Source organism: Felis catus, chromosome B1, assembly GCF_018350175.1.
Source record: "Felis catus isolate Fca126 chromosome B1, F.catus_Fca126_mat1.0, whole genome shotgun sequence".
NCBI lineage: Eukaryota > Metazoa > Chordata > Mammalia > Carnivora > Felidae > Felis > Felis catus.
Window position 1 is genome coordinate 148,764,316 of NC_058371.1, and position 60,948 is coordinate 148,825,263.

Genomic DNA, 60,948 nt, shown 5'->3' on the forward strand with positions numbered 1-60,948 from the left:
TAGATTGCTTACTATAATAATTATAGATATTTGTTGAATAATTAAATTCCAAGTACTGTACCTAAATTATGTCTTAAATTTTTTTTAATTTTTATGTATTTATTTTTGAGAGAGAGAGAAAGAGTGTAAGCAGGGGAGGAGCAGAGAAAGAGGGAGACAGTATCTAAAACAGGCTCCAAGCTGTCAGCACAGAGCCCGAAGTGAGGCTCGAATTCACAAACCGTGAGATCATGACCTGAGCCGAAGCAGGAAGCTCAACTGACTGAGCCACTCAGGTGCCCCTAAATTATTCCTTTTAATCCTTATAAGGACCTTATGAAATTATGTCTAGTGTATAGATGTAGAGTTTGAGTCTGAGAGAGGTTTAACAATTTGCCCATGGCAAAATAGAAAGTGGCAGATCCAGGATTTGGACCCAGATACACAGTCTCAGAGCTAACACTACCATGGTATTTAATAACTGTATTTTCAGTAGCAACTTTTTTTCATCAGTAGAAGGAGAAAATATTCAAACACAAAGCTATTACAACTGAAATACTCAAGGACACATACTTTTCTTAACCAGTTTGTTAATAGACATTGACCCTTCTTCTTAGAAATGAATAGTACTCCCCCCAACCCCCCTGAATTATTGGGTGACTGTGCTAAAAAACATACCAGACTTTGAAACATTCTGGGAACTATTTTGCCAAATATTAAATTATTCACTTGAAATAAAAGGAATTGCATCTTAATACAACTATATGGAGTGTTAAATAAATGGGAATTTAAGGAAGAAATAATGTATTATATTTATCAACTGGGTTAGCAAAACTGTATCTATTATGATACTATTATTAAAATTTTTATTTATTTATTTTAAGTAGTCTCTATACCCAATGGGGTTTGAATTCATGTCCCTGAGATCAAGAGTCACATGTTACTCCCACTGAGCCAGTCAGGCACCCCCTTTATGATACTCTTCTTAACAATGAATGTTCCCAGGGGTCTAGGCCAAGGTGTATTTGATTCATCATGTTTTGGTAACCCTTACATTCCATTAAGTGCAAGTTACATCAGAGCTACTTTTTTAGTCTTGCAAATCAGTCTCCTCTCCATTCTCTTCAATGTAATCTTCACACCCATTCCATCTCCCTCCATTTGCTGGACTAACCTTGACTTTTTCATACTGCAGCTACAGTGAAGTTTCTAATCTTAAATATGAAACTGTCACTCTCCTGCCTAAACCCCTAAACCATCCATAATCCCTAAGGCTATTTAGGTACCTCTCCTCTGTATTCTTAACCTCTCATCCCTTCCTTATCACAACACTTACCTCACTATATTGGCCATTTACTTATTTTTTCCAGAACCGTAAATTCTTTGGAAGAAACAATAAAAACAAAGGTTTCTTTATTCCATATTCTACTGCTAGGCCTTCAACAGTTTATTGAAATAATGTCCTACACTTACTCTGTTTACATTCTTACCTCCCACTTAGTTTTTTATGTACCATAATTTGCACTTTGCCTCATTATCCCCCAAAACTGCCTTCTCCAGGGTCACTAATGACCTCCTTCTGGCCAATTCCCAGTGGATACTCCTAGTCTATCCTGCTACTTTTCTGTGCAACATTTGATGCCACTGATTCTCTTATTTTCAAAGAGCACTCTCTTCATATGTTATCCTTAAGAAAACATCCTTTTGATTTTCCTCTTCTCTCACTGGTTTCTTTTGCTAGCTCTATTTCCTTAACCGTCCCTTATATATTGATATTTTCAGGGTTTTTTTCTGAGCCATTATAGTAGATATTTCTTGTGTGTGAGTGGTACTCAACTTCTTTGGAATGCTACCTCTGTATTTTGCTGATTTCTCATATTATGACTCCTCATCTTCTGAAGGTAGAAACCTAAACCTAAAAATTTACTCTGTGAGCCTCCCTTGCTACTACAGTGAAGCGTGTGGCCTAGGTTCTGCCCATCACATCCACTCTCAAAGTACTATAATTGGAAATTCAGTGAACATGAAGAAGCACGTATCTGGGGGAATTAACTTCTTAATATGATGGCTGAGGGCTCTAGCTCTTTGCTGGCAGACCTTCTGGTGTTTATTCTCCAGCATCATGTATACAAACTACCAGTCCTCAGGGGACTGGAATGATCTGAGTAAGCTTCAGTATTTCCTTACAAATACCTTGATTGTAGGTTTTAGCACTGCTCTGTCTAGTGCCAGGCCTGGATCTCTAAACCAAATTCTATAAATTACTAAAAATATTTCAGGGTACTTGGGTGGCTCAGTCGGTTAAGCATCTGACTTCAGCTCAGGTCATGATCTCATAGTTTGTGGGTTCAAGCCCTGCATCGGGCCCTGTGCTGAGAGCTCAGAGCCTGGAACCTGCTTCAGAGTCTGCGTCTCCTTCTCTCTCTGCCCCTCCCCCACTCTCTCTCTCTCTCTCTCTCTCTCTCTCTCTCTTAGAAATGAATAAACATTAAAAAAGTTAAAAAAAATCTTTCGGTGTTTGTATCCCTTTCCTGTTTAAACACAGAATAAGTTTTTATGTCAGCAACTGAGAATAGTGATCAATACAGTCTTGGTTTTCTTTCTTCCTTCTTTCCTCCCTTCCTATCTTTCTTTCTTTCTTTTCCACCCTGCAATTACTCTAAAATGATCCCATGACTGCAATTTTTATTTTTATGTTAAAGACACCTGAATCATATGACCATGCAGACTTGTTTCGTAAGCTCCATATCTGTATCTAAATTATGCTCTGTACCTCTCTGCTTCATTTGTTCATTCCACAAGTAAGAAATATATGTTCACCACATGCCAACATCAACCTAGGCTGTAGAAACTGAAAGATGAGTTAAAATCAAACTCAGTCTTGTCCTCATGAAACCTGACACTTAGTGGATCAGGAGACATGATCAGCATATACGTGGCAAAGTGCAATTTGGACAAGTGCCACAAAGGAGAAGTGCATTGTGCTCTGGGTGCTGTGAAAGAAGTGCTTGATGTAGACAGGCCAGTAAAAAGCATCTTTCCTTGACGAACTCACTTTTAAAGCTGCAGTCAAGAGAATGGGAGAGCTGAAATGAGTATCGAAGAGCATTTCTGGCAAAAACAGAGCATGACATGCAGAACCTGTTGAGGGAAGATCAAGATGCAGTTGAGGACTGAAATAACCTGTTGTTTGTTGAAGTGGAGCAGAAGGGGAGATGGGAAACAGGAAGGTGATATATGATATATGAACTTGGCCATTAAGGGATTTGTAGGCCAGTTTAAAGATCTGGACTTAACCCTGGGAACAGCAGGAAGCTATTGAAAGGTTTTAAGGAGGATTATGGTGGGAGTTGACAAGATCAGACGTATGTACTAAAAAGCTCACTCTGACTTCAGAGAAGAGAAGAGAATGCAGTAGCGGAAGAGTGAAAGCAGGTAGACCAGAAGTTACCCAAATAGGATATGATAATGTTAAATAAGAGGGTTGGTGGAGATGGAAAGAACTGGACAGATTAAAGAGACTTCATTATGTGTATTGAACTTTGCGGCAAGGATATAGAGGGTAAGGAAAATAACACATGCATGGATGTTAGTGCCCTTCACTGACACCGTGAACTCTGTGGAAAAGATCAGGAAAGCCTTACATGCATGTCAAACCCAGTAAGTCTAAAAAGAGCGTATCACCTTCTGCCTGATACTAGCTCTTGTTTCTCTGGATCATTCCCTCGATTGCTCAGTTCAGACACACCTCTGTCTCTTTTCCAGCCAGCAATCTAGCATTAAATGGTTTTGAGTCTACCTACCAAATGTTCCATTTCTAGGTGAGCTGCCATCATCTCACTAGAACAGTCATCTCTTCACTCTTGTCACCGCCTTGAATATTGTTTCTATCTGCTCTGTGTTCCACACATTAGCCCAACAAGTCTCAGAAATACAAAGCTGATCGTGGTGTCTTATTAAAACCCTTCTTTCCAATGGCTCCCCATTGTTTATAGGAAAATCATTAATCACCTAAACTCACCTATAAATCCCTGCATGATATGAGTGTTGCTGCCTTCTTTAGCCCCACCTCTCACCAACCAGCATACTCATCCTTTTCTGAAGAATACAACCACTGAAAACTTCTTTTGTTTTCAAGAATGCATGAAGCTCTTACCCCTCCATCCCTATGAATGTTATTTCTTTCACCTGGAATATTTCCATGTTATATACTTCAATACATCCCTGCTCTTCCTGGCCTACTCCTGCTTTGTCACCACTTCCCCTCAACTGTTTAAGTGACTTTTCTTTGAGGTCTTTTGGACAGTGTTTAATTTCCACATAATCAGCATTGTATTATATTGGCACCATGTTTTAAATTTCTACTTACACATTTATCTTCCCTTCTCGATTATGAATTATTTGAGGACAAGGACAGACATCATTGTTTCATCACCAACTTACAGCACTTAAAATATAAATGGAACTGCAATTGAATTAGCTATTCATCCCTAACTCCATAGCCTTGACATAAACTCAAGGAAACAAGGACATGTATGTAGGTAATAAATTTATTTGAGTATTTTGAGGTCTAGTACCTAATGATTTTAAATATCTAGGATCTGATCCATTGATACAAATGTCTAGACAAATAAAATTAGTAATATTTTTTTCAGCAAAGATAAAATAATTCTTATGATAAAGTCATATATTTGATTGTATGTATTCATGTATTTGATTATGTGTATTAAAGTATTTTGCTATGATCTTTAGTGTTTGACAGGTTACTTTTCAGAAAATTTTAATAAGTCTGCTTAATATTATTTCAGTCCAGATATCGAGTCCTTGCCTGCCCAATTAAAGATAATTTATTGCAGGACCTATTTAGTTTTTCCCTTTTATTTTATTTATGTATCTAAGCATATTATGTTGCTCTTTGGTGCCACCTAACGATCAAAGGTGATATCCTTCTGAAAAGAAAGGAATCAAAATAAAAATAGATCTATTGTCCTTTCTCAAATCTATAGGGTAGAGAGGGGATTTAGTCTCCCTGAGTTGTGTGTGTGTGTGTGTGTGTGTGTGTGTGTGTGTGTGTGACAGAGACAGAGAAAGAGAAGAGGAAGATAAGGAAGTGGAAGGGAGAAGTGGCAGTACTTTGTAGTTTCCCTAGTCCATTAATTTATTTTTTTAAGTTATTTATTTATTTATTTATTTAGAGAGAGCATGAGTGGAAGACAGGCAGAGAGAGGAGAGAGAGAGAATCTCAAGCAGGCTCCACACTATCAGTGCAGAGCTCCATGAGAAGCTCAAACTCACAAACCTTGAGATCATGACCTGAGCCAAAACCAAGAGTCAGACACTTAACCGATTAAGCCACTCAGGTGCCCCAGTCCATTTATTTAACGTTGGTTTGCTACCACAACTCTTTCCCAGACACAAAATTTAAATATTTTCATTTAGAATGGTTGGAAAACACCTAACCTGAAAAGCAAAACTTGGAACCTCTTCAAGACTTGTAGCATCTTTCACAAAAGTGTGTGGAGTTAAAATAAATCTTGAAGTCTGGGTTTCCTCTTAGCTTTCAATGTTTCTTCTCTGATGCTTCCATTAAGAATCCTTAAGTTTTACCTCCTCCTACTGGAACTAAAGAGAATATCACTTGTAACACCATCAGAAATTGAAACATCAGGGTGCCTGGTGGCCCAGTCAGGTAAGTCTTGAACTCTTAGTTTCAGCTCAGGTCATGATCTCAGAGGCGTTGGATTGAGTCCTGCATTGGGATCTGTGCTGACAGCATGGAACTTGCTTAGGATTCTTTCTCTCTCTTTCTCTCTCTCTCTCTCTCTGGCCCTCCTCCACTTTCTCTCTCCCTCTTTCTCAAAAATAAATAAAGTTAAAAAAGAAATTAAAACATTAGCAATTATTTTTTCTTTGAATATTTAATAGACTTCTGAAACTGTCAAATCTGATACTTATTTTCTCTAAAGTACTAAATAGCTTAAGTTTAAACACTATAGTCATATTTAATTGCTTATTAAATTATTACATTTCTTAATGTTATAATATAGCATTCAATAATCATTAATGAAATGTAGTCAAAATCATGTTATTGATGTTTTCTTTTTATTTCTTGCTGATTAGAATCATATTTCTCGGGGATGTCTCCATTTCATGTATTTTTTAATTTACTGGCAAAAACAAAGGTGTTTGTAGATGTCTTCATCACTTTCATTTTATAAATCAGTTGTTCTCATTTGCAATATGGTTTATATATGTGCTACTTTTATCTTAGTTCATTTTGCTTTGATTTCTTCAATTTTAATCTTTTTTTTTTTATTTTTTTTATTTTTTTATTTTTTATGTTTTTAAATTTTTTTTTCCACGTTTTTATTTATTTTTGGGACAGAGAGAGACAGCATGAATGGGGGAGGGGCAGAGAGAGAGGGAGACACAGAATCGGAAACAGGCTCCAGGCTCCAAGCCATCAGCCCAGAGCCTGACGCGGGGCTCGAACTCACAGACCGCGAGATCGTGACCTGGCTGAAGTCGGACGCTTAACCAACTGCGCCACCCAGGCGCCCCTATTTTTTTTTTTAAAGTTGTTTGCTTTTGTTTTTCTGCTCTAACTACTCTTTCATTTTCTGCTTATACTTGTATTTGAGTTCTGCATATGCAGAGTTTATTCTGATATATTATTCTTTTTCTAACTTTTAAGTTGAATTATTATGTCATTACTTGTCTAATAGCCTTTTAATCTTAGAACAGAAAATTCATATTTATGGAAAAATTGTGAACATAGATTTCTGATATACCGTACGCCCAATTTTCTCTTCTATTAACATCTTGTGTTCGTATCATGCATTTGTTACAGTGAATAAACTAGTATTGATACATTATTATTAACTGAAATCCACATTTGATTCAGATTTTCTTAGTTTTTACTTAGTGTGTTTTTTACTGTTCCAGAATTCTATCTAAGGTACCAGATTACATTTAGTTCTTATGTCCTATGTCTATGGAAGAGCTGTTCTGACAGCTCTTCTTGGCTGTAACAGTTTTTTCCTTTTTGATGACCTTGATAATTTTGAGGAGTAACTCTCAAGCTATTTGTAGAATGTCTCTCAATTGGCATTTGTCTGATGTTTCCTCATCATTAGAGTGGAGTCATGAGTTTTGGGAAGGAGCAGCACACAGGTCAAGTGCTATTTTCATTTCAGCATTTCAAGGATGTACACTACTAACATGATTTATCACTGTTGATGTTAACTTTAGCAAATATGACAACATGCTTTGGATCTCATCCCCTCCTGAGTTTCTGATTCAGTAGACTAGGGAAGACCAACAAGTTCCCAGGTGACACTGACACTGATACTGCTAGTCGGGGGATCCCACTTTGAGAAATTTGTAAAGGAAAAGAATGAATTAAGGGCAGAGCCTGGCCCATAAAAGATAGTGAATTTTACTTCCTATACATTATGCCTCAATAAGCCTGATTTAAACAAACAAAATAAAAAAGAATTTTAGAATATTATTTAGTAAAACAACTAGTATGAATTCTGGGACAATCATCATGGCTCTATTACCTTCTAGGTGAAGGACGTTGTGTGCATTCCTATCATTTCTGTGACTCTATTTCCTTACATACCAAATGTAGATGATAATTCTGTTTACTTGATAGAGTTTTCCGAGGGTTGAGATAGTACTTGGCATATGGTAACATTCAATCTATGTTAGCTAGTAATATAAATCGGTGGTAATGTCTCATAAAAATGAGAGGGAAAACTATTAGGTGAGTATGTTTTCCTAGTAAACCTCAGAAAAAGAATAAATCTGATATCTTTTTATTTTTCAAAGACAATCAGGGCTAGCAAAATGATAGGCCAGATTATTAACAATGGTTCTACTCTTAATGGAATGAGAGATCGTGATCTGAGGCAAAGTCAGATGCTTAACCAACTGAGCCACCTAGGTGCTCCTATTCTACATATTTTATTATATAGAATAATTTTATTACATACAGTACAAATATTTCCTTAAAAATACTGAGTTCTCTGTGTTTGATAACATGATTGAGATACTTATGTTTTATGTTCAAGTCTTCTTATGATCTGATAATATTTTGTTTTAGTGTATCCTAGAAATGAAAATAAACAAAACAGTTTTAGGAAACATGTATTTCCACCCACTAATAGAGCACTAATATATTTATAAATCATACAAAATACATATCTTCAGTGAAACCAGTTCATCACATTTTTATTAAGGTAATCCAAGAAATCTTTGATGGAAAAATAAAAATTGAACAGGAAAATTACGTTTCACTTATATTTATAATGTCTTAAAAATAACATCAACTCTACAAATCACACTGTTCCCTTTCTAATCAGTCATGCTAATAATAAAACACAGACATGGCTCTGAACATGATAAATTGATTTATTGTATTTTAAACCATTTTCTTAAAATAAAGGGTAATTTAAATCCTATTTTACATCTTTACTTAAGATTATATTGCATTAATCTTAATGCATTAAAATGAATTTACATGAAAGATTAGTTATATAATGGCAGAATGTCTAAGAAACATTCTTTTACATTCATATAACATGTTATGAATATTTCAAAATTCAGTTACATCTTCTAGTGTATACCAAGCCTTCCAATAAGAAGGACAAAATTTGGGGGAGGAGCCAAGATGGCGGAACAGCATGGATGCTTTCTGTGTGTCTCCCATCTGTGAAATACACCCAGACCAACACTAAACCATCCTACACACCTAGAAAACCAATTGGAAGATTAACACAACAAACTGCACAACCTGAACCACAGAATTCAGCAGGTACGTGACACGAAGAGCTGAACTTGGGAAGCAAGAAGCCCCAAAAGTTAGGGAACCACTTTGCGGGAGGAGAGAGGACCGAGACTGAGGTGGGGGGAGCATACGGGAAAATCACCCCTCCCCAAAAGCAGCTGGAGAGAAAGTGGAAAATTGGAAACAGCCACAGGGACTAAACTAAAAAGGGAGAAAGGAGAAAGGAGAAAGGAGAGGGTTTAAATTCCATTAAGACTGTAAACAAAGGGAGCACAAAGGCTGCAACACCGCAGCTTGATACCTGGTGGTGCTCTGGTGGGAAAGGTGAATCCCCAGGAACAGAGTGGGGTCCGGGAGGTTCTTGGGCTACACGGGGAAAAGCGGTTCCACTGCTGGAAGGACATTTGGTAGAGACTGTTGAAGCCACTTGATCCCAGCAGACCCCGGGAGGCAGCCACATTTGCTGGTCCTGGGGCAAGGTTGTTGAGGGTGAAGCCTGGTGTCAGATGTCTGTTGCGATTTTCCATCCCCCCTGAAACGCTGAGGCTACACTGTCTCGCGATTTTTTGGGGGGGAGGGCTGGCACCTGGCTGCAGTCTCGGGGCACCAGCAACAGCAGGATCCAGCAGTCGTTCCTGGGTGCAGCTGACATTTGGCCATTGCTCATTCAGCCATCGCTCAGTGAGACCCTCCCGCAAAGGGGCGTAGCGGGTCAAAGCCACAGTTCTTCTGAAGTAAGGGGCCGGGGAAAACAGCCGCATCTGAGACAAAACTTGGGAGAGAGGTACTGTCTGGGGCCTAGTCACAGAGAATGGAAAAGCAGGGAGTGGATGAGAGCTTAAGACGGAGGACCGGTGCACGACTGCTCTTCCTGGAGAACAGACTGGGTGGCTGCATGGCACCATTTTTCACCTCTCCCACGCATGCGCATGCGCACGGACGAACAGTGCAACAATCCACCCCAGTAGGCTAGCAGTGCCATCTAGGGGAGAGCGGAGCTGTTACACCGACCCCTGCCCAACTAGGCCAACTTTGTTCTTCAAGAACGAACCTCACCGCCGGCTTAATCTATGGACTATAAAGAGCTACAAGGACTGACCTCTAGGGGAAAACAAAGCAGTTTCAGTCCTACTTCAATCTATTAGCAGGTTCATCTATTCAATTTTTTTTCTTTCTTTCTCCTTTTCTCTTTAAAATCCCTTCTTTTTCTTGAATACAGAAAGAGAAAAAACTCATTTTTATTTTCAACTTTTATTAAAAATATATTTAATTCTTATTACTATATTTTTTACTTTGTGTAAATTTTTTCAAATTCTACTTTACTTCCATCATTTTATTTTAGTCTGCTTCAGTGTACTTACCGTTTCAAATTTTCAAACAATTTCCTTTATTTTCTTTTTCTTTTTTTCTTTTTCATTTTTTTTCTTTTTCTTGAATGCAGAAAGAGAAAAACTTCATTTTTACTTTCAATTTCTTTTAAAAATATTTTTATTTAATTTTTATTACTTTATTTTTTGCTTTTATGTAAATTTTTTCAAATTCTATCTTACTCCCATCATTTTGTTTCAGTCTACTACAGTGTATTCACTTTTTCAAATTTTCAAAATATTTCTTTTTTGTGTCTTTTCCTTTTTTTATCTTTTTTCTCTTTTTTGTTTCTTTTCTTTTTTCTTAAATACAGAAAATGAAAAAATTCATATTTCTTTTTAATTTTTATTAAAAATATTTTCTATAATTTTTTCTACCATATTCTCTACTTTTGTGTATTTTAGTCTACTTTAGTGTATTCATTTTTTTCAAATTCTCAAACGATCTCCTTTTTTATTTTTCTCTCCCCCCACATTTTTTTGGTTTGTTTGTTTCTCTAATCTGTCAAACCACTTTCTACACCCAAACCAAACACACCTAGGATCTATTCAATTTTTGTGTGGGTGTGTTTTTAATTTTTAATTTTAATATTTTTTCATTTTAATTTTTTAATTTCAATTTCTCTACCACATTAATTCCTTTTCTCCCTTCAAAATGACAAAACGAAGGAATTCACCCCAAAAGAAAGAGCACAAAAAAATGACAGCCAGGGATTTAACTAACACAGACACAAGCAAGATGTCTGAACCAGAATTTAGAATCATGAAAATAAGAATACTAGCTGGAGTCAGAAATAGATTAGAATCCCTTGCTTCAGAAATAAAAGAAGTAAAAAATATCCAGAATCAAATTGAAAATACTATAAATGAGATGCAATAACGGATGGATGCAGTGGCAGCAAGGATGGACGAGGCAGAACAGAATGAGCGATACAGAGGACAAACTTATAGAGAATAGTGAAGCAGAGAAAAAGAGGGAGATTAAGGCAAAAGAGCACGATTTAAGAATTAGAGAAATCAGTGACTCACTAAAAGGGAACAACATCAGAATCATAGGGGTCCCAGAGGAGGAAGAGAGAGAAATATGTGTAGAAGGGTTATGTGAGCAAATCATAGTGGAAAACTTTCCTAACCTGGGGAAAGACACAGGCATCAAAATCCAGGAAGCACAGAGGACTCGCAATAGATTCAACAAAAACCGACCATGAACAAGGCATATCATAGTCAAATTCACAAAATACTCAGTCAAGGAGAGAATCATGAAAGCAGCAGGGGAAAAAAGTCCCTAACCTACAAGGGAAGACAGGTCAGGTTTGCAGCAAATCTATCCACAGAAACCTGGCAGGCCAGAAAGGAGTGGCAGGATATATTCAGTGTGCTGAATCAGAAAACTATGCAGCCAAGAATTCTTTATCCAGCAAGGCTATCATTTAAAATAGAAGGAGAGATAAAAAGTTTCCCAGACAAACAAAAATTAAAGGAGTTAGTGACCACTAAACCAGCCCTGCAAGAAATATTAAGGGGGACTCTCTGAGGGGACAAAAGATGAAAAAAACATATATATATATATATATATATATATATATATATATATATATATATGTAATATATGTAATATATGTAATATATGTAATATATGTGTATATATATAAATATATATATAGCAACAAAAGATTATAAAGGACCAGAGAACACCACCAGAAACTCCAACTCTACAAGCATCATAATGGCAATAAATTCATATCTTTCAGTACTCACTCTAAACATCAATGGACTCAATGCTCCAATCAAAAGACATAAGGTAACATTATGGATAAGAAAACAAGACCCATCTATATACTGTTAACAAGAGACACACTTTAGACCTAAAGACACCTACAGATTGAAAATAAGGGGATGGAGAACCATCTATCATGCTAATGGTCAACAAAAGAAAGCTGGAGTAGCCATACTTACATCAGACAATCTAGACTTTAAAATGAAGACTGTATCAAGAGATGCATAAGGGCATTATATCATAATCAAGGGGTCTATAGACCAAGAAGACCTAACAATTTTAAACATTTATGTGCCAAATGTGAAAGAACCCAAATATATAAATCAATTAATTATAAACATCAAGAAACTCATGGATGGTAATACCATAATAGTAGGAGACACCCCACTCACAGCAATAGACAGGTCATCTAATCAAAAAATCAACAAGGAAACAATGGCTTTGAAAGACACACTGGACCAGATGGACTTAACAGATATATTCAGAACATTTCATCCTAAAGCAGCAGAATATACATTCTTCTCCAGTGCACATGGAACATTCTCTAGAACAGGCCATATACTGGGACACAAATCAGCCCTAAGTAAGTACAAAAAGATGGAGATCATACCATGCATATTTTCAGACCACAATGCTATAAAACTCTAAATCAACCACAATAAAATTTGGAAAGGTAACAAATACTTGGAGACTGAGGAACATCCTACTAAAGAATGAATGGGCTAACTAAGCTGTTAAAGAAGAAATTAAAAAGTATATGGAAGTCAATGAAAATTATAGCACCACAACCCAAAACCTCTGGGATGCAGCAAAGGTGGTCATAAGAGGAAAGTATATAGCAATCCAAACTTTCCTAAAGAAGGAAGAAAGATCTCAGATACCCAACCTAACCTTACGCCTTAAGGAGCTGGAAAAAGAACAATAAATAAAACCCCAAACCAGCAGAAGACAGGAAATAATAAAGATTAGAGCAGAAGTTAATGCTATCAAAACCAAAAAGAAAAAAAAAAAAAAAGAGCAGAACAGATCAATGAAACCAGAAGCTGGTTCCTTGAATGAATTAACAAAATTGATAAACCACTAAGCAGTTTGATCAAGAAAAAAAAGGAAAGCACCCAAATAAGTAAAATCAACAATGAAAGAGGAGAAATCACAACCAACACAACAGAAATAAAAACAATAATAAGAGAATATTATGAGCAATTATATGCCAATAAAATGGGCAATCTGGAAGAAATGGACAAATTCCTAGAAACAGATACACTACCAAAACTGAAACAGGAAGAAATAGAAAAATTTGAACAGACCCATAACCAGTAAAGAAATCAAATTAATAATCAAAAATCTGCCAAAAAACAAGAGTCCAGGGCCAGATGGCTTTCCAGGGGAATTCTACCAAACATTTAAGGAAGAGTTAACACCTATTCTCTTGAAAGTGTTCCAAAAAATAGAAATGGAAAGAAGACTTCCAAACTCTTTCTATGAAGCCAGCATTAGCCTGATTCCAAAACCAGACAGAGACCCCACTAAAAAGGAGACATATAGACCAATTTCCCTGAAGAACATGGATGCAAAAATCCTCAACAAAATATTAGCCAACCAGCTCCAACAATACATTAAAAAAATTATTCACCACAACCAAGTGGGATTTATACCTGGGATGCAGGGCTGGTTCAATATCCACAAAACAATCAACGTGATTCATCACATCAATAAAAGAAAGAACTAGAACCATATGGCCCTCTCAATAGATTCAGAGAAAGCATTTGACAAAAGACAGCCTCCTTTCTTGATAAAATCCCTCAAGATAGTAGTGATAGAAGGAGCATACCTCGAGATCATAAAAGCCATATATGAATGGCCCAATGCTAATATCATCCTCAATGGGGAAAAACTGAGAGCTTTCCCCCTAAGGTCAGGAACAAGACAGGGATGTCCACTCTCACCACTGTTATTCAACATGGTATTGGAAGTCTTAGCCTCTGCAATCAGACAACACAAAGAAATAAAAGGCATCCAAGGTGGCCAGGAGGAGGTCAAACTTTCACTCTTCACAGATGACATGATACTCTATATGGAAAACCCAAAAGATTCCACCAAAAAACTGCTAGAACTGATTCATGAATTCAGCAAAGTTTCAGGATATAAAATCAATGCACAGAAATTGGTTGCATTCCTGTACACCAACAATGAAGTGACAGAAAGAGAAATCAAGGAATCAATCCCATTTACAGTTGCACCAAAAACCATAAAATATCTAGGAATAAATCTAACCAAAGAGGTGAAAAATCTATACACTGAAAACTATAGAAAGCTGATGAAAGAAATTGAAGAAGACAGAAAGAAATGGAAAAAGATTCCATGCTCCTGGACAGGAAGAACAAATATTGTTAAAATGTCGCTACTACCCAAAGCAATCTACATATTCAACATGATCCCTATCAAAGTAACACCAGCATTCTTCACAGAGCTAGAACAAACAATCCTAAAATTTCTATGGAACCAGAAAAGACCCCGAATAGCCAAAGCAAGCTTGAAAAAGAAAATCAAAACAGGAGGCATCACAATCCCAGACTTCAAGCTATACTACAAAGCTGTAATCATTAAGACAGTATGGTACTGGCACAAGAACACTCAGATCAATGGAATAGAATACAGAACCCAAAAATGGACCCAAAAACGTATGGGCAACTAATCTTTGACAAAACCAGAAAAAATATCCAATGGAATAAAGACAGTCTCTTCAGCAAATGGTGCTGGGAAAAGTGGGCAGCGACATGCAGAAGAATGAACCTGGACCACTTTCTTACAGCATACACAAAAACAAACTCAAAGTGGATGAAAGACCTCAATGTAAGTCAGGAAGCCATCAAAATCCTCGAGGAGAAAGCAGGCAAAAACCTCTTTGATATTGCCCGCAGCAACTTCTTACTCAACATGTCTCCAGAGGCAAGGGAAACAAAAGCAAAAATGAACTGCTGGGACCTCATCAAAATAAAAAGCTTCTGCACAGCAAAGGAAACAATCAGCAAAACTAAAAGACAACCAACAGAATGGGAGAAGATATTTGCAAATGACATATCAGATAAAGGGTTAGTATCCAAAATCTATAAAGAACTTATCAAACTCAACACCCAAAAAACAATCCAGTGAGGAAATGGGCAAAAGACATGAATAGACACTTCTCCAAAGAAGACATCTAGATGGCCAAGCGACACATGAAAAAATGCTCCACATCATTCATCATCAGGGAAATACAAATCAAAACCACAATGAGATACCACCTCACACCTGTCAGAATGGCTAACATTAACAACTCAGATATTAACATTAACATCCTCAGATATTGTAGAGGATCCGGAGAAAGAGGATCTCTTTTGCATTGTTGGTGGGAATGCAAGCTGGTGCAGCCACTCTGGAAAACAGCATGGAGGTTCTTCAAAAAAATTAAAAATAGAAATACCCTATGACCCAGCAATTGCAGTACTAGGTATTTATCCAAGGAATACAGGTATGCTGTTTTGAAGGGGCACATGTACCCCAATGTTTATTGCAGCACTATCGACAATAGCCAAAGTATGGAAAGACCCCAAATATATATATATATATATATATATATATATATATATATATTTGGGGTATATATATATATACATACATATATATATACATATATATATACACACACACACATATACACACATACATATACACACATACATATACACACACAATGGAGTATTACTTGGCAATCAAAAAAGAATGAAATCTTGCCATTTGCAACTACGTGGATGGAACTGGAGGGTATTATGCTAAGTGAAATTAGTCAGAGAAAGACAAAAATCGTATGAATTCACTCATATGAGGACTTTAAGAGACAAAACAGATGAACATAAGGGAAGGGAAACAAAAATAATATAAAAACAGGGAGGGGGACTAAACAAAAGAGACTCATAAATATGAAGAACAAACTGAGGGTTGCTAGAGGGGTTGTGGGAGGGGGATGGCCTAAATGGATAAGGGGGATTAAGGAATCTACTGAAATCATTGCTTCACTATATACTAACTAATTTGGATGTAAATTTAAAAAAATAAAAAATTAAATAAAAAAAAGAAGAACAAAATTTGGCAATGTTAATCTCTATTTTGAGAGCAAAGATGTTTAATATTTATTATTATTGCATTTGGAAAATACATTGACTTTCAAAAACATATGTAAATCACCCATAGTAACTGGTAATAAATTTAAATAATACAAAAAATTTATCACTTGTGATTGAATCTCTACAAAGCTACTTTTTGTTTAATAGACAAGTTTTAAAAAGAATTCCTAGGTTTACAGAAAAATTTCACAGAGGGGCACCTGGGTGGCTCAGTCAGTTAAGTGTCCGACTTCAGCTCAGGTCATGATCTCACAGTTCATGGGCTTGAAACCCATGTCTGGCTCTGTGCTGACAGCTCAGAGCCTGGAGCCTGCTTCAGATTCTGTGTCTTGCTCTCTCTCTGCCCCTCCCCTGCTCACAATCTGTCTCTCTCTGTCTCTCAAAAATGAATAAACATTAAAAACAAAATTTTAAAAATTTGTAAAAAAATGAAATAAAATAAAAATAAAATAAAATAAAATAAAATAAAATAAAATAAAATAAAATAAAATGTATTTCAGATCTCTCAGTCCTCTTTTCAGATCCCTGTGAGGAGTTCTCCCAGAATAGCCCAAGAAGTTGCAGTGGGCTGCATAACCTTCCATCTGGCTCCCCGTCTCTCTTACCTCACTTCCCTCTTGTCCCTTTTTCTCCTAGATCCATAGTAACCTCACTATTCCCTAAGACATACTTGGCACGTCCTTGACTTGGCACATTTACACTAGCTGTGACCTCTTTTCTGGAGTGCTCTCCCCCAAAATACCTTTTTGGTTCACTCAACTCATTTAGATCTCTGTTCAGATGCTACCTCCTCCAAAAGGACCTGATTTAAAACAAACTCCTCACCCTACACCCTACTATCCTTCCTTAGTTTAGAAATTAATGCTAATCACTATTTGACTTTCTGAATGTTTACTGGTTTATTTGTCTATTGTCTGCCTCATCCCAACAGATTGTGGGGATTTAGGCCTATTTTTGGGTGCCCACTATGCCCTTAATAAGTACATGTGAAATGAATCAAGTGAAAATAATGTCTTTCCATCTGTGTACTAAAAATGATGGGATATTAAAAACCAGCTGGGAGACAGCCACTTCAACCTTGCCACAAAAGTTGTACTCTCAGTAGAATGAATATTGGTGCTGTTATAAATTTTTAATACCTATATTTGTTTATATAATCTGAAAGTAAATGTGAAATTCCTATAGCAGAGATCAGAGGTACTATTAATTATGGTGATAATCTTCCTATTCTCCCTTTGCCCCTTCTCTCTGCCTTTCTCCTGAAGCAATGTGACATGAGCAAGATAGACTGCAAATGCAAAGGCAATTTCTCCTTCTACAGGAGAAGAACCCACAAAAAGTAAGCATTTGGGAGTTTACATACATGTCAACCTTCTCTGGTCCTGAGAGATGAAAAGAAGTTTAGTCTCCCCAGTCTAAACAAATTATAACTGAAAGGAAGAAGAGGGTTTCAAGGTACTTATCCTTTGGAATGTAAAAGACCCAAAGTCCTGAAGTTTTGCAAACCCAGGAAAGTTTCCCCATTCCAGATTTTGATTCTATTCCACTTTGAAATGTAAACACATAAATCCAAGGGAGAGTTAATCTCAGTTCTAACTATCTATTCAGCCATCTTTTAACTTCCAAACCTTGTTTGTTGACCTATGTCCAAGATTTCTTTGTTCAAAAAGCTGTAACCAAATATATACAACCAAAATATAAAAATATTTTCTCTAGTGTACTTCCATCCAGTCATCTTTTTATCTATTTTCTTTTCTTCTGCTGAGTAATTTTATTCCATCTTGTCTACAAGTTCTTCTTAATTTCCCAGGGAATACACTAATATACACCCCCACATTCAAATCTATACCATCACATTATATAAATCCAAACAATTAGATAAAGCAAAGCCAGTTTTTGATGCCACTCAATTTTGTATCTTTTTTCAGAGGGCCTTTAGAGATCAATTTGCAAATATTTACTTGTATGTATATATATATACTAAGACACATACATATATTAAGAAACATATAATGTTTTTGTTTATTTTACAATAAGGAGAACACATTGTATGAATTGTTTCCCCCAGTTTTTGTCATTTTTGTCACTCAAGAATATCCTGAAGAAAATTTATTTCAATATATATACATCACTATTTTTTTAGTACTAAGTCATTAAACATCTTGTATCTGTTCTTCTCCCTCTTTTTTTTAAAGGTGGAAAAGGGGCAGAAAAAGGAAACTATTTGCAAATAATGTATTGTTTCAGGCAAGGTTGCCTTCCTAAGAGGAATGGAGGGCCTATGGAGTGGGTAACCTTACTAACAAGTGATAATTCCAGTGCTAACAAGGTAATTCCAGGTTGACTGGTTAGAGTTACATTCCAGGGAGGGGACAGGGTTGAAAGTACAATTAGCTTAGGTAGTAAGTCTTAGTTTGCTGAGGTGGTGTTTAGTACAAATGATTCCATTCTGAGCCTCATATCTCCTTTTTGATATGAGGAATACCCTGAAATGAGAAAACAATCAAAACCCTCTTATCCTCTACCAAGTTCTAGCAAGTTTGTCTCAAAAACTAGGCATTGCTGATGAAAATCTTTATGTGTAACTGATCAAGGATGAGGAGAGTGAAGACATTTACTCTTCTTCTCTGTACTCCTTTGTACTTTGCCATTATGATAAATGACACTTTCTGCTAGTGTTATCATAGGGTGAGTTTCTTGAAGGTAGTATCTACCTCTGATCACACTATGTGTGTCCAGTGACTAATATGATGTCTGGTACTTAGTTGATGCTCAGCTAATTCTTGAATTAGCTTTTATTATTTTTTTTAATATGAAATTTATTGACAAATTGGTTTCCATACAACACCCAGTGCTCATCCCAAAAGGTGCCCTCCTCAATACCCATCACCCACCCTCTCCTCCCTCCCACCCCCCATCAACCCTCAGTTTGTTCTCAGTTTTTAACAGTCTCTTATGCTTTGGCTCTCTCCCACTCTAACCTCTTTTTTTTTTTTTCCTTCCCCTCCCCCATGGGTTCCTGTTAAGTTTCTCAGGATCCACATAAGAGTGAAACCATATGGTATGTCTTTCTCTGTATGGCTTGTTTCACTTAGCATCACACTCTCCAGTTCCATCCACGTTGCTACAAAAGGCCATATTTCATTTTTTCTCATTGCCACGTAATATTCCATTGTGTATATAAACCACAATTTCTTTATCCATTCATCAGTTGATGGACATTTAGGCTCTTTCCATAATTTGGCTATTGTTGAGAGTGCTGCTATGAACATTGGGGTACAAGTGCCCCTATGCATCAGTACTCCTGTATCCCTTGGATAAACTCCTAGCAGTGCTATTGCTGGGTCATAGGGTAGGTCTATTTTTAATTTTCTGAGGAACCTCCACACTGCTTTCCAGAGCGGCTGCACCAATTTGCATTCCCACCAACAGTGCAAGAGGGTTCCCGTTTCTCCACATCCTCTCCAGCATCTATAGTCTCCTGATTTGTTCATTTTGGCCACTCTGACTGGCATGAGGTGATACCTGAGTGTGGTTTTGATTTGTATTTCCCTGATAAGGAGCGACGCTGAACATCTTTTCATGTGCCTGTTGGCCATCCGGATGTCTTCTTTAGAGAAGTGTCTATTCATGTTTTCTGCCCATTTCTTCACTGGGTTATTTGTTTTTCGGGTGTGGAGTTTGGTGAGCTCTTTATAGATTTTGGATACTAGCCCTTTGTCCGATATGTCATTTGCGAATATCTTTTCCCATTCCGTTGGTTGCCTTTGAGTTTTGTTGGTTGTTTCCTTTGCTGTGCAGAAGCTTTTTATCTTCATAAGGTCCCAGTAATTCACTTTTGCTTTTAATTCCCTTGCCTTTGGGGATGTGTCGAGTAAGAGATTGCTACGGCTGAGGACGGAGAGGTCTTTTCCTGCTTTCTCCTCTAAGGTTTTGATGGTTTCCTGTCTCACATTTAGGTCCTTTATCCATTTTGAGTTTATTTTTGTGAATGGTGTGAGAAAGTGGTCTAGTTTCAACCTTCTGCATGTTGCTGTCCAGTTCTCCCAGCACCATTTGTTAAAGAGGCTGTCTTTTTTCCATTGGATATTCTTTCCTGCTTTGTCAAAGATTAGTTGGCCATACGTTTGTGGGTCTAGTTCTGGGGTTTCTATTCTATTCCATGGTCTATGTGTCTGTTTTTGTGCCATTGAATTAGCTTTTAAATAATCTTTTGAATTGCATCAACAAATGAACCTTAGATTCATTCCCTCTCAACAGAACTTCAAAAAACAATAGAAAACTAATAGAATTGACTACCTTTAAATTTTCTGATCATTTTTGTTTTTTATTGTGCCCCCAGCTAGAAATTCAAAAATGAAATAATGTTGCCTAGTCAATCTAGTTGCAGTTACTGGTATGTGAGAGCAGAATGATCCTGTACTGCCGGTAACAAAGACTCTCCTTGACCAAACTTCAGTCAGGCTCCTCTAAGCCCTCTGCTCAACGAGGCCTGGTCTTGGGCTTCATCTCAGTGCTTGTGGCATCTAGTCTTGGCAGGAATCCTGCTAGGTCAATTTAGTAAGAAACCCCCATCCTCAATATCTGATCATTCTCAATATCTGACCAATCTATCACCATCTATCTACCAAGGTAATATCTGATCGTGCTGGTTACCTTCAGCCAGAATTTTCTTTGGTCATTTTAGCAAAGAATTGCATTCTACCCTCTTAGTAATTTTCCATCTATTGACCCCCTCTCCCATAGTGCTCCTTTTAAATCCCCGTCTTTCCTTGCTGTATTGGGAGCTGGGCCCAATCTGTCTCCCTTACTGCAAAACCCTAGTGCAGTAATCTCCATACCCATTGCAATAGTCCTGAATAAAGTCTGTGTCTGCCTTACAGTCTTTAGCAAGTTTCATGAATATTTTTTTCTTTAAAATTAGCATGGCCTAAAGGCTTAGAAAATTCTGGAGTTGATCAGGTGGCACAATGTTTTCAACAGTAAATTCTTCTTTCTTCCTCTTTCTTTCTTTCTTCTTTCTTTCTTTCTTTCTTTCTTTCTTTCTTTCTTTCTTTCTTTCAGGCCCCATGCCCAATATGGGGCTTGAACTCTTGACCCTGAGATCAAGAGTCACATGCTTTACTGACTGAGCCAGCCAGGCACTCTCTCTACTTCTTCATATAGAAATGTACTACATGAATAAAAAAAAAATAATTCAAATAATGAAAAGATACAGTTTTTACACTCAAAGAGCTGGTATTTTACACTCAAAGAACTGGTATTTATATAATTAATTAACCAGGGACCTTTTCTTTTTATAGTGACACTGCATCAATTTTGTTCAAAAAGTTCTCAAATAGTGAGACTTAAGTAAGATCCTAAATACTCAAAGTTTAGGGTGCCTGGGTGGCTCAGTCGGTTAAGCATCTGACTCTTGATTTCAGCTCAAGTCACGATCTCATGGTCATGAGATTGAGCCCTGCATCAGGCTCTGTGCTGGGAATGGAGCCTGCTTAATATTCTCTCTCTCCCTCTAACTCTGTCCCTCCGCTTCTCTCTCTTTTTCTCTCAAAAAACAAAAACAAACAAACAAAAACCTCAAAGTTTAAAATTTTTATATTTATTCATATGCCTTCTTTTTCTACAATATATCACAAAAGAATAAGATTTAATTAATAGGAGATTATTTCTAAGATTATTTTTTGATTATTTTATTTCATCTATTAAAATATTTTTGGTTTCTAATTTTTTATACAATGACTCTGTAGGCCTTTTTAAATTAAAATGTAAATGTGTGGGAAATCCGTATAACATTTGGTGCCAACTTGTTTAAGATTGGCCAAATATGATAGTGAGGAAGTAAATAGAAGAAGGGCAAGGAGAATATGCACTGGTGACTGCTTAATAACCACCATCAACTTTCTACCTTCCAAGATGAAAGTCTGACTTTGACATGCAACTGTCAGTGCAAGAACTTGTAAATAATCATGGAACCACCTATTAGAAGAGATAATGAATTAAAGCAGCTATTCACAAAAGGACAATAATGGCAAGAACAACAAAGGTGAAATACACCTACCCATACTGCTGGAATAATGTAAGACTTTGTGAAAAAAAAATCATGAAGCCTACAAAAAGATGCAAATTAAGACTTGAGTAATTGAAAGATTCTATGATTTTACACAGGAAGACACAAACTCAGACACATGACAATTTTTCCTAAGTTAGCTAATAAAGCATTCAGTCTAAAATAATTCAGTCTAAGTGCATAGCTCTTTGATGGCCTGGCTTAATCCAGGGGTAACATTTTAAATCTCCAAAGGAACAGATAGAATCCACTCCCTTCAAACAACTTTCCATAAATATTGCTTATCACACCCAGGCTTTTGATAAATACTGGACAGCAGAGAATTCAAAGTTACTATCTTTGACAGGTTAAATTTAATTTGTTTTCTACTTGAGCAAGATGTGGAAGCAAGCATAGGGCAGAGAAGGCAGTATGTTCTAACTAGGAAAGAGAGAACATGGAGCTCTTCCCAACCCCTCATACTCCCCACACTCGTTTGTTCAGTTAATGTGTATGTTACTCATATTAAAATAACATGTATGATGCTTTTCAGCTTACAAAAATTTTAATAATAATTGCTCCTTTCCATTAGTAGGGGAGATAAGTGTTATTGTATTTTATACTAAGAAATATTAGTGAAAATAATTACCTTGCATCGTTCAGTTCACAGTAAGCATAGCCCCAGGATCTGGCCTGTTCTCATTCAATATCCTGTGTTGTATGGTATTCTATGGAGGGCTCCATGAACTTTTGAACAGATAACTACATTTCATTCCTTATGTCAGTGTATTTACAATTTTGTGACATTGCTGACAATATTGAACTGTACCTAAACCCCAAGTTTCTGGAAAAGAGGGGAGGCTGAAGGAATCTCCTCACAGTTTTGTGTCTTGGAGAAGGGCTTATTGCAAAGAGACACTCTTCCCCATAGGACTAAGATAAAATGCAAAGATGCCCTCTTGTTCAAGGGCAGGGCCAGACACAGACTCTCCAGTTTCCTATTCTTTGCCATGTAAATGATCAGCTGAACTGGTTGTCCAGCTAATCAGTAGGAACAAAATAGTTGTTAACTAGACTTTGGTTAAGATTCCCTCCATCCCCCAGGACTCTGAACTTTCTTCTACCCTCAATCTGAATCAATTAACAAGAGCTCACTCTGAGAATAGATAGGCTGGCCTCAGGCTAAACATTCTCTGATCTTCTATTCCCACCCTCTCACCCCACATCACCAAGCATGACTCTTTCCAGCCTCCTTGATTTTTTGTGTGAAAGAAAAACCCTGTTGTATGACTCCTCCCCCCATTCTCAGCTTTACTGAGGCATAACTGACAAATACAAATTGTATATATTTAAGGAGTACAATGTGATGATGTGATATAAATAAACACTGTGAAATGATTACTGCAATCAAGCTAATTGACACTTCTATCACCTCACATAGTTATCCCTCCTTTGGTGTATGTATGGTGAGAATACTGAAGATCTCCTCTTTCAGCGAATTTCAAATATACAATACAGTACTATTTACTATAGTCACCATCCTATACATTAGATCCCAGAATTCATTCATTTTGAAAACTGGAAGCTTGTACCCTTTGACAAACATCTCCCCATTGGCCCCTACCTTCCAGCCCTCCCCCCCCGCCGCCACGTAACCACTATTCTATTTTCTGCTTCAATGAGTTCAACTTTTCAATTCCACATGTAACATCATACTGTATTTACCCTACTTAACTCTTAAAATGCTTACTAATCTCATGGTCAGAACGTTCTCCCTATTGCAATAGTACCTCCCCTGCCCCCGCCAGATCTCTTAACCCCTTACAATAATTCTTTCAAATAAAGTCCCTTCTTACTAAGTCCAGATTTGTTTCTGGTTTTGGGGATTCTTTTTGACATTACATGATTACAATTGAGAAAGAACATTCTCCCCGTTACTGCCTGAGTAAATGGTTTTTTTTTGAAATATTAATCTGACCTTGATATTCCCATGTTCTTAGCTGTAAGTATTGGATTAATTGCTGTTGCCCAATCTTCAAAATATCAGTCCTGAACTTTCATAGCCTTTTATAGCTTCCCACTTCTAAGTACATATGCCTTACATTTCTTAGCTAAAAGAAGAAATGTCAATGTATTATAGAAGTACATTTTCTTTCTCAAATCTGTGTAAACACACGTAACTACTAGATTAGGGCCTTCTGTATTTTATTAACATGCAGTGTTCTTCCCTTTATCTACATCACGTACATGACCTATGTTGATGTGACTATTATTTATTTAATCAGATGGGATCATTTGGAAAAATTTAACTTTATTTTCAGGATTCCTTTTTTAGTTGGCATTTTTTTTTGAAAGAACAGACAACTGCAAAACATCAATACTTACACTGAGAAAAAGTAATTTCTTGCTCATGCTGCTTGAGGGTGGCAACTCAATTATGGCATAGCTGTGCTCTGCTAAATTTCACATGTCTTCTCATTGGGGGAATGAAGGTGAAAGAAGAAGTACTATCCAGTATATATATTTTATATATATATATATATATATATATATATATATTCTATCCAGTATATATATATACTATCCAGTATATCCAGTGTGTATATATATATATATAATATATAAGAACATATATTATGTTCTTATAGTAAAGGATTAGAGCAAGAGTGACGTCCAAAACGCATACAGATATTCCAGGCTTTTGTTCAGACATAGCCTATGTTATGTCCTCTCACATTCAAGTGGACAAAGCAAGTTACATGGTCAATTCTAAGATCATTGGAGTAGAGGACAAGATTCTACCAGCAGCTAGCAATGGCAGTACATTAGTTACCTCGGGCTGCCATAGCAAAGGACTATAAACTGGAACAGAAATTTATTCTCTCCCAGTTCTGGAGGCCAGAAGTCCAAAATCAAGATGTCAACAGGTCATGCTTCCTTTGAAACTGTGGGAAAAATCTTTCTTGCTTCTTCCTACCTTCTGGTGACATCCATCAAGACTTCGTGTTCTTTGGCTTGTAGTCCATAATTCCAGTCTCCACTTTTGTCTTCACATGGAGTCCTTCCCTCTTATCTTTACCATTGTATTCTTATAAGGACATTTTCATATTGGATTGAGGGCCCCCTCCTCACTACAGTAAGATATCTTGACTAGTTGCATTTGTAATGACCCTAAGGTCACATTCTGAAGTACTAGGAGTTAGAACTTTAATATCTATTTTGGTGACACAATCAAACCTATAACAGGTAGAGAGGGGAATACTTTCTTATAAATAAATTATAAATTTACCACCATTTTTCTTCCTTCTGCTCTGTCCCTGACCGTTCAAGAGTCTAACTACAAAACTTATCAGAAATTGAGGAAGTAGACAATGGGTTGAGATTCAAGATGGAATCCTTTCCTAAGAAGTGGCTGAAGTAGTAGAAAGTGGGCTGACCGCAGAGTGCAGAACAGAACAGAAATCCACAGCTGCCTGGACAAGCATAAGTATAAGCTATTTCTGTGACTTTAGATCTTTAGTACTTGCCCCTTGAGTACCAGTCCCCTGGTATTGTTGACTCTAAGAAAGATTCCTGAGGGACAATTCAAAAATAAGTATTATACCCAAGTCTCTGCACATGGAAGCAAAACCCTCTTGGTAGGTGAGAATGATTCTGATGCTATATCTTGCCCATTTCAGAACTGACTGAATTCTAACTAGGTGATCTCATCAGAGAGAGAACTAGTGAAGAAAAAGAGAGAGGACATGATGCAGCAAGTCAATGTCTTTAAATGTTACCAGGTGCTACCAGGCTTGAGAATTATTGGACTAAACTAAGCAATTGGGAGAAATCTAAAAAGCAATATCCTCCCACCCCACAAAAGGATTTCTTATGTATCAGCACAGAAATCCAGCAACAAGAATCTGATAGAAGTCCCATAAGAATACAAAATGTTTTGTTTATTTTTGAAAGAGAGAGAGAGACAGAGTGTGAGTGGGGGAGGGGTAGAGAGAGAGGGAGGCACAGAATCCAAAGCGGGCTCCAGGCTCTGAGCTGTCAGGACAGAGTCTGATGTGGGGCTCGTTGGGCTCGAACTCATAAACATCATGACCTAAGCTGAAGTCAGTCACTGAACCAACTGAGCCACCCAGGCGCAACCTGGCCTAAATCTTTCTGGTTTCCATAGCTGTGACATCTTCTAACTCCCTGAGGCCAATCCTGCCAGGAATAAGGGGGAAGTGGGAAGTGGAGGGACAAAGCTAAGGATAGTGAGGGAGATTGGGGGTACTCACTTGCTATAGTCCTTTGGCACAGGGGTTTATAAATGAATTCTTGGATTAGTCGGTTTAAGTTCAAAACCCAAGTCAGCCACTTAGTGGCTATATATTTGTGCAACTTGACTAACCTCACTGGCTTTCTTTTTCTTTCTTCCTTCCTTTTTTCTTTCTTTCTTTCTTTCTTTCTTTCTTTCTTTCTTTCTTTCTTTCTTTCTTTCTTTCTTTCTTTTTTTGCCTTAAAATGAGGAAATAGTACTAATTCATAAGGTTATTGTAAGGATGAAATGAGATAATCTATGTAAAGTACTTAGCATAGTTTTGAGATGCATTAAGCCTTGTGAAACATTAGATGTTATCATCATTATTTAGCTATGATTTAGCAGCTTAACAAATCAAGTAAGTGACTTTTTCTTATGACCAAACACCTGCCTTATGTCCCAGATTTCTCATTTTTTCACATATCAGAATCTTCATCTAATTTCCTCTCATATAGAAACTAGACTGCTTTTTTTTTTTTTTTTTTTTTTTTTTTGTCACTCTGGAAATTAGTCCTGCTTCTGAGCTCCAGGTAGTAACATCTCACCAACCTCCTTAGCTCTTTCTTAACCTGTCTGGCTTGATTGCTGGATTGATTACTGCCTGACTCTTAGAATACCACCAACTCTCCCATTCTCCAATTCCTGACTCCTGATACCCACATGTGCATTACCTATTACACCATGCTCTCCCAATTCCACTGTCCTAGCACCTTCTGTCTATCTGATGTGTCATTATTATCATTTACTTTATCAAGATATCTAATTCAAATCTAAAACAGTTTAAAATGTGTGGAATATACTTTCTTGAAAGGGTTTATGATTAGCCCGTATTCTTCTTCTCCTTACCCTGAAGTTTCTTCTTATAGCTAGAATCCAGTATCACAGTATCATCATTCCAGTATCCACCTGCTGACCAAGTCTCAGAATATAATTCCAAGACATAATCTATATGCTAAATGTGATGATCACAGATAACTACACATAAACTGAGTGGCATATAGTAGGTATTCTGTATATTTCACGATTTCTTCTTCCTCCTGTCATTGTTGTTGCCACAGATGCATGAGTAAGGAAAGAGCCCAATTGCTATACATAGGTTAACATGGTACCAGTAACAAGGTTGACTTACTACAAAATACATATACTATTAATAGTTTTCCAAAATGTTTTCTAATTTGCAAAGGATTTGGAGTAGAGAGTTCAGGAAGGGGTAAAATGAAACAACTTAAACCTACATATCAGTATCATTTTCGAGAATTAGACCCATTGAGGAGGAAAGGAATGAAAACAATAAGAGAAAAATAGGATTTCACAATTTTCCCACCAGTTGATACTTGCTTGAATTCAAGAGAAAGAAATTCCCACAAAATAAAGGGATTCACAAAAAATTAGGTCATAATATGAGGATTTTCAAAAGTCTTTACAAAATTGTCAGTACCATTTTTAAAGATATAGTAATACAGGGGCGCCTGGGTGGCTCAGTCGGTTGAGCATCCAACTTCCATCTCGCAGTTTGTGAGTTCGAGCCCCGCATCGGGCTCTGTGCTGACAGCTCGGAGCCTGGAGTCTGGAGCCTGCCTTGGATTCTGTGTCTCCTTCTTTCTCTGCTCCTCCCCCACTTGTGCTCTGTCTCTCTCTGTCTATCAAAAATAAATAAAATTTCAAAAAAAAAAGATACAGTAATACTATACTAATTATGTGATGATGGCACAGGTAGTAAAAGAATATGAATTATAGTCTATTTTACATGTAGTTTATTATTTTTTAAATGAACAAGGTTGTTGGGGCACTTGGGTTGCTCAGTCAGTTGGGCGGCCAGCTCCTGATTTCAGCTCAGGTCATGGTCTCGCAGTTGTGAGCCCCATGACGGACTCTGTGGTGAATGTGGAGCCCGCTTGGGATTCTCTCTCTGCCCCCTTCTCTCTCTGCCTCTCCTCTGCTCATGCGCTCTCTCTCCTCTCTCTCTTTCTCTCTCTCAAAATAAATAAATAAGCATTTAAAAAAATGTACAAGGTTGTTAATTGGATAAATCTAATTTGGAATTAACAATGTAATTTATAGGCTGAGAACTCCTGTTTTTAGCATTAAAGCTAACTAATAATTGGATAGCAAGAATATATCTGATGGGAGTGACAATGAAAAGATAAACTAATAAATTTGATATTGACAAAATATGAATTCAAGATTTTCTTTTACTAAGATTAAACAAAGATGCAAATTATTTTAAAATTCCTGACATTCAAGTAGCCAGCATTTCAAAGTACCCGTATGCTCAAATAAATGCTACTAAGAAGTTAGTGCTTATGTCTTTCTTTTGTGTTAAGATTCCCAGGGACTTTTCATGAGTGAGAGATTATTGTAATCACTTTTTTTAGACTTGAGGAATATGAAAAAGTGAGGCTACATCAATGTATTAAAGCAGTCATATCCCTGGTTTCAGCTTTGACATAGAAAGAGCATCAGTCACACCATCCTTCATCCTTGCAACAATGACAAAAACTGAACTGGAAATCAACAATTCTTTTTAGATTTATTAGAGAAAGGAGATCACAGGGAAGACTGCACCTCCCAAAACTGGAGAGACAGCATGCATAGAATGAGAGCAAATGAGAGTAGAAGCCACTGGAACCTGTAACTGATAGGAAAAATTACATGGTAACTAATGTAATGCTGGAGACTGAGTGTGGATTAGTTTAAGATTTAAAAACTCCTGGGAGCTCCATCTTAGAAAGGCTCCATGCTTTGGGAGTTTTATTTCTTGGAGTCTCACTAGCTTATCATGAAGAATAAATGGAGAAAAATACCCTTGAGCTTCAGGCAGAGGGAGGGGGGAAATAACCTTTTAAAGATAAACGTAGAGTGTTCTCCACCACAAAGTCTTACTCACTATGGAAAAAGATATTATCAGAGACTTATCTAACCTGGAAGAAGGGAAATACTCAACTACATTCCCTCTGGCCTTCCTGTCTCATAAATGAGGTGAGGGAAAGACGACAGTGGAGATAAAACAAGGATGTTAGAGATAATTGAAGTCTGTGACACTATAGCACACAATGTCCTAAACTGAGAACACTGGATGTTGGTGACAAATGTGGATCAATGGTAATTTTCATTCATTGCTGGTGGGAATACAAAATAGTACAGCTATACTGAAAGTTTCTTACAAAGCTAGTTTCTTACAAATGTAGTTTTACCATATGATCCACCAACTGAACTCCTAAGTATTTAACCAAATGAGGTAAATACTTATGTCCATACAAAAACTTGCACATAAATGTTAATTAATAGCAGTTTTGTTCATAATAGCAAAATTGGAAGCAGCCAAGATGTCCTTCAATAGGTGAGGATATAAACAAACTATGGTAACATTCAGACGATTGGATAATACTGAACAATAAAAGGAAATTAGCTGTCAAGTCACCAAAGACATGGAAGAACCTTGAATGTATATTGCTAAGTCAAAGAAGCCAGTTTGAAAAGGCTACATAACTGTTTAACTCCAACTACATGATATTCTGGAAAAGGCAATATTACAGACAGAGTAAAAAGGTCAATGTTGTCTGAAGTTCAGGGGAGGGGACACAGAATTGTTAAGTAGAGCACAAGAGGTTTTAGGGGTTTGAAACTATTCCAAATGATACCGTAATGCTGGGCATGTGACATTATGCATTTGTCAAAACTCATCGAAATTTATAATACAAAAAGTAAACCTTAATGTAAATTATGGACTTATTTAATACTAATGTATCAATATTGGTTCATGAATTCTGATAAACATACCACATTAATGCAAGATGTTCATAAATAGGGGAAACTATACAGGGGAGAAGAGTTGTATCAGACCTCTCTGTACAATCTGCTCAATTTTTTTAATGTTTATTCATTTTTGAGAGACAGAGAGAACAGAGCGTGAGTGGGGGAGGAACAGAGAGAGACGGAGACAGAATCCAAAGCAGACTCCGGGTTCTGAGTTGTCAGCACAGAGCCTGATGTGGGACTCAAGCTCACTGACCACGAGATCATGACCTGAGCCAAAGTCGGACACTCAACCGGCTGAGCCACCCAGGCATCCCTCAATAAAGTCTGTTAATTATAATAATTTAAAAAAACAGTCACACTGCCACCTATTTTCTCACGATTAGTGTTGAAAACTTGTCATTTATGAAACAGACCCTCAAACTCCACCCAGAAGAAGTGTGTGATTCAGAAGGAAAACAAAAAGCTCAGTGGTCACAAATAAGGAACAACAGGTGTCTTAGCTTTTTGTCACACAGATATGCCCATCTCATATTTGTTTTCAGTGTTTTGGAGAATGACAGTGGTATAATATCAACTCTGCCTAAGTTCTAATGGTCAAGATAAACACTGAAAAAAATAGGTGCTTATGTAAGATTTTTTTTTTCTAGAATGAGTATACACAGAAGGAAAGCTTAGGCCAAGGACTCAATCATTTTGTAACTTCTGTACTCATTCATCATGGAGAAGGATGAAGGTTAGTTAAGGTGGCCATTTTGCCTATTGTTTTATTTTGATCAGCAAGTAAACCCTCATCATTTACAATATTTTCTTTTCAAATTTTTATTTAAATTATATTTAGTTAAGGGGAGCCCGGGTGGCTCAGTTGGTTAACATCCGACTTCAGTGCAGGTCATGATCTTATGGTTCATGGGTTTGAGTCCCACGTGAGACTCTGTGTTGACAGCTCAGAGCCTGGAGCCTGCTTCAGATTCTGTCACCCTCTCTGTCTGCCCCTCCCCTGTCCATGCTCTGTCTGTCACTATCTCTCAAAAACAAGTAAATGTTTTAAAAAAATTAATTCTATCTAGTTAACATACAGAGCAATATTGGCTTTAGGAGTAGAATTCAGTGATTTATCACTTACGTACAACCCCCAGTGCTCACTATAAGTACCCTCCTTAATACCCATCGCCCTTCTAGCCCATCCCTCACGCACATCCCTCCATCAACCCTCAGTTTGTTCTTTATCTTTAAAAGTCTCTTATGGTTTCTCTCTCTCTCTCTCTCTCTCGCCTTTACTATACGTTCACATGTTTCATTTCTCAATTCCACATATGAGTGAAATCATACGGTATTTATCTCTCTCTGACTGACTTATTTCACTTAGCATAATACCCTCTAACACTATCCACATCAGAGCAAAAGGCAAGATTTCACTCTTTTTGATGGCAGAATAATATTCCGTTGTGTGGAATGTGTGTGTGTGTGTGTGTGTGTGTGTGTGTGTGTGTGTATACCACATCTTCTTTATCCATCCATCAGTCAATGAACATTTTGGCTCTTTGCATAGTTTGACTATTGTTGATAATGCTGCATTTTCCTTTTTGGTTGGGTTTATTCCCAGGCATCTTATGGTTTTTAATGTAATTATAAATGGGATCGATTCCTTGATTTCTCTTCCTGCTGCTTCATTATTGTTGTATAAAAATGAAACAGATTTCTGTATGTTGATTTTATAACCTCAACTTTACTGAATTCATATGTTAGTTCTAGCAATTTTTGGTGGAATCTTTTGAGTTTTCCACAAAGAATATCATGTTGTCAGCAAATAGTGAAAGTTTGACTTATTCCTTGCCAACTTGGATGTCTTTTCTTTTTGTTGTCTGATTGCTGAGGCAAGGACTTCCATACTCTGTTAAATAATAGTGGTGAGAGTGAACATCCTTGTCTTGTTTCTGACTGTAGAAGAAAAGCTCTCAGTTTTTCTCCATTGAGGATATTAGCTGTGGGTCTTTCATATATGACCATTGTGCTGTTGAGGTATGTTCCCTCTATCCCAATCTTGTTGAAGGTTTTTATCAAGAATCAAAAAGTATTGTGTCAAAAGCTTTTTCTGCATCTATTGAGAGGATCACACGGTTCTTATCTTTCCCTTTATTAATGTGGTGAATCACATTGATTAATTTGTGAGTATTGAACCACTCTTGAAGCCCAGGAATAAATCTCACTTGATAGTGGTGAATAATTCTTTTTATTGTACTGTTGGATTCAATTTGCTGGTACCTTATTGAGAATTTTTGCATCCATATTCATCAGGGATATAAGCCTATAATTCTCCTTTTCTAGTGGGGTCTTTGTCTGGTTTTGGAATCCAGGTAATGATTTGTAGAATGAGTATTAGAATGAGTTTGGAAGTTTTCTTTCTATTTCTTTTTTTTTTTTTTTTTTTTTGGAAAAATTTCAGAAGAATAAGTATTAACTCTTTCAAATGTTTGGTCAAATTCCCCTGGGAAGTCATCTGGCCCTGGACTTTTGTTTGTTGGGAGATTTTTGATTACTGATTCAATTTTTTTTGCTCATTATGGGTCTGCTCAAATTTTCTGTTTCTTCCTGTTTTAATTTTAGTAGTTTGTATGTTTCTAGGAATTTTTCCATTTCTTCCAGATTGCCCAATTTGTTGGCATATAATTTTTCATAACATTCTCTTATAATTGTTTATATTTTGTGGTATTGTTTATGATCTCTCCTCTTTAATTTGTGATTTTATTTATTTATGTCCTTTCTGTTTTCTTTTTATTTACAAGATTTTCTAAGGCTTCAGTCTGTTTTGGCCTTTAGAGTTGGCCAACATCACATGACTAGAAGCATTTGAACATCCCTGCAACCACTCGTTTACAAGTGGAAGATAAGAGAGAGAGCATGAAAGTTAAACCTATTCTGGTTAGCTTGTATTTGTATCTTGACTTTTTGAATAAAAGATTATTTTTGGCAAAGAATAAAGGAAGTCTCACAGATCTTTATCATTAAAAATAATAGGGGCACCTGGGTGGCTCAGTTAGTTTAGTGCCCAACTCTTGATTCCGGTTCAGGTCATGATCTTACGGTTAGCCCTGTGTTAGTCTCTGTGCTGACAGCACATAGTCTGCTTGGGATTTTTTCTCTCCTTTGTTCTCTGCCCTTGCCCTGTTCATGCTCTCTCTCTCTCTTTCTCTCTTTCTCTCCCTCTCTCTCTCAAAATAAATAAATAAACTTAAACAAAAATAATTAAAAAATTAAACTATGCCACAAGGTTAAAAATTATAGTCTATATTAAATTTGTATATTTAATAATTAAATGTTTTAACACATACATTTTATCTAACTCAAAAAATACAAAAAAATAAAATGACCAACTACACAAAACCAAGTAATATAAAATCTAAATTAGAGTCTGATTATTCCTGCTGTACCTTGATTTTTTATCATGAAAAGCCTCATTTCTCAGAAACTACTCATCTGTTCTTTTTTTAGCTTTGGTAGGGCTAGGTATGAATGCCGTCTATAACTAAGGACTATGGTTTTCTTAGCTTGTTATGTCCCTTGCACACATTAGCCACTTTCATTCAGTTAATATGTATTCAATGCATAGCCTGCTGAATGCCAGACATAGTGAAAACCTTGTGTCTAAATCAGTTATGTGCTAATAAGGAAGCAGGGCAAATAAAGTTTAATTTCAGCACAGTGGAGAAAGTGTTACGGAGGACAGTATAGGGTTTGAAGGTGACTCTAAAGGATATTCAGTTCTGCAAGAGTCACAGAAGGCCTTTCAGAGGAAATGCCATCTCATTAAAATCAAGAGACAAATGAGAAGTAATCAGGTTTGAAACTAATTGGTTTGAAGGTATTGGTGAGGGTAGAGGGCCAGGAGCAAGGAAGAATCTCCTCAACTGAAGACAAAGCAGGTGCAGAGAGGTGCAAAGAAGAAAGGTGAAGGGCTCTTGGGCTGCACAAACCTTTGACCTTTTATTTTTTTCATTCTCTTATCTAAATTCCATTGAGATTAATGATTAATTTTACGTGGAAATTCCACAGTATATGTTAAGTGTGTGTTTGGGAGTGAAGAGAATTTTAAAATAATAGCTCAAAGGTGAGTGATGTCTACATTCTTTCCTTAGCTGTCATCTGTTTTCAGGGCTGCTTCAGAGTTAAAGGCAAAGATCTTAAGCAGGATGTGTTTTCCAATTGGCTTGTTAGAACACAACCAGGTACTACAAAGCCTTCTCAAACAGTTTTCAGGAAACGAAGCTGGGTCTCCCAATCCAGGGTCCTCACTGCCCTCCTGTCTTTTCCTTCTCTCACTCCTCTAGGAAGTTTACTTTTTTGAAGGTCAACCTCATTTTATTATTTGCCAGTGAGTAAATAAAGGACCCCCCTTTCAAGTTCTCACATATTTTTCTCCAAACCCTTTCTCCTTCATTTTCCCAGTCACTTCCTCTCCCTCCCTCTCCCCCACCCACTGATTGCTATTGGCAAATTTAGGAATTTGATTGTGAGCCAAAAATGTAAAATAACAGCAGAGGCTTTTTAACATCTCTGTATGAATGAGAATGACTCTGGCTAAGTGCATCAGCTGGTATGTATACATATTTGTGATACTCCAGTGAATCACAGACTCCAGAAGACCAACCCCCACAAATTTATCTCCGCCTCCTTCTCTGGCATGGAGAATAAAAGCTCACCGGAAACATCCCAAATGCATAAGTGGTTCTCATCTTTTTTGGCAGCCTAAAACCTGAGTGGAGTTTAAAGAAAACTAAATTGGACCATCCAGTTTCCTTCCCAGGATCATCTGGACAGGTTGTATTTTTATTTTTATTACCTATATTAATATTAAAATTTTAGATATAAAAAGTTTAGGGGCAAATTATATATCACAAAACTGTTAAAAAAGGAAATATAGAGAGAATAAAGTCTATATTAATACTTTAGTTACTTAATAATGTAAAGCATGTTAAAGCCTTTTTAAGTCCCTTGTTTGTCATTAAAAATAAATCTTGCATTACATAATGCTTTTCTGTTTAAATAATTTTAACACAAAACTACAATATCATAGTTACCTTGTAAGTCCTGAATGCTGGACATGTTCTCCATTTTATTAATAAGGAAACAGAGCAAGCAGAGTAGAAACAGTTAAAATGAAGAGTGACTTCTAGTCTGGTGGTCACTTCTGTGAAATATGTCAGAACCAGTCTCATAGTACCATGGGCCTTGTAAATATTATCATTGCTTTTAGGTGAGATACATCAGAAAAAATACAGCATATATCCAAGTCCTTAGTACATAGTTGACAGGTAGATTTTTGGCAGCATAGTACCTATTTGATCTAGGAGTCCTTAATTAAAATTGGAAAGCCCAGAGATATTTGATCTAGCAATTAAATTTAACAAGTATTTTTCAGCATCTGCTTTGTGACATAGTGCTGAGGCTGGGGTAGGTTGATGGAGAAAAGGATATTCTCTGCTTTCAGCCATTTTACCCAAATCCAAGTAAGCAGAAGATGATGAGAATTGAGCAAGCCCTATACATCTGCACTGCCCACAGTTTGCTCAACACTTAACACTGTGTCTGGAGATGCGGTAGGCACTCACAGAGATTATTTGCTGAATGAGAGTCAGATTAAGGGATGGAAGAGGGGAGGATAGAAAAAGGGAGAAAGAAAACAGGAAGAAAAGAAGAAAAAAGAGGAAAAAAAAGAAAAATTCTTTCTGAATTCAACTGAATTTATAAATCACAGTTTTAACAATTTTTTGTTGGTGTTTCTAGACCACAATAACCTTTATACTGAGTTAGAAAATAAAATTGACAATTTCTAACTGAAATACATTTTTAAGAAAGAAGAGATCATCTAGAGGGTAAGTCCATACATTGTGATAAGAGATAATTTACCAAAAGAAGTTAACAAGAAAATAAATATTATTATATGCCTCTTTGCTTAACCCTGAGACCAAAATTGACCATGAAGGGGCAACTAGAAGTCAGCCAAGTGCCGAATGATATATCAGCTACTCCCACTTGACTGTAAGCCAATATTTGCAAACTTGGCAGAATACCAAGAAAGTTGTTCACATTAATAAACAAATCAGTAGGTTGGGCAAGCAACACCTTTATACACATTTCTTCTAGTGAAAGATTTCTATTTTCTGACAACAAAGAAGGTTTAAGGAACAAGGTGATTTATTAACAAAACTGATTTTTAATCAAAATGTCATAATTCTGGTGAGATTACATCTAACATACTTGAGAGAGAGGTCTATGAAAGAGTTGAGTTTGCCAATAGGAACTGGAACTTTTTTCCCTTTTAAGTAAGAACATGCAGGACTAGTGTTATTCTGTGGTTTCCAAAACATACATTAAGCCATTCTTGAGTCAGAAACAACAATTGAAAAAATTTTTCATTTTGTCTCTCTTCTGGTGTGTAATCTGAGGCCGAAATGAAATAAATGCTATACTGGGTTGTCCCAAAGAACTTTAGTGGAGTAAACACCTAGAAGTCACATTGTGTAAAAGTCACATTGGATATTTACAGATTTTACTCTCCCCAGTGAGAAAACAGATAACTGATCATCAGTTTTGCCAGATAATTTTATATTTCTGAAATATATTCTTGGGAATTTTGACAACACATATTTTCCCTGATTTGAAAGGAGAGATTACCACGTAATGTGTACTGTTTCTAACTTAGAAGGTCATAAGTGTCTGGCTCCTTGTCATGAGCCGGCTGTGAAGGCATACATGCAAGTTGTGTCTTTCCACATTGTCAGCTTTATTGACTCATAATCATAAAGCAGGTTCAGGATTCCAAACTGAATGTCATTTCACCATATGATTAAGCTTGGTTTCTTACACAGCACACAGAGAAGAATAGAAGACACACTACACAACCAACAAGGCAACAGAAGGGTGTGGGAAGTCAGTTAATGAACCAAACGCGAAATCAGTCAAAGCTTCAAAGCTGAGCTTCGGTCACGTCCAGGTCAGCATCCAGCACGTATTGCCTATTATGTTCAAGCGGTGAAGGACCTCAGTTCTGTTCAGAAATCAGTCAGGCAGAGCCCTCAGAGGCAGCTGACTTTTTTAAGTGGCCAGACATAGAAGGGTCATGTCTGAAGAGTCTGACAGTTTGTTGCAAAAATCCTCCCCTTTTGAAAGGGTCTTGGGCCCCCTGCAGACCTCCTCTGCTTCTGTTTGTTATCAGTTCTGGGTGTCAGCTGATGCTGGTCTGGGCGGTATCTTGGCTGGGCTGCAGTACCCTTAACCGCTTCTGTCATTGCTTGACACAGGCTCTTACGTGACATGACAGACTCCATCTTGCTCTCTACGCTCTATTATCGTATGGATTTGACACAATAACAATACGGATTCATGCTTATTAAGCATTTATAATGGGAATTTATACCTCAGTTGAGGTGAAATAATTTGCCAAGATTATATAATTTCAAATAGCACAGCAAGGGTTTAAATGAGGTGGTCTAAGGGCAACTGGGTGGCTCAGTCCATTAAGCTTCTGACTCTTGATTTTGGCTAAGGTTATGATCTCACAGTTAGTGAGTTTGAACCCCACATTGGGCTCTGCTCTGACAGCATGGAACCTGTTCGGGATTCTCTCTCTCCCTTTCTTTCTGTTCCTCCCCTGCTCACACTCATACTCTGTTGCTTTAAAAAAAATAAATAAATAAAGTTTAAAAAACAATTAAAAAAATAAGCAGTGTGGTCTACTTTAGGGCCCACACTCTTAAAATTATATTCTATTCTTTGTTATGTACACATTAATCATCTAAATTAAAATGAATATATAAACTTTTAACACATGTATTTCTCATTATATGAACACATTGAAATATTTACGCTACCATACCAAACATAAGGCAAAAATTTGACACATTTGATTTTATGAGCAATAAACTTCTATACAACACTATTAAAAGAGTTTAAATATTACTGGCATATAAAACAGAAAAATAAGCCATACTTTCAATATAAAATCAACAGTAAATTACTAGGTAAAAAAATCAGTTAGGAAAAAAGTAACAGCCTTGATAGACAAAATGGATCAAAATAATTAAAATAACCAATAAATTTATAAAAGATGAAAACAAAAGTTATAAAATATCTCTTAAATACAGTTTTAAAAACATATATTTTCAATTGTGAAAGATTACAACAAATAATTTGCAAATACTGGTGAGCACGTGAGAATATAAGCAATTTCATATAGTGTGCAAATTGGTATAATTTTAGTGATTAAAAAATATTTAACAATATACCTTTTATTTTGGCAATTCCATTGTCACTGTGAAGATAATTGTGAAAAACATAGAGACATTCATTAGAGTGCTACTTATATCTAAAAAAAGTTGGGACAAACAAGAATTTACATCATTAAAGAATTATTTTCGGGGCGCCTGGGTGGCTCAGTCAGTTAAGTGTCCAGCTTGGCTCAGATCATGACCTCACAGTTCATGGGTTCCAGCCCCGCATCGGGCTCTGTGCTGGCAGCTGGGAGCCTGGAGCCTGTTTCGGATTCTGTCTCCCTCTCTCTCTGCCCCTCCCGCACTCGTGCTCTCTCTCCCTGTGTCTCAAAAATAAATAAACCTTAAAAAACATTCAAAAAAAGAATTATTTTCTATATTACACCCATACTATGGACTTCTATGTATAATTTATAAGAATAAAAACAGAATTTATATATTAACAGCAAAATGCTCACATTATATAGTGAAAGAATAGAGTACAAAATGAATGTAAAATATAATACAAATTAGGAGTGCCTGAGTGGCTCAGTCAGTTAAGCGTCCAACTTTGACTCAGGTCATAATCTTGAGATTCGTGAGTTCAAGCCCCTCATCAGGCTCTGTGCTGATAGCTCAGAGCCTGGAACCTACTTTGGATTCTGTGTCTCCCTCTCCATCTACCCCTACTCCACTCACACTCTGTCTCTCTCTCTCTCAAAAATAAATAAACATTAAAAAAATAATAATAATACAAATTAAATTAGGTACATAAGTGTATAGGTTTTATATACATTTAAATATTTGGAAGCATAAATATCGTGGTATTAGGAGCGATTATCTCTTTAGTTTGGATAAAGAAGGCACTTTCATTTTCTTTATGTTGTTTAATTTTTTTCACCAATTATGTATCAAAAATAAGGTTATTTCGGGTGCCTGAGAGTGTCTCACTCTGTTAAGCATCTGACTTTTGATTTTGAGTCAGGTCACGATCTCATGGTTTGTGGGATTGAGATTCATATGGAGCTCCATGCTCACAGTGTGGAGCCTGCTTGGGATTCTCTCTCACCTCTCTCTGCTTCTCCCCCAGTTTGCTTGCTTGCTCTCTGTCTCTCTCTGACAAAATAAATAAATAAATAAATAAATAAATAAGCACATTTACATGTATACATAAAAATGTGCACTTTTGCCCTTCCTTGCGTAAGAAAAATATGGTTTCTGTCTTCAAGGAGTCTGATGCAGGACAGACTTAACCTAATTAATGATGTAATGATGTAATTTTGATGTAATTTTATGACATATAAATAAGATTTTAAAATAAAACTTTTCAAATCTGGCAGAAAGTAAATGCCTAGTAAAGAATATCCATTTCCTTTTACTGGTGGTTGTAGAAAGAAGAGATTTTCACTTTTTATAGGAAAGCCAGTTGGAAAGCCAGTTTCATATTCAATAAATAGTTGGATAGGTTCTGAAGGAGAGCAGTGAGCGCAAAGGAAAAAAATGAGGGAAATGACAGGGACTGAATCCATGGAATTAGTGCCAGGTGCTAGTGATTGGGAGTTAGGAGGCAACATCTGAAAGTCTCCATCTGTAATGTGCAGGCTACAAATATAGTGGGGAAAACATGACTGGAAATAGCCTTTAGAAGTCAATGGTCTATTCATTTGGTTTGGTTTGTAAGACTTCTCTTACTAAAAGTTTACCATCAGGTATTTCTTATTTTAGGTGAATCCATTTGTCATGGTAATTGCAATTTCATTTTTCTCTTTATTTTTTTCTTAAGTTTATTTGTTTATTTTGAGAAAGAGAGAAAGAGAGCTGGGTGAGGGGGAGGCAGAGAGGGAATCCCAAGCAGGCTCTGCACTGTCAGCACTGAGACAAATGTGGGGCTCGAACTCACAAACCATGAGATCAAGACTTGATCTGAAATCAAGAGTCACTTAGCAGACTGAGCCACCCAGGTGACCCTCGTTTTCTCTTTATAATGCATCTCTCATGAATTGGGATTCTCTATATTGAAGGAAACACATTGAGTGGCTAAAAGAACTGCTACTTCCAGAAGGCTCCTGTTATACTACAAGCTCTCTGAAAAAGACAATAAAAGCCATAGCAGTTACAAATGTATAAGTGTATCAGGCAGCTTTTAGCAAGAGTGATTCATGAGAGGGAGGTATATGCAAAATGACTTCCAAAGACTGAAGGAACTATAAAACCAAAGAAAAAGGCCAAGTCCAGCTTGACAAGAAATGGCTTATTAAAGCCATACAGAGAAAGACAGATACCATATGGTTTCACTCTTATGTGGATCCTGAGAAACTTAACAGAAACCCATGGGGGAGGGGAAGGGAAAAAAAAAAAAAAGAGGTTAGAGTGGAAGTGAGCCAAAGCATAAGAGACTCTTCAAAACTGAGAACAAACTGAGGGTTGATGGGGGGTGGGAGGAAGGGAAGGGTGGGTGATGGGTATTGAGGAGGGCACCTTTTGGGATGAGCACTGGGTGTTGTATGGAAACCAATTTCACAATAAACTTCATATATTGAAAAAAAAGAAATGGCTTATTAAGAGGACTTACGGACAAAAGAGTATGTTGGGCCACACAAGACAAGTAGATCTCTGTAACCCCACCTCCCTTAAGATTTGCTTTTGTAACGCTACAGGCTGGGAGCACTGCTAGGGGACCATCCAAGAGGAGAATGTTTAAGAATCAGTGTGTGTCATAGTCATGTCTCCAGAGTGGATCAAGGACATTTTGCCCCAAGGGTATACTTAAGGGTAGGAGGTGATGTGCTCAAGAAGGCTTCAGGTCACAGAGACATCATCATGGTGGATTTGCATTAGTCTGGTTCACACAGATGAATAAAAAGGAGATCTAGAGTGGCTAATATCAAAGACGGACGAAATTTGTTGAGATGCTATATCACAAACAGAATGGAGAAGAAAAGATAGTAGAAGAAGTTGAGTCAATGAAGGAAAGTTTGCTTAATTAAAAATTCTATGACCAACCCTGAACACAAAATGGGTTGTCATGGAATCAGGAAATGAATTATCTGTGATAACCATCTTGTTTACCCTTATAAGTTTCAGACAAGTCATTCAATGGGAATACCCACTACTTTACTAATCCAGTGAAAGAGAAAATTAAAAGTAATGTGAGAGTTCCTAGAGGAATCTTCTATTCCCTCAGGAATCCATGTCTTAGAAATATCCATTACAGTTTCATTAATTTTATCTTCTTTTATATACACTCGTTGAGCATTTGAATTTTTTCATTAAATGAAACATATTCAGGAACTAAGGAAGCTATATGGCAATAGCTATCGAATGTTACCATCAATCTTTATTGTTATTTAATGTATACATATTTAATCAGAGTGATTATCTACCAAAATATTGTTGTATTTTTGAGCATATTCATCTCTTTATATACCCCATCAGTTTGTACAGAAATAGAGCATTCTTGTGTTATCCTTCATCATGGAATTTTCTATGTCAAATATTGTATGTAAATATAATTTTAATGTAGTTAAACACTTTATAGTGCCTTGTACTTTCTTACTCTTTTTATATGTTAGACTTACCTTCTTAATAGTAGAGATTCTTAAAGCACCAAGACTATATTATATACTCCTTCAATATGCTTTTTACCTTAAATGCTCAATAGCTAAGAAATGCTAGACACCCAGTAGAACCTCAATAGAGCTATTATTAATGTTAAAATATTTTAAAGTATATATAAAGTGGAAAACATACATTTTTTTTCTTTTAGTGTACTGCTTTATGATGGATTCTTCCAAATCTTCTGACTATTGTGAATACTTTGGCAAAATCCATGGAATTCTAATGTATAAAGATTTTATAAAACATTGGGATGATGTGGAGACATTCCAGGCAAGACCAGATGACATTGTCATTGCCACCTATCCTAAATCTGGTAAGTCTCCTTAGTATGTCAATGTCATTCTCTTTTCACCTAGAAATGACAAACCCACCTTGAATAGTAAATATTAAGCTGTTCACTTCTACCATACCATTTTTCATGTGAAAGATACAGTAGTTTAGATATAGAAAAAGTGGAATATCATAGCTGTATTCTAAGAGCACAATCTGTACCTATAACCTGAGTAGCACACTGAGTAGGTATGGTTGGCCACTTTAGAAAATTATGTAATGTAAATGGATGAATATAGAATCATAACTAAAAATTTAAACTACCAACTGTGTTTATCTAATGTCATTATCATCATCACATAAACAAAGTATAAGCAATTTTTGCAAACTTTTAAAAAATTCTTTTTCAGCTAAAGCTCTTTTTCTTTAAGGCTATCCCCCAAACTCCTTTTTTAAGCAACATCTTTTTTTTTCCTGAAATTAGCTCGTAGTTCTGAAGTTTTACAGCCATAGATCTTTAGAAATTAGGAAGATCTGATCCAGACTTCTCTGGTTGCTACATTTAAACATTTACATATGTTAAGCACCAAATATCTCTCACTCCATTGTTATTTTACCCTTCCACCAGAGGAATTCTTCCAAAACACAATCCTGATAATCTTACTCTCTTGCTCAGTGTACAACATTGCCATTCTAAAACTTATCAAAAGCTCAAACTCTTTAGTATGAACTACAAGGAATTTTATGCTTGCTGTCTGCTTGCCTTGGCAGCATCTTCCCCACCTATCTCTTCTTCAATTTAGGCTTTGTAATCTATTTCCAATTCTTTTCTTCACCACTATATTATTCTTAAGTATGTGACCTTTGATTGAAAAAAAAAAAAAAAGACAGTTCTGCTTGGTAGAACCAGTCTCTGACTCACAAAACCAGTGAACTAATGCCAATAATGTGTTAAGGCTAAGTTCAATTCTCATGTTGTCTTGAAGGCATTTCTTGTTGAAACATCACAGCAGCAGCAGCACACTGAGTTAAATGTTCTTCCTTTGCAGTCCTTTGAATTCCTGTACCCACCTGTATTACAGCATCTTAAGAAAAAAGAAGTGTTGTAATTATCAAGCATTGTTTGCAACTCTCAAAAGCATATCTGAGCACTAGAAGGCAAGGATTCAATCTATTCTTTTCTGTATCCTCTGAACGGGGACTCAAGTTGAGGCATAAGAAGCTATCAGTAAAGTTTGTGGCTAAAGCGTGCTTCAGTGAATCTTCTGTTATTCAAGTCTCTTTACTTTTTTTTTCTTTTTTCAAAATTAACATTTTGTATTTTGGCACAGTATTTACAGATATCTATTAGACAGAAAAGGTAGTCTAAATCCTCCTGTAACATCAGCATAGTGACCATATCTTATTTAATTGTGTATTCTTGGCATTTAGCATAGTGACAACTTGTACTCAATATATATGTTGAAAACAATGAATGAATGAATGAATGAATGAATGACACCTCCTTACTCACATTATTCCAAAAAATTTAGGGACTGATTATTCTCACTGGCCTGCCTCTTCACTATTTCTTTGCATGAGCTTTCCTTTTCTGTTTTCTCATTTATTCATTTAGCAAATATTTATTGAGTTCCTGCTATGTGACAAGTGTAATATTAGCACTGGAGATATAATGGTGGACAAAACACATCTAATCTCTACCCTCTCAGTGTTTATAATCCGATGGTAAATATAAATAAAGTGGCAGATACAATACAGTATGAAACCGCTTTGGGTGAAGGAAGTCCAGTAGGGTATTGTGACAACATATAGAAGGAGCACCTCACTTGGAGCCTTTCAGAGGCTTCTTAGAATGAGCAAAGCAAAGACATGAGAAGTTTAGCTCATAGAAGAGGGTTCCAGGCTGAAGGAATAGCACATATGTGGATGTGGGAGACTCTGAGAGTATGCTCTCTGGCTTCTTCAATTCTTTCAGTTCTTCCTTCTAGCCCACCTGCATTTAGTCCATTCTTCGAGACTTACCTGAAAGCTTTCTTTCTCCATACTCCAATAGTCATCTTTTCTTTCTTTGAATTAAACTCAGCATTCAGCTGTGTATTATTTTCCCTTGTATGACTTTATTTGCCTTAAGCGTATTTATTGTTAACTTGTCCTAGAGGTGAGGAACTATGTCTTATTCTTCTTTGTTTTTCCTGATAGTGTTTAAATACAATGCTTTCCCTGCAGGAATATTTTGATAAATCAAGCCTCCCTACTTTTTAGATGTAAAAATTTAAATCCCAAATTTTTATCAGCTTGCATAATGTCCCAATTAATCATGGACAAATTTGGACTCCTACCATAGGCGTGTCTTCCTACAATATTCATTCTTATTTCTTGAGACTATTTTTGGGTCTTACAAGAGTAAGTATTAGAAGAAATATTTCTTGAATTCTGTGGCTATTCTTTTTTTTTAATGCTTCTTTTTTTTAAGTTTATTTATTTTGAGAGAGAGAGTACAAGCAGGGTGGGCAGAGAGAGGAAGAGAGAGAATCCCAAGCACAGGGCCAGACATGGGCCTCAATCTCACAAACCGTGAGATCATGATCTGAGCTGAAATCAAGAGTCAGATGCTTACAGATGGAGCCACCCAGATGCCCCAAGTTCTGTGGCTGTTCTATCTTTCAAATAATATTGCACTGGTACCTTCCCACTTTATCCAGCTATAAATCCACTACCTGCATCATCAGCCCTGCATTGTCAGTGAGACACTAAGGTTTGTCTAATTTTTACAGGTACAACCTGGGTTAGTGAAATTGTATACATGATCTGCAAAGAGGGTGATGTGGAAAAATGCAAAGAAGATGTCATTTTTAATCGAATACCTTACTTGGAGTGCAGAAAAGAAGAGCTGATGAATGGTAATATTTAAGTAGATGTTTAAAGCTGTTTACATATATTTTAAAGTGTGGCTATAGCAGGTTCAAGAAAAGAGAGAGGAAGCAAGAGTGACAATTCGTATGATGTCCTCTACATGGAGAATACATAAATTTAAATTTAAATCTTGACAGAGTTTATGGTATAGCATTTGTCTGATATAGAGTGAATAAGGATAGCTTTTATATGCCTTCAGTAGAGTCTAGTAATATGTAAGCATTTATCCCTATATGGCTGAATGTGATAATACTTTAAACATTAGAAAAATATATGTAAATTTTCAAGGATATATCCAAAATGATATTCATCAGAGGTTCTTTAAATATTGTGAAAAATTAGAAACAACTTAAGCGTTAATCAAAAAAAGGAATAGCTTAATGTGATACAATAACACTATGAAATCATTAAAAAAATTAGGTTGGCCTATGTTCCTTGTAGTTTCGATATAATATGTTAAAGAAAAATCAGTTAGAAGATACTAAAAATTCTGTCTGCATGTGTGGTATTTAGATGGCTCTGAGACTGGGCATAGAGATATACAGTTGACCCTTGTACAATGCTGAGGTTAGGGATGATCACCCCTCACACAATAAAAAAATCTGCATATAACTTTGACTCCCCCCAGATTTAACTACTAATGGCCACTATTGGATCAGAAACCTTGCCAATAATGTAAACAGTCGATTAACACATATTTTGTATGTTATACGTGTATTAATATATTGTATTTTTACAATAAAGTAAGCTAGAGAAAATCAAATGTTACTAAGAAAAGCATAAGTTAGAGAAACTACGTTTATAGTATTGTACTGTAAAAGAATTCATATATAAGTGGATCTGGGAAGTTCAAACACATGTTGTTCAAAGGTCAACTGCATTTATATGGAAGGCTGCTCACCAAAATATTAATACTTATTTTTTCCAATATGGTGAAATTGTATCTTATCTTGTTGTTTTCTCTATAATTTCCTCTATGTAAACTTCTATCATAGTGAGTGTGTATTATTACTATGAATACAATATAGAATCTTAAAGTTACTTCTATTTTAAAAATATCTATAAAATCCACATAAATATTTATAATTTTGGAAGTTGTATATAACCTTTAACTTTTTAAAAATCAGGAGTAAAACAATTAAAACAGATGGCATCTCCTAGAATAGTGAAGACTCATCTGCCAGCTGACATTCTTCCAGCCTCATTTTGGGAAAAAAACTGTAAGGTAACCAGAGTCTAGTATTCTTAAAACTTCATCCAAGTCGGGGCACCTGGGTGGCTGTAGTTGGTTAAGCATCTGATTTTGGCTCAGATCATGATCTCACAGTTCATGAGTTTGAGCCCCGCATCAGGCTTTCTGCTGTCAGTGCAGAGCCTGCTTCAGATTCTCTGTCTCCCTCTCTCTCTGTCCCTCCTCCGCCTTGCACAGACTCTCTCTCTCAAAAATAAATAAACATTAAAAAAAAGTCATCCAACTCAAAATAATTTTGCAATGATCAAGTCAGGTAACATCCTGTGTCTTATACACATTTATTTGTTCTTTCATGGAACCTACAGATATTTAATAAATATGGATTAAGGTCAGTGTAGTTAGAGTCTATATTTCAACTCCAACTCTAGAGATTATTTGGAAAATAACAGGTAAACTCCAAGCCACTCCAAGGTATTCATCTGCAAGGGGATAATAATAGCATCTTCCTGGTGGAGCTGTTATAGGAATTAAGTGAAATAATGCTTGTTAAGTGCTTAACACAGTATCTAGTATATTATAAACATTTGGTAAATGGTAGCTACTTTTGTATTTGTTACTAATGATTGTATTGAGTGTATTCCTTTTTGCAAACTATTGTACTTGGCATGTTGAGGCATTCAAGCAAACTAGAAAAAGATAAACCAGACAAGTATTATATAATAATTATTTACTGAGTATCTATTGTGTGCCAGCAATGTAAGTATTAATAATACATGTGCAAGCCTTGTCTTCATGATCACATGGTCCACTGGGGGAAAGGGACAAATAAGCAGACGATGCAGTAGGTGTCACAGGTCAAGTAAGAGAATTTTGGCCCAGATATTACAGTAAGGCAGGTATTCAAGAACAAGTAACATCTCAGCTGATATTTAAAAGATGTATTGGAGTTAGTCTATACAATCCCAGAGGCAACCCTAATGACGATCTGAAACAAGTTCATTTCAGTTGCTAAGTTAACTATACACATTGGCTGGATGAATGAAGGGAGATAAGCTAGGGCTTGATCACAACAGACACTGAAGTTAAGTTAGGAAGTTTGGACTCTATTTGGTGGTAATGAGGAGTGACAGACATTTTGAGTTGATGATTGACGCGATCAGTTTTGGTTTTTACAGAGAATGATATATAACCCTAAAACATTACGTCTTGGATTACTGATGCTGTTTCTCAACACCTTTCTAGCTTTCTTTAGGATATACCACAACCCTATATGCTACAAGTATGAGATATCAAAGTACTATACGCAGTTGTAATAACAAAATAGGGGGTTTATCACAATCAGGAAACATTTCTATTTTGTACTCTAATGATAGCTGGTGTGTTTGACATTTTTCTGGAGATCCATGGTCCAAAATTCTGAAGGTTCTAGTTTCTTGTTTGTTGTTTAAATTTCATCAAAAGCAATCCTAGATGGAACATGTACATCCTGCTGACATCATTCATTACGTAAAGTTTCTCTCATTAGACCATTTATATATTTTTCGGGAGATGTGCAATCACCATTTTTTCAAAAGATTTGACCAAGTTACCTATTTTTCTTTTGGAGAATGGGTTGTGGCCCCTTCAGGTCTCAAATGAAAATAGATACAATCTATTTACAATAGTCTTAGTCTTCACTAAACTATTTAGCATTCACAAAACTGGCTATCATCTCAGACATCAATCAAACAATAAGATAGAATCATGTCCTGAGCATTTCTGAGGTAATTCACTGGGGGACAAGAAGATAGATTGATTGGGACTATTAGTAAAAGTGTATTTACAGTGATGAACCAGAAGCTAAAAGAGAATTTTAAAAAGTGAGAGGAAAGGGGGTCAAACTAACACATAAAAGAAACATTGAGGACAATAAATTTCAGACCTTGGAATTGTTTCAGGACAGATATATTGGGAAAAACTGATAAGGAAGAAAGAAGGAGTAGGAATTTCTTGGAAGAAAACATGATGTTCCAGCATAGGTCTTCAGAAGTGAAACCTTTAGGGTGCTGACATTATTTGTGATTTGGTCATAAAAGTGGTTAGCTGTGGTAAACTAAAGGAAATGATCAATGAATACAAGAACTTAGTGAATTAGATGGTTCATGCATACACATACTAAAGTTACACTGGATGATGACAAGATTGGGAATGGAGAGTAATACAATGAGGCAGATGTTCATATTTTCAATTAAAGCAAGGGAATCACCACAAGCTTTAGTTGTGAGAGGTATGAAGTATCACAGGAACAGGGGTGTTTGAAGTATAGCATTTTAAAGTGGATTATGATCCCAAGAGAATTGTGGGTAAACTAGCAACTTTGGAGAGTGATACAGGCAAAGCCTTATCTTTTAGAAAGATCTAGATTTCCCTCCAAGACAGGAATAGCATGCATGGCAAAAACTTTGGGGTATAGAATAGTATCTGTCAAAATGAAGATAAGATAAACTAAATGGGAGTTTAGGGGGAAGAGGGATTCTTTTGTTATCCCCACCCCCTATCTGAGAAAATAAAAAGCCTCATGAAGACCTGCAACCAAGCTTTAAAATATGGATAGTATTTTGAGATGTAGAGAATATTCAAGACAGAGGGAACAGCATGAAGAAATGCAAGGGGTAAAGATCTGAAGTAAATTCATGCATACAGTGGCAATGAGTTCTATTCAGCTAGTATGCAAAATGCAAGAAGGAGAGTGTTACATTATATTGGAAAGTTCAATATGGCTATTGATAGCTTTCATAAGAAAAGAAAATTCACCTTTTTTCTGCAGTAATTGGAGGTTTTTATAGCAGGACTTTAAAAATGAGAGCCATATTTCTTAGAATATACTACAAGAAATCTTTAAAATTGTTTGCAAATGTAGAAACTTGAAAAGTTAAGAAAAGTTAGTGAGCCCAATCAAATCCAGTAACAGTGGAGAGTCATGAACAGCCTTCCCTGATGGCAAGGCTCAGGTTCCTGAGGGCAGAAGTGGAGACCACAGGAATGCTGAAGTTTCCTTTTGCAGATCTTTTCCTGCAGCACTGTGTACTGGACCTAGAAAAGACCGTAAAGATCAGACGCAACTCACTTGCTTACTGGATAGAAAATTTAGGGGCGCCTGGGTGGCGCAGTCGGTTAAGCGTCCAACTTCAGCCAGGTCACGATCTCGCACCTGGGTGGCGCAGTCGGTTAAGCGTCCAACTTCAGCCAGGTCACGATCTCGCGGTCCGTGAGTTCCAGCCCCGCGTCGGGCTCTGGGCTGATGGCTCAGAGCCTGGAGCTTGTTTCCGATTCTGTGTCTCCCTCTCTCTCTGCCCCTCCCCCGTTCATGCTGTGTCTCTCTCTGTCCCAAAAATAAATAAATGTAAAAAAAAGAAAAAAGAAAATTTATATCCAAAACTGGTGCTTTGCACAAGATGATAGAACTTTTTAGTGCCAAACTGGAAATTAACCAAGGCTTCCTGACTGCTCTTTCCCATTGGTGTTTCTTCTGCATGTAGTACAGAAACTCAACTCGATGTTAGCGAAGATTACATTTTCACTGTGATCAATGTGCATTTAAATAGACCCCCATTAAATACGTTTGTTCCCTCCAAGACTGCATGAAAGACTGCATTTGTGACATTAAAATGAGTTATTATACGTGAAAAATGGCATACAAAATGAAAAGTGAGAACAGGCACTGAATAAAAAGATACTTTCACTTCAGGTTATTGAATTTTTCTTCTTTATAATTTTGTATATTTTATATACTTTTTACAATGAATATGTATTATGTTTGTAGTTGGAAAGATAAATGTTTCTTGATGAGACTATGTTTGAAAAAAATCAAGTGACGTAATCTATAATGTCATCCTTTTAGATGATCTATCTTTGCCGGAACGCCAAAGATGTTGCTGTTTCCTTTTATTATTTCTTTCAAATGGTAAATGCTCATCCAGATCCTGGATCTTTTGAAGAGTTTGTGGAGAAATTCATGGATGGACAAGGTAAGACACCTTCTTTACTTGGAATTCTTTCAAAGTAAATGATACAAGACAAATGACGTCTCTGAGCAAATATTTTTGTTGTCTGTTGTGGTATGCTATCTTCTCTGATCCTTAATTAAACAGAAATTCTAGAAGACTTTGAACTTTAGAGCAAGCACAGTGTTTCCAGATGTGGATGGAAAATGCAGAATCTGGACACTCCAGTTCAGTGCCTAAAAATAAATATATAAAAGTGTGTTTGGAGGTTGGAGGTAGCCATTTTCCTCTCTAAGACTGAGATTCAGTGTCCAATTCTGTATCATTTCTTTTTATTAGAAAAAGTATCTCATAGCATTACAACTCTATTGAATAAGGGGGCAAGGAAATAGAAAAGGGAGAGTGCCCATTTGTTTCCAAGGAAAATTTCAAGTGCTTTGTTGGATGAGCATTCACGAAGAAATCTGAGTATCTACAAAGTTCTTTTTCTTTTCATCCAGGGTACAGTCTGAATGTTTTAACTAGATTTCTCAGAACCATACAAGAGTTATTAGAGCAGAAATTATGGGAAATTTTACCTTTTAATTAACTCCAGACTATAGCAACTATTTAAAGTTGAGGAAGAAAGGATTCAAGAGAGTCTAGTATTTTCTAAAGAAGACCATTCTGATCCTGTCATAATAATTGCAAAAAAAAAATGGTAATAATGTCTTTATATCCATAGAAGGTAATATTGACTCAATAAAAGTGGAATATATGTACTTTATGTTTGTTGCTGTATTTTGGAAAAATTTATGCTAAACCATCACAAATTAAACATATGTCTAAAGATGGTCAAAACCCATATTGTAAGTCAGAGAAAGATAATGTTGTACCTCTGCAAATTGGATGAAAAGATCATCCAATTATCCAATTATATACATATACATATACATATACATACATATATACAATATTTTATGTTAAGAACAATTGTCAGTAGAGTCAAAGGACAGAAGTGGTGGACAATGACAATGCAAAGCAGTATACCTTGACTCACACAGCATTATATTATTTGGCCAGCTTTTTATTGGGTGAAACACTGGGATATGCATGAGAAAAGAAAAGGGAAGAGAGACCACTTTTGAGCAAATCACATCATCTTCAAAATGTTCTTTTTGGGGGTGCCTGGGTGGCTCAGTTGGTTGGACATTCGACTGTGGCTCAGGTCACGATCTCACGGTTCATGGGTTGGAGCTCCACTTTAGGCTAGGAGCCTGGAGCCTGCTTCAGATTCTGTGTCTCCCTCTCTCTCTCTGCCCCTCCCCTTGCTCGTGCTCTGTCTCTCTGTCTCTCTGTCTCTCTCAAGAAAAAATAAAAAAAGTCTTCTAACTTTTTAAAGATGAGAATAACACTAAGAGTCCCTAAGAAAACATCCCTACCATATAAACTGCAAGTAATATAATAAAAAGTTATATAGTTACCAGCTTTAATTGTAAAAGCTAGTTTTATGAATGGTAAATTTCAACCTAGACTGAATTCTCATTATAAGATCATTAATAGTTTCATTAACTCAACTCCCTTCACTGACAACTTGATTTCACACACACACACACAAATACACACGCACGCACACACGCACACATTTCAAAAATGCTCTTATAAGCTGTGAATCAAGTTAATCGGATAATTAACCATAAACCATGTCATAAACCATGTCATAATGTTGAAAGTTTAGAATGTATTTCTGTACATGGATTATTCAACATACTTTGCCTCTCTTGCTGCAGAGAAATTTGCTTAAGATCTGTGACTGACTTCTATTTTTCATTCCATGATCATTTATTTAAATTTATTTGGGATTACTATTGTTTACATACTCATTTTCAAGCTTTATAGAGATGATACCATGCCCTTACATTGCTTTTATGTCTAACTTTAGTGCCTTATGGTTCCTGGTATAAACATGCAAAATCTTGGTGGGAAAAGAGGAAGAATCCACATGTACTTTTTCTCTTCTATGAAGACATGAAGGAGGTGAGAAATTGAAAACCTATGGACTATTGCACATCTAAGACTAATATAACACTGTATGTTAGCTAACTGGAATTAAACACTTTTAAAAAAGAAAACATATGGGCAACTTAATAGTTTCTAAAATATTAACACTTGACAAGACTCTAGATACAAAAATATGTCTTTAAATAGATGATTCAGGCATCTCCAAAAGTTATAATAATTCAGATACATAAACACAGATTTGAAGCTATTAAATAGAACTCTTCCGTGAATAAATATATTTAAACCGAGTCTCAAAAAATTACCAAAGATAAAATTTGAAAGAACTTGAGTTCACAAAACAACAGCAAACACAGACACACACACACACACACACACACACACACACGCACACAGATATGAACACATAAGGAATCACGATGGACAAGAAGTGTCAACTGCCTCCAAATCTATAGGTGTTGGAATTATCAGGTAAACCCTATAAAATAATTATTCTTAATATGTTTAAAGAAATAAAAGAAGAAAAATATTTTACAAATAAAGAAGAGGTTACTAAAATTGACTCAACAGATTTGAAAAAAAATAGCAAAATAGAATTTCTAAAATAATTTTTAAAAATTAAAAAAATTAAGAGATGGTTCATATAACAGGTAGAACATGGCTAAATAGTGAGCTAGTGAAGTGGAAATGGAGCAGAGGAAATTACATAGAATGTACTACAATGAGATGAGTAGAATACTTTAAAAATAGAGTGATAGATATGTGGGATAGTGATACGATCCCACATCTATCAACTCAAACTTCTAGAAGAAGAGAATACACAGAATGTCAGAGCAGCAATATGCAAAAGTATGATGATCTCAAATTTCCTCATAGTGTATTTTTTCTCAACTTCATTAGTAATCAGGATAACACAAAATAAAAGTCACTATGAGATGGCATTTCACGCACCAAACTGACAATTAACAAGTCAGTTAATGTGGACCATTGAGAAGTACCATATTAGTGATAGAAGTATAAGAAGATACAGAAGATAAGAAACACTATGGAAACAATTTGTCATTATCTAAGAAGGGCAACCAAACAGGATTTAACACTCCCAAATGCCTACGTATATACTCTTGAGAAACTCTGGTTTGTGTACATTAGGTTATATGTACAATAATCTTCAAAGCAGCATTCTCCATAACTATAAAAATTGGAAACAACCCAAATATACATAGGCTCAAGAATCATGATATATGCTCTTGTCCTACAATTAAGTATGATATCAGAATGAAAAAAGAGTAAACGTCAAATATGCACATCAATTGGGCAAAACCAAATCATATATTGTCTGTGGATAATATGTGTATGTTTGAAAACTATTAAGTAAGGCACAGGGTTGATTAGATCAGTTTTAGAACGGCAGGTTTTATGTTGATGTTTTTTGTTGTTTATGGGAATGGAAAGTGGAATGAATGAAGTTCAAAACTTGCAAATGGAAGAACTCTAGAAATTTTGAGTATTCTATTCCATAAATTGAGTAGTAGGTTGAAGCACAAATGTACACAAATAATTTTTGCAAAAATAGACAAATCCCTGGTTTCTTTATTAAGAGAAATGTCTTTTCTTCTCTCATTCTTTATTAGCACCAAGAAAGCAATCAATAATTGTTTCTTGCTCACCTTTGTACAATTATTAAAATCCATGTTGCAAAAATTCTAGAGTTGTTTTGATCAGAACAAATTTAAAATAAAATCATACATAATGTTTTAGAAACTGAAGTGTTATTTCTTTATAGAGTTTAACAGTATAACAAATTTGAAAAAGAGAAACAACCATGATATGTAGTTTATTATATTGCCTCGTATTATGCTCTATAACTAGAATATTGAAAAGAGTAAATTTAAAACACACACAAAAAATTTATTAACTAATCTAACCATTTCAACCTTCCCACCCCAGGGTCTATGTTCACTTATTCCCTATTTTGGTTGATAATGACCATGTTGAAGTCTCCTCCAAATTTGAATCAGTAAGGTGCCTAAGAATGAATAAGTTAGTTTTCCTTTGTTTCTACAATGTATCAAGTAGAAAGAGAATAAGATATATTAATATTATATATAGATATACAAACTTTTTGGTAGAAGATAGACAAGTAAATAAAATTATGAGAATAAAGACTTATATGGGAATTTATAGGAGCAAAAATAGGGTTATCGCACTCAAATTGGATTAGTTCAAAGAAATTATCCCAAAGAAGGTGATACTTGAGCTGAAGCTTGACAGGCAAGCTGTAATTTTTAGAACAGAGAATTTGAAAATTGTATTCTTTGTAAAGGGAACTATACACCAGAAATAAGCGTTATAGTTGGTATTGCGAATAGTTGCATTGGATGATTTTCCTGGATGGTAGGGCACACTATAAGAGTGACATAGGAATGGGGATGTTTATAGCTATGGTTCGTTCATATACATCTGATGTTCAATCTTGACTATTTGAGTTTTTATAATTTTTCTTAATCTTTTTGGTTACTTTGCTTCTCAGTATGTACATCAATAAATTAGAGAAAAATGAAAACTGTGTACATATTTTTAGCCCAAAAGTTAATCTGTTATAGGTGAGACTATAGTCTTTGAGGGTGTATATTCATACTGTTAGATAATAGTTATTGAGCATGTACTAAATAAACATCAAGAACTATAAAAAATATTTTATAAACATGAGCGAATTTAGTTGATTCTAACAATCTTTGAAGCATCTTTTATATCTACATTATGGATAAAATAATAATGCCTAGAGAAGTTAGAAAAAATTCCACTTCTCCAAGAAGTGTTTTGTTTTTGTTTTGTTTTTTTTTCACTTGAAACCTAATTTGAAGCCGATGTCAGTGGGGAAAAAGAGGTTCTCTCTCTCTTTCTCTCTACCTCTCTCTCTCTCTCTCAATCCAAATAACAATATATTTAACTTTAGTAATTAAAGTTTCGAAATATTTTTTTTCTCTAGGATATCAGAAAAGAGGTGATAAAAGTGATACAATTTCTGGGAAGGAAGCCATCAGAAGAGCTTGTGGACAAGATTATACAACATACTTCATTCCAGGAGATGAAGAACAACCCATCTACCAATTATACAACACTACCAGAAGAAATCATGAACCAAAAAGTTTCTCCCTTCATGAGAAAGGGTGAGCTCGTCCCGCAATTTGCCCCGATTGCTATAGGAAGTCACAAGTTGAAACAGTTACCGGCAAACACCTGTTGAAGTTATTCTAGCCTGTGGACCCAGCTTGTTTTCTTCAGAGCTCTTTTACATTTGAGTGATTTTGTATTGAGTTACCAGTTCTATAGAGGCATTAAAACATTGGTATTTCTGCTGCTGCTGCTACTACTACTAAATTGCTACTACTTATTGATTGCTTAGTATATGCAGCATATTAAGAAAGGCCAGCAGCCACCCCAGCCTTAGTACCAGCATTAATACCAGACCCTGCTAGCAATCCTTTATAAAGTCTGTGGGCCTTGGTGCTGCGCCATGTACATTATATAAATGTAATGATTTTAAAATTCTAATTCTCTTTAAATTCAAACTAGACACTCAAGAAAACTTCTTTGTTACCTCACTTTGAGATGAGGAAACAAGCCTGGAACTATGAGCTTTACCTTCACGAAGTGGTAAACATTTTTCAAGACCAAGTGGCAAATACACAAACTCATCAAATTGTACACAATAAATGTGTATAGTTCTTTGTATATCAGTTCACCTCATTAAAGTTGTTTTAAAAAGATTAAGTTTCAAAACACTTGTGGCACAGCTTCGTTTAACCAAAAATATCAAAATACAGTGAGGTGACATTCTATTGAGAGGAGGAATTATCTGATGAGATATGGTCAGTCTATAAATCCAAAGGCATATAGAATATGCAGAGTATTGGGACATCGGTGTTGCTGATATGTGAAGCAGAACAGAATAGAGAAAATCTTGCTCTTTGAAGGAAACTTTCAGTGAGAGGGTCAGGAATTTTTAAAATAATAGGAATAGCAAACCCGCCACTGGCACCAGTAGAGAGCCCCTGAAAAGAGAGTTAACAAATGGATTATATTTTCATTGTTTAGTTCTCAGATAATCTCAGTCTTCTTTTTCATAGTGTCCATGTGTATTTTTAAGATAAAATGATGGACTTAAAATAGTAGTCATGCTTGTAGAGGGCTGCATACTGCTATAACCTCAGACCCTACTCAATTCTCAGGACACATATTTTCTATCTTTTTGGGTTAATTATGAAAGTTTAGACCTCCTTGAGCTAAGGGGACAAGGGAACTACTAATTTAAGATACTCCTTCTCCCAGGGGAGGGTTGGATGTAATGGAAAACAAAAGAGCCTGCTAGACTTGAAATAACACAAGGCTGGGAAATGTTGAGAAGCTTAACTATCCGCAGGAGCAAAAATTGAGAGGAAGCAAAGGATATGAAAAAATTCTGAATAAGAGTATAGAATTAGAATTAGTTGAGGGACAACTTACAAATTTATGCCTTGGATACCTAGTGTTGTCATTAACCAGGTTATGGAAAATTGCACAAAGAAAACACAGTTTTGTGGGAAGAAAATGCATTTAATTTTGAACTAGTTGAATTGGAGACACTTATATGGAATCCAAGTGGCAATATCAGATAGGCAATTGGATATGGAGACATAAGCCTGGATTTGAGTTTTAGTTTGAAGATGATATTTCATATCTTGGGAGTGGGTAAAACGTGGATCTCGTCTTAGAAGTACCGACATTTCAGAGGAAACTGTAGAAGAAAAATTAAGTAAAGTAGCACAAGAGAGAAGAGTCAGAGAAAGAAATTTGCTGGTTTTATTTGTTTGTTTTTTAATAATCAGGACAAATATTTCTTTGCTCAAATGTGTGTGTGTGTGTGTGTGTGTATACTATTTATGGTATATATTTTATTTTTATAATTGAATATTATAAGAATAAAATTTGATTAGGTGTTAATGAATATAATAAATGTTAGAGAATGTCATGATTCTGGCTGGACAACATATTTACTATGTTTTCTCTTTTGTTGCAGGGATTGCAGGAGACTGGAAGAATCACTTTACAGTAGCACTGAATGAGAAATTTGATATACATTATGAGCAGCAAATGAAAGGGTCTACTCTAAAGTTAAGAACTGAAATCTAAGAAGGGTTTTCTTAATATACCTAAGGTTAAAGCTTTCTTCTCATCGTTCCTCACTTTTTTCAAATTTTGGATTGGTAGAGAAGGAATCATATTAAGGATCATGATTAGATTCACATGATTATTGAAATGTTCATATAAAAACAAGATTTTTGTCCAGGCTATGGTCTTTTTTGTTTTCTTTCTTTTTCTTCCTTTTTTTACAAATATTGCACAAATATATAACCTATAAATTACTACAAATCTATGATCTATGTGTATGATGTAGGAACACACAGTTTGAATTGTCGAGTTAAAAATAACCAAAAATGTCCATCAATGGATGAATGGATAAATAAGATGTGATATATATATATACAATGTAATATTACTCTTCAATAAAAAAGAATGAAATCTTGCCATTTGCAACTACGTGGATGGAACTAGAGGGTATTCTGCTAAGTGAAATTAGTCAGCCAGTGAAGGACAAATATCATATGACTTTACTCATATGAGGAATTTAAGATACTAAACAGATGACCATAAGGGAAAGGAAGCAAAAAGAATATAAAAACAGGGAAGGGGACAAAACATAAAAGACTCTTAAATACAGAGAACAAACAGAAGGTTGCCAGAGGAGTTGGGGGGGGGTGCTAAATGGGTAAGGGACATTAAGGAATCTACTCCTGAAATCATTGTTACACTATATGCTAACTAACTTGGATGTAAATTAAACAATATGTAAATTTTTTTAAAAACCCCCAAAATAAAAGTAAATATCAAAAAACATAAGCAAAAAGTTAAATTTCTTTATATTTATGGCTACTTTTTTTTCATTTAGTAGTATATTTAGTATGTGCATATGCTTCTATATACATATATGCATAAATACATATTAATAACTGTGCATGGACTTTGAAGACCTTGGGAGAAAAAACTAAAGAATAAATACATTTGGAGGCATAACTATACCTTTTGTATTTTCTTTTATTTTCTGAAAAATGGCCTACTTTGGAATTTATCTTAGTCTAATATAAGTTTTGGGAAGAACTGGACTGATTTCTAGATGTCTATAAATAATCCCAATGAGTAGTATTTATGCTTGAATGGCTTTAGCTAATTTGAAGTATTTATGCTCTAGAGGTCTTTCTGCCCTATATATACAATGCAATGAATGTAAGCTCTGTACTCTTTAAAACTTCTAAAGAATGTGATATTTGCCAGTAAAACAAAACAAAAACAAAAGTAAGAGAAGAAGAATTGTTATTTGCTATTTAAACAATGTTGTCTTGGGGAGCCTGGGTGGCTCAGTCGCTTAAGCATCAGACTTCAGCTCAGGTCACGATCTCTTGGTCCGTGAGTTCGAGCCTCCCGTAGGGCTCTGGGCTGATGGCTCAGAGCCTGGAGCCTGCTTCCGATTCTGTGTTTCCCTCTCTCTCTGCCCCTCCCCCGTTCATGCTCTGTCCCTCTCTGTCTCAAAAATAAATAAAACTTAAAATAAAATAAAATAAAACAACAATGTTGTCTTGGCTTGTATCTTATTTTTCTGTATTTTGTTGATGATTTTTTTCATCAATAAATGAAATTTTGCCATTTGTGACAACATGGATGAAATTTAAAGGCATTATGCTAAGGAAGTCAGACAGAGACAAATACCATATGATCTCAGTTATATGTGAAACCTAAAAAAATAAAATAAAAAATAAACAAACAAAAACAAAAGGTCATAGATACAAGGAACAGACTGATTACCAGAGGCAGAGCTGGGGGTAATCAAAATGGGTGAAGGTAGCCAAAGGTATAAACTTCCATTTATAATATAGTCATGGGGATGTAGTGTACAACATGGTGACTATAATAATACTGTATTGCATATTTCAAAGTTATTTAAAAGTCTTCATCGCAAGAAAAAATTTTGTATGTAACTGTGTTTGTAACTCTGCATGGTGACAGATGTTAAGTAGGCTTATTGTGGTGATCATTTTGCAATATACACAAATATCAAATCATCATGTTGTACACCTGAAACTAATATAATGTTATATGTCAAATATATTTCAATTTTTTAAAAAAAGTCTTTTTAGTATCTGGAAATAAAAAAATTAATTAAAAAAAAAACTGCCATGACATAAATATACTCAGCTCCATGGGCAGACCCTTATGGCCAAAAAAAAAAAAAAAAAAAAAAAAAGATCATCTGTCTTTGGCTACAATGGAGCTGAGGTATCCTGCCAACAACCATGCAAGTCAAGCATCTTATGTCTACCTAGGCACATATATATATTTGTTATTAGCAAGAGTTTGAAAAAAGAAACTCCTTACTCATTTGCCAATGAAAATATTTTTTTCATTTATGTCAATTCTTGAAACCATTAAACATTAACTAAAACTTTTAGTACTTTTGTCCAAATCGATGAATATCAAAACCAAAGTTGTCTACAAAGGGCCATATTTATTATAGACACTTTAGAGCAACTGCTTATAGGGAAAATATTAAACTAGTCTCCAACTTAGCCACCATTTAGGCAAGTTTTATGAAAAGAAATTGTATTAGTCAGCTTTACTAAGAAATGAAACAATCTCAGACTTCTTGTTAACTACAACAAAGGGTTATTCCTTGTTTGTGTTGCTTTTGAGTGCCACATGGTTCCAGGCTTTAGACAGGCTGAGACTTTGACACATGTGTTTTTCATTTTGGGGCCCAGGCTGAAGGAGCAGTTCCTTTAGGGGACATGTTCACTCTCAAGGTAGACAAAAAAAAGAACAAGAGATCCATGGTAAAATACAATGTCTATTAAAGCATCATTGGCATCTTCTCACTTCTACTCACATGTAATGGTCAGAGATCACGGCTGAAGTCCAAAGTTATTGGGCAGGAAACTATACTGCTTTCAAAGGCAAAGTATAGGACAGTGAATATTTGCCCACATTAATATAATCAACTCCCATGGCCTTCTCTCAACTTTCTACAGCCCTTTATTATCAAAACTGTTGGCATTGATTTGAAATCCTGCAGGAAGAATTGTATGATGAAGAGCTCAAGAACTCCCAGTTTTGCTCTTAACTCCCTGCCATAACCTAAAACTCAGTCAGTTATTCATTCTCATCTCACAGGAAGGCCTGTGAGAGTCCCAATGTTTGGGCTGAAGTGTCAGAATTGTTGGCGACTCCTTGACGGTGACAAAAACATTGAACTGATCTATACCTAAATGATCATTCAGGGTACATACTACATACATAGTAACATAGTTATAAGAAACTAGAGATTTATGTTTTGAGATATCTTGCCCTAAGTTTCAGTCTTATCTGATCAGGGTAGTATTGATGAAATCTGCTGATGTGTTGCTGCCAACCCTCAAACACTTATAGTCTCATTCTATATATAATTCATCTTTAAT

The 60,948-nt window shown here is 35.9% G+C and overlaps 1 protein-coding gene across 2 annotated transcripts; it reads left to right on the forward strand.

The window, feature by feature from the left end:
* Positions 1 to 34,839: 34,839 nt before the first annotated feature.
* LOC101086305 (sulfotransferase 1E1) lies at positions 34,840 to 57,808 on the forward strand. 2 transcript variants are annotated; one of them, XM_006931075.3, is made up of 9 exons: positions 34,842 to 34,997; positions 37,049 to 37,173; positions 42,195 to 42,359; positions 45,091 to 45,216; positions 46,357 to 46,454; positions 50,302 to 50,428; positions 52,326 to 52,420; positions 55,392 to 55,572; positions 57,462 to 57,808. In XM_006931075.3, exons 3-9 carry the CDS (start codon positions 42,206 to 42,208, stop codon positions 57,572 to 57,574), a joined length of 894 nt encoding a protein of 297 aa, XP_006931137.1. In that variant the 5' UTR covers positions 34,842 to 34,997; positions 37,049 to 37,173; positions 42,195 to 42,205; the 3' UTR covers positions 57,575 to 57,808. The 2 variants fall into 2 exon arrangements, with proteins under 2 accessions (XP_003985354.1, XP_006931137.1); XM_003985305.4 differs by lacking the exon at positions 37,049 to 37,173 and having other exon boundaries at positions 34,840 to 34,997.
* The last annotated feature ends 3,140 nt before the right edge of the window (positions 57,809 to 60,948 follow it).

Bases quoted from the DNA above. Each gene is read 5' to 3' on its own strand.
- LOC101086305 (XM_003985305.4), top strand. From the start codon at position 42,206: ATGATGGATTCTTCCAAATCTTCTGACTATTGTGAATACTTTGGCAAA. The intron at 42,360-45,090 runs GTAAGTCTCCTT...TAATTTTTACAG, and splicing joins TGCCACCTATCCTAAATCTG to GTACAACCTGGGTTAGTGAA. The intron at 55,573-57,461 runs GTGAGCTCGTCC...CTTTTGTTGCAG, and splicing joins TTCTCCCTTCATGAGAAAGG to GGATTGCAGGAGACTGGAAG.